At 40.4% G+C, this 61,047-nt stretch overlaps 5 protein-coding genes across 9 annotated transcripts in view; 1 reads left to right on the forward strand and 4 right to left on the reverse strand.

Annotated features, from left to right (window-relative positions):
• Window positions 1-556: 556 nt before the first annotated feature.
• Window positions 557-30,953, reverse strand: LOC133478545 (unconventional myosin-Va-like). 5 transcript variants are annotated; one of them, XM_061774716.1, is made up of 41 exons: window positions 30,476-30,953; window positions 27,708-27,818; window positions 25,348-25,519; window positions 22,352-22,496; window positions 22,111-22,267; window positions 21,548-21,691; window positions 21,336-21,417; window positions 20,754-20,861; window positions 20,106-20,212; window positions 19,751-20,016; window positions 19,563-19,644; window positions 19,347-19,487; window positions 18,712-18,837; window positions 18,216-18,299; window positions 17,782-17,910; window positions 17,415-17,512; window positions 17,242-17,328; window positions 17,031-17,139; window positions 16,744-16,955; window positions 16,506-16,662; window positions 15,943-16,182; window positions 15,043-15,291; window positions 14,521-14,614; window positions 14,314-14,456; window positions 14,108-14,209; window positions 13,250-13,306; window positions 11,197-11,328; window positions 9,015-9,071; window positions 8,637-8,864; window positions 8,482-8,549; window positions 8,333-8,407; window positions 7,389-7,587; window positions 6,896-6,989; window positions 5,809-5,946; window positions 5,543-5,697; window positions 3,858-3,947; window positions 3,630-3,780; window positions 3,277-3,559; window positions 981-1,155; window positions 828-908; window positions 557-738 (listed from the first exon to the last, which is right to left on the reverse strand). In XM_061774716.1, the coding sequence occupies exons 1-41, from the start codon at window positions 30,500-30,502 to the stop codon at window positions 586-588; spliced, it is 5,508 nt and encodes a 1,835-aa protein (XP_061630700.1). In that variant the 5' UTR covers window positions 30,503-30,953; the 3' UTR covers window positions 557-585. The 5 variants fall into 5 exon arrangements, with proteins under 5 accessions (XP_061630700.1, XP_061630701.1, XP_061630702.1 ...); XM_061774717.1 differs by lacking the exon at window positions 13,250-13,306 and having other exon boundaries at window positions 30,476-30,952; XM_061774718.1 differs by lacking the exons at window positions 27,708-27,818; window positions 30,476-30,953 and having other exon boundaries at window positions 22,352-22,423; window positions 25,348-25,450.
• Window positions 30,954-32,541: 1,588 nt separating this feature from the next.
• Window positions 32,542-34,454, reverse strand: LOC133478546 (cAMP-regulated phosphoprotein 19-like). Its single transcript, XM_061774721.1, has 3 exons — window positions 34,231-34,454; window positions 33,647-33,769; window positions 32,542-33,566 (listed from the first exon to the last, which is right to left on the reverse strand). Exons 1-3 carry the CDS (start codon window positions 34,273-34,275, stop codon window positions 33,396-33,398), a joined length of 339 nt encoding a protein of 112 aa, XP_061630705.1. The 5' UTR covers window positions 34,276-34,454; the 3' UTR covers window positions 32,542-33,395.
• Window positions 34,455-35,346: 892 nt separating this feature from the next.
• rsl24d1 (ribosomal L24 domain containing 1) lies at window positions 35,347-38,517 on the reverse strand. Its single transcript, XM_061774722.1, has 6 exons — window positions 38,359-38,517; window positions 36,662-36,775; window positions 36,514-36,586; window positions 36,055-36,118; window positions 35,838-35,923; window positions 35,347-35,700 (listed from the first exon to the last, which is right to left on the reverse strand). Exons 1-6 carry the CDS (start codon window positions 38,437-38,439, stop codon window positions 35,624-35,626), a joined length of 495 nt encoding a protein of 164 aa, XP_061630706.1. The 5' UTR covers window positions 38,440-38,517; the 3' UTR covers window positions 35,347-35,623.
• Window positions 38,518-39,487: 970 nt separating this feature from the next.
• LOC133478548 (protogenin B-like) lies at window positions 39,488-53,720 on the reverse strand. Its single transcript, XM_061774723.1, has 19 exons — window positions 53,545-53,720; window positions 52,396-52,695; window positions 49,651-49,795; window positions 49,365-49,498; window positions 48,968-49,264; window positions 48,710-48,869; window positions 48,382-48,629; window positions 47,705-47,869; window positions 47,146-47,451; window positions 45,959-46,144; window positions 44,354-44,449; window positions 44,095-44,281; window positions 43,809-43,936; window positions 43,485-43,655; window positions 42,735-42,917; window positions 41,865-41,988; window positions 41,652-41,778; window positions 41,460-41,567; window positions 39,488-41,380 (listed from the first exon to the last, which is right to left on the reverse strand). Exons 1-19 carry the CDS (start codon window positions 53,600-53,602, stop codon window positions 41,009-41,011), a joined length of 3,495 nt encoding a protein of 1,164 aa, XP_061630707.1. The 5' UTR covers window positions 53,603-53,720; the 3' UTR covers window positions 39,488-41,008.
• Window positions 53,721-55,682: 1,962 nt separating this feature from the next.
• The window catches only part of ighmbp2 (immunoglobulin mu DNA binding protein 2), a 13,341-nt gene continuing 7,976 nt past the window's right edge, over window positions 55,683-61,047 (forward strand). The window contains exons 1-7 of the mRNA XM_061774724.1: window positions 55,683-55,860; window positions 56,083-56,161; window positions 56,294-56,463; window positions 56,554-56,749; window positions 56,847-56,944; window positions 60,283-60,446; window positions 60,555-60,755. Of these exons, the coding sequence (XP_061630708.1) occupies window positions 56,085-56,161; window positions 56,294-56,463; window positions 56,554-56,749; window positions 56,847-56,944; window positions 60,283-60,446; window positions 60,555-60,755 (906 nt within the window). The 5' untranslated portion in view covers window positions 55,683-55,860; window positions 56,083-56,084. The remainder of the gene's footprint in view (window positions 55,861-56,082; window positions 56,162-56,293; window positions 56,464-56,553; window positions 56,750-56,846; window positions 56,945-60,282; window positions 60,447-60,554; window positions 60,756-61,047) is intronic.

Below are 61,047 nucleotides of genomic sequence, written 5' to 3' on the forward strand. Positions count from 1 at the left end.
TGCCAGGTCGCCTTCTTAAAAATGTATCTTTATATACTCAACAAGTGCTTGTCATATATAACACCAATGATTTCACTTTCCTTCCCTTTATATGGCAGGTCCTTGAAAAACAAAATTCAAGATTATACAGTTAATTATAACAATATATCTACTACTTATCCATTAAACGTAAAGATGTATATACTAGAATGTACATAGAGTCCGCCAATTAATTTTCTCTATCATTTCTGTTGTTGAGGGTCTAGGTGAGCTGGAGTCTACAGCAGCTGACTTTAAGCAATGCGATAGGCAGACTACACCCTGGAGGCCTGGACACGTCACCAGTCAATCAAAGGACAGACAGGGACAGACAACCATTCACTGAATGGGGACTGAACCTTCGTTGCCAGCATGGGAGTCAGGGTAGTGAACCACATTTCAACATTGGAGTTAAATGTACGCGTAAGAGCAAAAGTAATTTCTACACCATTATTAGCACATTTGGTAACAGGAGAGTTGCACATATTTCCTTAAATACAGTAGACTTTTTATATTTACTTGGCACTTCAATCAAAATAGTGCTTGTGCGTGCGTAAAAGGCTGGTTCTAGATACGGTTGAGGAAGTTCAGATTTAGGCTAGCAGGGATCTGTATGGTCTCCAGCGCCACAGAGGAGGGCGAGAAGGCAATCGTTACAGAAAAGATTTTCTTGGCATCCATCATCAGCGTGGACGACTCCTCTCTGTCTTTCAAGATGTTCTACAAGGTCCAAGATGGAACAGGTTAATAATCTGAGGAGTGTAAAAGAGCACTGCACACTTGCACGTGTTTGTCTCATAACAACTCACTTTAATGGTCGCAATGAAAGTGGTGGTCACGCGCTCTTCAAACTCAATCACCGGCGTGTAGAGGGTCAACACTTTAACAATCTGAGATGAAGAACACATGACGATCAAAATAGAAGTGACATATTACATGAAAAACATGGGCTGATGATGGACCTGTGCAGTCGTGAGGCCCGTGCACATGCTGCAAATAGCCTGAGCGTCGGCCTCAGTCTTCTTCTTGACCTGCAAAAGCTGTGCGGCCTGTATGAGAGGTTCCAACATTTCCTTGGCACCGCAATCAGTCAGCTCCATCTCCACTAGCCACTCCTCCAACTGCCACACATTGTACCTGACCACAGAGGCAGCCAGGAAACAAGTCAGGGTGTGTGCGACTGTGCACACATAAATATCAGACATTAATTCCAAACTATGGTTAAATAAAGTTTTTCATAGGAGAGAAAACACATTTTTGTAGATGGAGAGGACAGTAGACATTTTACCAATTCCCTCACTTCTCACTCTTACCTCCAGTCAAAAGCAACATCATTAAGTGTACAGAGTAGCTATAAGTATGGTATAAACATAGTTGCAGTCCCCTCCAAAAGTATTGGAACGGCAAGGTCAATTTTGTTTTTGTCGTATACTGAAGACATTTGGGTTTCAGATCAAAACATGAATATGAGACAAAAGTTGAGAATTCCAGCTTTTATTTCATGCTATTTACATCTAGATGTGTTAAGCAACTCAGGAAAGAGCACCTTTTGTTTGACGCAATCCACTTTTCAAGTATTGGAACAGATATTATTAAATTAACTGAGTGAATAACATTTAATATTTGGTGGGATAACCCTTACTTGCAATAACTCCGTCAAGTCTGCGACCCCTTGACTTCAGACTGTTCCATTCCTCATTTAATATGCTTTTCTAGTCCTTTACTGCAGCCTCTTTCAGTTCTCGTTTGTTTCTCCCCTCAGTCGCCTCTAGGAGGTAAAATGCATTCTCTATTGGGTTAAGGTCTGGTGATTGACTTGGCCAGTCTAAGACCTTCCACTTTTTCCCCTTGATGAAGTCCTTTGTTGTGTTGGCAGTGTGTTTTGGGTCATTGTCTTGTTGCATGACGACCTTTTCTACCGATTAGTTTGGATGCATTTTTCTGGAAATTGCCAGAAAAAATGGTTTTATAGACTCCAGAATTCATTCTGCTGCTATCATCATGAGTTACATCATCAATAAAGACTAGTGAACCCGTTCCAGAAGCAGCCATGCAAGCCCATGCCATGACATTACCTCCACCATGCTTCACAGATGAGCTTGCGTGTTTTGGATGATAAGCAGATCTTTTCGTTCTTTGGCCTTTCCATCACTTTAGTAGAGGTTAATCTTGGTCTCATCAGTCCGTAGAACTTTGTTCCAAAACTTGTGGTTCATCTCTGTACTTCTTTGCAAAATCCCATCTGGCCTTCTGATTCTTTTTGCTGATGAGTGGTTTGCATCTTGTGGTCTGGCCTGTATGTTTCCTCTCTCGAAGTCTTCTTCGAACAGTGGATTGTGATACCTTCAACCCTGCCCTGTAGAAGTTGGCAGTGATGTCACTGACTGTTGTCTTTGGTTGTTTCTTCACAGCTCTCACAATGTTTCTGTCATCAACTGCTGTTGATATCCTTGGCCGACATGTTTGATGTGTGTTGTTGTTCAGTACACCAGTGGTTTCTTTTCTTTTTCAGGACATTCCAAATTGTTGTATTGGCTACGCCCAATGTTTGTGCCATTGGCTCTGATCGATTTTCCCTCTTCTCTCAGCTTCAAAATGGCGCTATAGACAGCTCACAAAATGCTACTTTTCTCTACTTTATGGTCAGAAACCGGTGTCTTTGGTTAAACCAACCAATGTTCTACTGTTAATTACAGAAGAATGAGAAAAGCTAGAAACAAACTTTTTTTCTGCTGAAGGTAGAGTCTACTCTTTCGTTTCGTACGTTTGGTGCTTACACTGTTGCAGAACACAATATTCTGTGGGTCTTGAAGATGATGAGTCAAAATGCTCTAAAACAGCTGGCAATATGGGGAACTCTGCTTTGAAAATGGCTGGTAGTGAATGAGTTAATTCCGAACTAACCACCTCCGTTATTTGTATATTTTGCCTCTCCCATGCAACTTAAAAGTAACCATCATGTAAGGAACATGAATAAATATTACTTTATGCGCATGAATAAGTCGTCCCAGGTATAAACCTATCACCTTTGACCATTTACAGTAGTCTATACCACACAAGAGTACGCACTACAGGACTGTGTATATCACAATTTGGCTCACTTGTACATCCAATCCATTTGTGCAGGTGAGTCATGTGAGTGAAGTATCCAGTGAGTGTACATTGGAATCTTTTATTGTCCCTGACAAATCTGGTGTTGGTTCGGGCCTATAATGTTCTAATTGAAAATGTCAGTAGATAAAAACAGCTTGCCACTACCTGATCTGCAGCCCTTTGCTCCATGAGCACATGTCCTTCCTGAGCAGCAGGTGGTTCAGGGTGACAGCACATATGATGTAAAACTGCTGCCGAACCACCTGTTTAATGAGTCCAGAGTCCATCCCGTGCTTAGTCATGGTGGTGTGCCAGAGCCCAAGCTGCTGCAGGAGGACTTCCACCGTAACAGCATCTTCCTCTGGGGAATTAGAGCTCCTTTTCCTCAGACCTGTTGGTTTGGAGCCCAGGACCCCCTGGATTGTCTCATGCTCCAACATGCTTGACACTGCACATGACAAACACGGTCAGACCACTTCAGATTGACGCACACGTGCATGTGGGATTATTCACATTACCGATGAGGGGCTGCAAGGTGTCCTCCATGCTTTTAATGAGCTGGCGGTAAATTTGGACAGCTAGGTCAGCAAAAACATTCTGGTACTCCGTCAGTTCAAAGTTGGTCAAGCAATGCTCGTTCTGCTTCACAGTGTTGTGCGTCTTGAACGTCTGCATAGGCGTTTTGCAAAAATAGTTAATGTGTGTTCAGGTGTAACTTGGCCGTCTCATAATGGACTCATGCTTACTTCGTCTCCGCTATACTGTTTTAGACAGTGAAGTAGTCGACATGTGTTGGATAACCAGAAAGACGACACGTCAAAATCTTTTCCTCTCCTCTGCGGAAACGAGACAAACATTAAAAATACAATCCCTGGTGTCACACACAGGCAACAGCACAGAAAATTACCCAAACGATACACTACTCACAAAAGGTTTGGGATATTTGGCTTTTGGATGAATGTCATGCCTTAACCTTTACAGGTGAAGTTAATTTGACCTTCTCAAAACTTCTGAATGCATATGTCCAACTGTTCAATGTATCAGTACTTTTTGCACAACTTGATGCTCTCTAACAAGTTGCTGAACAGCAAAACTCACAACTGTTGTTTGATCCACGAATCCAACCAATACATTTCCATAGACGTCCAACTGTATGCCTTTCTGTGACTTTGCCAGTCTTTCTGTATCGCTGTTGCAACCTGTCGCTGACACTGTGACATACTAAACTCAGTGACCACTTCCCTCAGAACATCTTATTTAAAAGCCTGACAATGATGAGGTACTGTTGATCAATTGTTTGGTCTGGTATCACCTTGGTCTCATGCTATAGTATCAAAAATGTGAACAGCATGATGAAGATGACAGTTTACATACCAATTCTAATTGAACCAGGAAATGTATTGGTTGGATCAAACGCGAATTAACTTAAGTTCACCTGTAAGGGTTCTACTACATTTTAGGTGCAGCCTGAAATATCACCCAAAGACAGAATATCCCATTTTATGAGTTGTATATATTTTCCCAGCATTTAAACTGTGTTGTGTTTTAATGTAGTCACTAATGGTGTAGTGGTCCACTCGCCTCACTCAGTTCCCACTCAGTGACGGTGTAAATGTGAGTGCGAATGGTTGTCCGTGTCTATATGTGCCCTGCGACTGACTGGCGACCAGTTCAGGGTGTAGTCCGCCTTTCGCCCGAAGTCAGCTGGGATAGGCTCCAGCGCCCCGTGACCCTGAACAGGATAAGCGGTGTTGAGAATAGATGGTTGGATGGATGTTTTAATGTTGATTTATAGTCAATGGCCACAACATTAGATACACCTGCATAATATAGACAGTCAACAAAAAATTCAAAAAGTACACCCTGAACTGGTCGCCAGCCAATGGCAGGGAAAATACAGACAATCAATCATTCACACCTATGGGCAATTTAAGAGTCTTAAATTAACCTGCCATGCATGTTTTTGGAATGTGGGAGAAGACCATAGCACCCGGAGAAAACCCACACAGGCAGAGGGAGAACATGCAAACTCCACACAGGCGAAGCAGGGTCTGAACCCGGGTCGTCAGAACTGTGAGTTTTGTCTGCCCAGTAGTTACAAAAGATTGTCAAAAGTGAGCATTTTTTCTTTGTAAAAAACATAATTCTGACACAGTGCTTGTATCAGAGCTTCTTAGAGAAGAGTTGCAAACTTAAGAGTCCTAAATCAGGTCCTTAGTGAGTTTTTATTGACTTTGCTGATCGTTAGATAAAAATGCGGTAAGATATTGTTTAGTTTGTCAAACGGGTTAATTTTCTTGGCAAAAGGCTTTTAGATTCATGTTTATTTCATGAATTCATTTTAGATCTAGAGCTAAACAGTCCTGAATTGTAAGCATGTGCTTATTTACGAAGTGGGTATTGAGTGGAACCGGTGTACGTTATACTGAACCTTAACGACTCCTTTGATGCTGCAGAGCACCGAATTGAGCAGCGTGCTAGCTCTCTGATCGTCGTTAACTCTGTCAGCGTATCGCAGGCACATGAAAATTATGTAAGCAGGAAGGCCAGGAAGGAACCTGACAGCGACTCCTCGGGCCTTCAGATCTGAAATAAACAGTTCCGACCAACACACTCAGACAAAGTATTCTCACATTTAGGCATTTCTACAGATAGTCTGAAACAATATTTCACTCAAGCAAGATAGGTTTGTCATACCTAAAACCAGACATTTTACCAGGTGGCTTTCTTCACCCTCTTTGTACTCCAACATTCCCTGGTACTCCCTCTCCTTGCGAGGAATACTCGCTCCTTTCGCAGGAGAATTTGTCCCAATGGATGTTTTCCTTTGATGAGCTTGACAGGAACATTAGGACTCACAGTTAATATGTGCTAACTGTTGATAGACAGTATCGAGCAGCGATTCTCCACCGGGTTTTCGTGGTACAATACAGCGCCGTGAGGGGTGCCGCCGGGAAATAATCCAATTTCACTTAATTTGTCCGAAAATTATTATTTATTCATGACAAATACGTCTTTGTTCAACTTTCTATGCCTGCGACGTATAATGACAGGCAGAAAAATGCTTTTCCATTAGGGTCCCATCTTGAATGGCACCCTGTGCGAACCCCCACTTTTCTCGTTTCTCCTCCTCTTTTCTTTCTAACTTTTATACCTAATGGCTTTGACTTTTTCCTCTCCATGTTTACGATAAGTGTATCTACTGTACAGTTCCCATCATTCCCTAAGACCCCTATGATCGTACCCCGCATCTCTTCTACAGAGGTTGACTCCACAAGGAAGTGTAAATTCCCCATACAAACACCAATGACTGATATGTCATGATGCCATTACACAATAGAAAACCATTTCACGTAGTAACCCCTCCCCCCATTAGTCCGTTAAATCGAGATTGCACTGTACTGTGTATTCCATGATCTATTGTGCCGATTGGCTCAAAAAAAAAAAAATCCTGAATATAAGTAGAGCAACACATCACAAGACGCATGGACATAAGGTCCTGTTTGAATTATTCTTGTAAAATACTCTTACCTAAATCAATATAATGTTATCACAGAAGGTCCACCAGTGTTGATTTGGTACGTCGTAATAATGCAACAACAATGACGTAAGTAACTGTGCCCAAGAGTAGGGTTCAAAAACTTGTTTTCATTTGACTGACAACTGAACTTTATAGTCCACTGTAGAAGAATATCCTATACTGTACAGTATGTAAAGATTAGGGAGTGGGGAATGAGTAAATGATTCCGAACACAGCCTGTGGCTTGCAGTCTGACGGGATTACCTTGAAACTCTTCCACTCTTTTCATGTACAGTTGAAGGTCATTTTTCAAATTGACAATTGTCTTGTCTTGTTTGTCCTGTTGCTCCATGAGCTCCTGAAAATATGTTGACATACTGGATTAGAGGGGGAAAATCTGATTGAAATCTGGTAAAGTACACTGTGGCTGTTCAAAACTGCATTTCTAATTCAACAATAATGTATGTTTACTATTATGCCTAGAGGTGTGGAATTATACTGTGGGGTTTCTGATATTTTGGTTACCTTATTTAGCTATGTGAAGGGCAGTTCTACACAACTGCAAACTACAACCACAGCAATAATGTTTAAAAACTGTCTAAAACAACGGTCAGTGCATTATCATAATCTCTTGATTTGGATCTCACTCAAATGTATCCATTGTGCATGTAAGCTATTTTCCACACAAGAAATAACACCCCCATAAAAGGCATAATGACAGATCTGCAGGTTGTCAAGAGCTAGTGAGTGAACCCACCAGATTTTCTTGAGTGAGCCGAGTAATTTCGAGCTCCAGACCCACTTCGATCCGAGCATCTTCAGGCAGTTGCAAAGTCTGAGCCAACAGCTTCTGCTGCTGCTCCTTTTCCTCCTTCAGCATGTTCACCTCCTCCAGCAGTTTCTCATACCTTGCACTGTGCTGCATCTCCAGCGTCTGCATCTGGCACTCCAGTACCCTGGGATGTGAAGTCATAGCATCTAGTTACATGGGCTGAATTTACACTCTTCGTTTCAGATTATATAATTCAGATTCTTTTTTGTCTTGGCAGCAATGGAATCGGGTATCTTTTGATCGGAATGAAGCCTCTTTCAAAAAAAATAAAACAACGCACAGATTGGATATACCCCATCAATTCGAACTTCACATGATAGAAATACACTGTTTGGTGATAAATATATACCCACGTCTGCTCAGATAAAACAAATAAACATACTAAAAAACACTTGCGGTAAATCTAAACTATAGCGAAACCATACACAACTAAATATTGCCTATATATGCAAAATTTGCCAGTCATTCAATAGGCAAAATAATTGCTCACAGGGGCCGGGGGAGCAATGTGGAGGTTAACCTCATGTAAATCAATGGGAGGAGGGAAGAGTCAGACCAGGATATCTGAATGGTAAATTTTTATCTTTTTATTATCGTTTACTTCTGTGTTGTCGCTTGTGGCATCATTTACTTGCAATTTGGGTGTCCGCACATGCGGGTTCCTTCACTGTTCTGTCAGTGTGAACAAAGCCATATTGGATGCGTCACTTGAAATGTACATACAAACAGACAAGGGAAAAAATAAAATAAAATACAATAAAAAATCTGATACATATCTGCATTCAATCAGAATTGGACACTTGGACCTGCAGTGTAAATCCAAAGTAACTACTTTGTAGCTTGATCAAGTTAAAGGACAAAATACAAACCTGTTGGTCTCCTTCAAGCCTTCGTAAGCCAGCCACAGCTCTCCATCCTCATTCAACGTATGGATGTCAGTGGACCTGTCAGGTAAAGATCAAATACCGACACTTGTTTACTAACATTTAAATGAAGGTAAGGAGGTCTTGGTTCTTACCTGTCAACATCTTGAAATGAGGGAACATCACTAAGGTCTAAACTCACACCCTCTGCAAGTGCAGCGTCCTGGAGGTGGGAGTTAATAGGAAATATCCCAAGATAAAGACCAATGAAGAAAACAATTATATTTCAATTATAGTATTTAAATGTGACCTTGTATTTCATAGCTTCTTGGCGGACTATGTGCGACTGTAGAAGAAGCACTTCCTCTTTTCGCATGTCCAGCTCCTCGTTAGAAGAGTTGAGTTGTTCCAGCAGTACATTGTATGTCGTGGAGCCCACAGGAGGGGGCATCAGCTCGCTGTTCTCATTGGTTAGAGACTTGCGCAATTCACTCAAGTCCTGCTTCAACTTCTTATTCTCAGACGCCAGCTCTTGACGCTATATTAATTAATTTAATGAGCAAAATGCATGAAACAGTACAGTACATAAGTTTGGTTCTGTTCCTATCGTCTTCTGTTACGAATGTTGATACAATAAACATTTGTGTATGACATTCCTTATTTGAGGAACCTTAATTCAATGTTTTACCTTAAGCGTTTCCAAATCCAGTTCTGCTCTGCCGACACTTATCTCCTCCTCCATGTCCTTTGTTCAGAAATTCATCGACAATTAAAATAGCAACTATGAAACCCAGAGCCGCCTCTACCCAATGTGGCGAACACGGCAAGATTTTAAATCGTACCCTCTTCCGTCGGCGATTCACAAAAGAAATCAAATAGCCTTGTTTTAAATCGCTGTCATTACAAAGATGTCACCAAATTTTAAAAATAAAATAACATTTCAAATAATTATTATAATTTGAAATATAAAAATGAAAATCCTAATACATACATATTGTTCACAAAACATGCATAATATATACAGCGTTCCAAATTATTTGTTTCTCAGATTTTCTTAAACAGTTGATACAAATGACAGTTGGCATAATTTTCAAGTCATCAACTGTCATAATAGAATTCAAATGTTTTTGAACAAACCTCCCAATGAGAACAGTATTTCTTAAAATAAAAAACTTAAAATGCACTGTTCTAAATTATTACACAACAGAGTTTGACAGAGACATTTGACAAGTTTTAAACAACTAAAGATTGTTGAATTTACAGCATCAGGAGGTCATGTTTAAAAGTAAAAAAAGCTATTTCAATCAAAATCATCATAAGTCAAGTTACAGTTTTTTATTTGATAGCAGCTTCTCAATTCTTACATCCATTGAACCCGTGATTTTTTGGAGCGTTTCTGCTTGAATTTCTTTGAGATGGTGCATTGTCATGTTTGCTAAGGAAAGCACGGTTCTTCTTTTGATACCATGAAAGAAAGTGGTCGGTCAAAAACTCCACATACCGGCACTTTTCAGAGGTATGCGCTCTCCCCAGCATGTTTCCAGCCAAATACAATATGTATTTGTATTGTGAGTTTTCAGACAGTTTCTGCTTGAAATTCTTTGCAGGATGTCAGAACAGCCTCCCAGAGCTGTCGTTTGGATGTCAACTGCCTCCCACCCTCCCAAAAATATGTGGAGTTTCTGACCGACCACTTTCTTCCATGCTACCAAGAACCATGCTTTTATTAACAAAATCGTCATGACGATACATAATCTCAAAGAAATTCAAGCAGAAACTCTCCAAATAGTCACAAATTTAATGGACGCAAGAATTGCGAAACTGCTATCAAATAAGGGGTCCTATGTCAAAATGTAACTTGATCTTTTAAGATGTTTTTGATTGAAATATATTTTTATTTCAATAAACATAACATATGTATATATATATATATATATATATATATATAAACTCCACACAGGCGGGGCCGGGGATTGAACCCCGCTCCTCAGAACTGTGAGGCAGACGCTCTAACCAGTCATCCACCATGCCAACTATAATATATAATCCTCACTAGGGTCGCGGGCGTGCTGGAGCCTATCCCAGCTACCATCGAGCAGGAGGCGGGGTACACCCTGAACTGGTTCCCAGCCAATCGCAGGGCATATATAAACAAACAACCATTCGCACTCACATTCACACCTACGGGCAATTTAGAGTTGTCAATCAACCTACCATGCATGTTTTTGGGATGTGGGGGGAAACCGGAGTGCCCGGAGAAAACCCACGCAGGCACGGGGAGAACATGCAAACTCCACACAGGCGGGACCGGAGATAGAACCCCGCTCCTCAGAACTGTGAGGCAGACGCTCTAACCAGTCGGCCGTCATGTATTAACAATAATAATAATAATAATAATAATGTGTATGATGTAAAGTTTGAAACATGCTTTAGACAATCTGAACTGTAACACAACGGACAACTAGGTTTAAAAATTTGATATTTAAAGGGATGCAAAAGGGAAGAGTTTACAGATAGGAACTCGACTATCAAAAGCGTAAAAACATTAAACAGCCAGTATAAATACAACAAACAAAAGCATACCATGTTGATTGAGGCTAATCGCTCGTTTCATTTCATGACTGTCTCTTATATGGTATGGCAATATTTTATTTTATAATTTGTATTCACATTAATTGGGCAGTCAGTTCATAGTAATAAGTAGTTTTGTTAATTATAGGTGATTTTTGTTTTCTTCCCCTGGGTTTGTGGCGCCTCCTAGAGGCCACGGCGCCCTAAGCAATTGACAATACCTGTATTGCCTAATGGAGTGATGCAACCACAAATATCAACAAATGTGTAACTTGTTACAAAAGGTATTGAGGACATACCTTGGCTTCTTCCTCTTGGGCTTCCTTCTCATCTAACTGCCGCTGTAGCGACTGTTTGTCCTTCTCTACTTCTCTCACTCTTCTCTGGAGCTTGAGAATGAGTGGCAGGTCAACAGTGGAGGGGGTCTCCTTCTATAATAAAACAGAAATCAATGGTGCATCAAAAAGAGATAGCAGCCAATGTCCACATCTCCAAATCTCAGGCAGCTAGAGCTTCTTAACCAACAGTGTGAGAAGACAAATCTAATCTAAAACTTAAAAACATGATGGGCTACATAATGTATTAGTGATGCACTGAAATTAAAATTCTTGACCGAAACCGAAAACCAAAAGTAGGCGGCCCAAGGCCAAAAACCAAAACACTGAAAGAGGTTACTGATCAAACTGAAATTGTAAGTGCTTTTCATTTGCAAAAAAATAAATAAAATAAATAACAATTTCAAATATTTATTTGTTTATTTTTACGTAATTTGGGTTTCCAGCTCATAAAACCCACAAAATCAGGAATTCCAAAAATTTGAATACTGTGAAGAAATCCTCATTTACTTCTCAGTTTTTGTAGAAAGAGAAATAAATAGGTTCACATTAAATCAATCAAAATATGGTACTTTCAAAACGATATATGTTACCCTTCAATACTTGGTTGGGAATCCCTTTGCTTTTAATCACTGCCTGGATGCGCCGTGGTGTTGAGGCAATCAGCCTGTGGCATTGCCTGGGAGTTATGGAAGCCCAGATTTCCTTGATGCTTGCTGTCAGTTCTTCGTTGTTTTTGGGTCTGGTACCCCTTTGGTGCTCCTCATTTCCATCTTGATAATACCCCATAGCTTCTCAGTAGAGTTGAGATCCGACGAGTTGGCTGGCCAGTCGAGCACTGTGATAGCATGGGTATCAAACCAGGTTTTGGTGCTTCTGGCGGTACGGGCAGGGGCCAGGTCCTGCTGGAAGATGAAATCTGCATCTCCATACACATCCTCAGCAGAAGGAATTATGAAGTCCTCTAAAACATTCTGGTAGACTGTTGCGGTGACCTTGGACTTAAGAAAGCAGAGTTTACCAACACCTGCACTGGACATTGCACCCCAAATCATGACTGACTGTGGATATTTCAAACTGGCCCTCAAGCAGCTTGGGTTCTGGTCTTCACCCGTCTTCCTCCAAACCCTTGGCCCTTGATTCCCGAATGAAAGGCACACTTTACTTTCATCGAAAAATTGGACTTTCGACCACTGGTCAACAGTCCAATCCTTCTTCTACTTGGGCCAAGTTGAGACGTTTCCTACAGTGGCTCAGGCTCAGAACTGGCTGGACCCGAGGAACCCGACAGTTGGAACCCATCTCCTGGATGCGTCTGAATGTGGTGGTTTTTGAAGCTGTGACTCCCGCCTCATTCCACTCTTTCTGGATCTCTGCTAGATTCTTTGAATCTTCTCTGTTTGATAATCCGCTAAAGCCCACGGTCATCTCTTTTGCTCTATCTTCTTCCCCCCACATTTTGTCCTTCCATTAGACTTTCCATTGATATGCTAGAACATAGCACTCTGTGAACAGCCAGCCTGCTTAAGTATGAACTTTTGTGTCTTACCCATCCTATGGAGGGTATCAATGATGGTCTTCAGGCCAGTTGTCAAGTCTGCAGTCTTCCCCATATTGAACCCAACTGAGACAATTGAACCAAACTGAAGCAATTTAATGACACCTGGGGAAATGTGTGCAGGTGCTTTGAGTTTAGTAGATGATTAGTGTGTGACACTCAGTTTAAAACATTTATGGCCTGCAAAATTGGAGCTGATTTCTTCACAGTATTCCAATTTTTTCAATTCCAGATTTTGTAGGGTTTTATGAGCTGGAAGACCATCTTGTGTAAAAATAAACAAATAAATACTTGAAATTGTTTAAAGTGTGAGCCCTGAATCGATAATCTATGATTTTTTTTTACTTTCTGAATGGAATTATGGAAATAAATACACTTTTCCATTATATTCAAATTTTTGGGAAAGGGCCTGTATTTATATATTTAATACCATAAAATATGGATTCAGGATACCCTTACGTTAGGTAGTGTGTCAAAGAATGGCCGCTTGGTCAATTCCATCAGGGCGTAAACTGTCTAAAGAGAATAAAAACTAATTACAGCAATAGTAGCATGGTATACCTTTGGCCTAAAAAGTAATCAGCATTATGTTGTCACTTTTCATATTCTCCGATACCATAAAAATAGGTGACACACATAGCAATAGAAAGAGAAGCTATGAATTTTAGTTCCCAGTGCTTTGCTCAAAGTAGCAAAAAGTCTTTTCAAGTCAAGGGGTTCAAGTCCAAGCGAAGTCACGAGACATTGCTGTTCAAGTCCAAGTCGAGTTGCAAGTCTTGTAACATTCCCAATTTGAGTCTAAAGTCATCAAATTCATGACTCGAGTCAAAGTCATGTGACGTGAGTCCACACCTCTGCTTTTTGTATTTCCTCTATCCACTATTGCTGCTAAAATCATGTAAATTCGCCATTATCAGACTAATAAAGGTTATCTTATACTCAAAATTTTTATTATATTAATGTAATTTTAAATGTATAGGCCCATTTTTTTCAAGTGACATAGCAGCGGTGATATATTAATTCATTTCCGGTTTCCGGTCATTATCAAACCATGACTGTCGGCTGTGTGTAAAATACTGACGTCCCAGTCAATTCAACCACATAGTCAGCAAAGCCTGATGGCATTGCTTGCTAAGAGCAAATACTTCTTAACTATGGAGTGTACAAGCTCATGCGCTGGCCGTGGTAACGCTACGCGCTAGCAACAATAGACTACATGTTATTTCGGCCGTTTAAGTTGGGTGACAAAAGTCTTTCAGTCCGAAACCGAAAATGCAATTTCAGCCGCTCATAATGTATGTTTTTGTCTTGTCTTACCACTTTGTCCAGTGAACTGTCCTGTCCATTAGTAGAGGCAATCATTGGACTACATTCAGAGGAGTTACTGGTGTAGTTGGATTCTGACCTCTTGCTTGGACTCTGTCAATGAAAAAATGAATGACTTAATTGACTAAATTCTTTCCATTGTGAGAACCAAAACACTCACAGAACATATTAAAAAAAATGAAAAAAATCAGACTCACCAGTCTGAGTTCCAGTTCCTCCTTCAGGTCTTTATGAAGCTCTTGTAGATGTAGGTGCTCACATAGTAGGCTTTGGTACCGGGAGCGCTCTTCAATTAACTCTTTCTGTAGTTTTTCTGTGTTTTCCACCTGGGCTTTAATCTCTGATAACATAAGTCATATTTTCTTGATCATTAAGAAAGACACAAACTTTGAATTGCTTTTTACCTGTTATCTGTTGTTTTTGTTCCAGGATGAGCTTGTTAAGGTTATCCTTTTCATCATTCAGCAAGCTGTTCTTCATATTTAGCTCCTCTACCACCTGATCGGAAACAGTGTTATTAATAATGGCAACTGAGAAAAGGAAACCAAAAATGAATACATAGCAATAATCATATTACAAATCGTAGTATTGCTGTTGTTTTTGTTGTTGTACAAGCAGTGTACCATTTAAAAAAAGTTTAATGGCAAGTATGATGATTTGTGGAATCCTTGGGCAATATATTATTTCTTGTTCTTTTAGTAGTACTGTATTATTGTTGTTATTAAGCATGTAAGCCTGGCTAAATATTACGAATGGACACAGATTTTCTCTATCTAACAAAATTGCATGCAGCCCTAGCAGCAGACAATGACAGCATACAATAGACTTACCAGTGACCTTTGGGGAGTCCTGGACACACACACAATGCAATAACAAATCCATGAAGACATACAATAATAAAACAAGGGGAAAAGGAGGAGGCTCGCCTGTTGTGTCTGCTCCTTGTAAACGTTGTTCTGATCCTCCAGGACTTCTTTTTGATTACGGGTGTTCTCCAGCTCCTGCTGAAGGAAGGAGAGCTGCTCCATTAGTGAGGGGAGCGCTTCTGCCTTGGTTCTGGTCTTCTTCTCTGATCTCTGAAGGTTTTCTAACTCTTTGCAGTGTCGCTCTCTCTCTATATCTTGGGTCTTCGCCGCGGCATTCAATCTCTCATTGAGCTCTCTGACGTCTTTGTGCTGTAGGGGCATGCAAACACATGGTGTGCATGTGATGTGACGACAACACCCAATTACACTTTTGGAAGTGGCCTCTGTTTTCTCATGGTAGACATCCAATATCTCACACACATTTTACATAACACTGGGTGGTAAAACATAGGGAAATGAGACACTATGGCAGCTACTACTAATACTAACACTAATATCATTCATTTCCCACATTGCTAGTGAATTTCATGCACCTAATTGTATTAAGTTATTTCTGCAAATTCCAACATGCTTTGAGATGAATTAGTCTGATAAAAAAAAGGACACAGTACAGAGGTACTTCCTTAGCACTGCAGAGGCTTCTTCAAGCAAGGCATCAAACCACAATACTGATTGCAGAGCTCGGTTACTGTCCTCTATTCCTGTTCACTGATCATATAATACAGTGGACCCCCACTATTTGCAGGGATAGGGCTGCGAATAGCGAAAATCGGTGGATAATTGACACCCATTATAACTCCACTGAAAAAAACGTTTTTTAAACGCAACATTTTTTTTAATAACGGGGGGATAAACCGGCAATAAAGAAAACCAAGAAAAAAATGACGAACCATGAGTATGCAGGGATCCACTGTATACTACTTTAAAAAACAACATACCCCAGCAACATAATGCTCTCACCTGCTCTTCTATCTTGAGTTGCAACTGCATAATTTTGTTCTCCATGCCAACACTGAGATTTTTAAAATGCTCCACAGAGCGTGCCTCAACTTTGAGCTGCTTTAACTCCCTCTTGGCCAGTACGCGACGCACACAGGACTGCAGCAGTATGATGTTTGCTCGAGTGCGTTGATAATGCTGCCTGGCCAGCCAGCCTTTCACCCACTTTTGGATGACCAAAGCCTTCTCTTCATACAAAATCTGTAAGGAGATGATTATCACAACATAAATAAGCAAGTTCTTAAAAAGGAGACGTGCAAGACGTTTTGTCACACTTCGGCTATGAGGATCGGTCTCCCCTTTAGTTATAAAACCTTTCACTGTTCTGGGAAGACTATATTTTGAAGTGTGTCTGCAGTAATTTGTGTCCTTTCAGTCACAAAAACATTAGTGTGGTCACAGTTGTTGCATGAGAGTTCTTGGCATTATACCAACGCAGGCCTCAACTGCCAGGCTGGAGGATATTTTGAGAAAGATATGTGAATACAATCCAATTTAAAATGATGAATTCTTGCTGACATTACCTTATAGTACAGCTTTCTGGCTACATACGCCCTGAAGAAGCACTGAATGACAACAGATGCAGAGCGCAGCTTTTGGTAGTGTATTCTGGCCGCCCACATTCGAACATTACGCTGAATGACAACAGCTGCTTTTGTTCTCCGCAGAAAATGAACATAACTGAAGGGGGGGGGGGGGGGGACAATTGTAACATGTCAATTCAAATATCTTCATCGACTGTTTATGAATCAGTCTGCTCACCAGCGTGCCTGGTGACCCCGCACATGTTTTTGAAGGGTGATGGCAGATTGCTTCATCCTCAGATATTTTTTACGTGCCAGCCAGCATCGAATAGTCTTCTGGATGCTGACACAAGCCCTTCGTAGCTGCTCAGAACGCAGCTTTTCCAAGTACGCCACCTGGCCAGCTCTGAAGAAGATCTTGTTTTTACCAAATTGATACAGGTTCTGGTCCTGAGAACAAAAAACACATTATAGCATCATCAATATAGACATAGTTACGACTGAGGTCTTGCCTATAATTCACACCCGGATGAGCTTTTTTAGGAGATTTTGGCAGGTCAGTTTTCCATCAGGAAGCACATCCTTTTGTTTCATAAGGACCCGGTAACGACAAAAGAATTCCTGATAGGTCCATCTGCAACATTCATAAACATAGGTCTATTCATTATATACCCTTATCGCTGTCTATTCAACATCTGTAGTTTCATTTTCACAGATGTGCCTCCTCAGATGCTACCTTGATGGGAATCCAGCTGCCGAGATTCGGATTGTTTCCAGGATCCCACATGCTCGCAACTGCTGCACTGCCCTCAAAGGGTCCAAGCTTTATAAAGTTGAACATGTGCTTGTAAAATGAAAGAGTCCCTTGTAAAGATAGGTGAGAAAAAAAATCCTAATTTCCCCCTTTACCTGAATGGCACTTTATGGTCATTTGGTTTAATGCACCGTACATAGTGAGGAGTCGTAGCATTAAGCGTGTCCATCAGCAAGTGTAGAGAGTGTCGAAACTGTATGATAGAGGGGATACACTTTAAATAAAACAAAAGAAGACTGACATAGAGACATTCCACACACAGACAGTAAGTATAAATGTCATTTTATTTTGACTCATAAAAGCAACCATTTTATAAACACGATGCATAACAAGAACCATATCTGTCAGCAGCTGTTTTGCTTCATTTTGTTTGTTACAGTAGTCAAATAAAAAAGGGACTGTGATTGTGATCTATTACTACTAATAGTTACAATTCCAGTGATCAGCTGTTTCTGAACTCACCTGCAGTCCCACAGTCTTCTTATTACCTCTCTGTGACAGACCAAATCTTCCCGTAATGCTGGTAGTAGATCTGTTGGTGGAACTTGTTGCCTTTTCATTTCCCACAAACAGCTTCAGCAAGAAATCAAACTGACAACAAAAATGAGAAGTAGTTTATGACGGTGGCCACCAGGAGGCATTGTTTTGGACTTCAAGTACAACGTGAATGTGTGGGTTATTTCCTCCAATAGTCCTGGCAAAACAATTCTAGGGTGTGTGCCCATTTACAAAAAAAATTAAAAAATAATAAAAAACTATCAAGCATGCATTTCCTACTGAATTTTAAGTTGAACGGTACTGACAATGACTTCCTTTAAATTACCGATGGACAGCCATTATGACTAAAAGCAAATTCGTCTAGTGTACACCAGAGCATTGGTCACAAATGATTTCACCTTGCTTTTTTGTAACACATGTATTTGCTCCTCATTGACTGTGTCCTTGTTTTTCTCTAGGAAACCATCACAATGGTACTCCACCTGGACACAAAGAATCAGGTCACAAAGTTATGGGGGGGAAATGAGCAGAGGTCATAATAGTCATACTGAAGCTGGCTGACTAAAATTTGTTCCTAATACAGTACAACTAAATGTTGTGGTGAAAAAGTCAATATTGGCATTGGCATTAAAACTAAATAGAATTACTTTTTCACACAGACTTTTCTTTGGAACGTTTGAGTCATCCACACTTCCATTTCAACACTGTTTGTTCTCCAAAGGGAAATGATGCAGTGCATGGAACGTATTTTCAATGAAGTGAGCTTTTGTTTTCCTGTTTAGGTGGCTAGAGTATGAATGGATGAGAATAGGCCAGGATTTTTTGTGCTTTTAAAATAGGAAATGAAGTGCATTCAACAACTTTTTAGATACCAAAACTTAAGCAATTATCTACCTTGTCTGCAAAGTGGTGGATGATGAAAGCTCGATTCGATAACCTCGGTTTATCGAAGTGAGCGTTCTGCTTCAACAGGGTGTTGTACATTTTCTGACACCATGTGCCATCAGAGCCTTTGGGCATCTGTGGAAACAGGAAGAACTGACCCATATTAGCCACTGTCTTTTAACCATGTAGGTGCAGCCTGTGGAAAAGACTTGCAGACATCCGCCAAGCATTAAACAATTTTCAAAAGCTGCCATCTATGATCTTAATTGAAGGAGGTAAAGGTTCCTCCAGATTGATTCTAAATAGCACAGCATGACATTAGACTGCTGCCAAATGTGCAAATCAGATAAGCTGCAAATGAAATTAGGTTTGGCATTAGAAGTTCAGATTCTGCATATTCAAAGCAAATTCTGGTATATTAAATACAAATCTCTCATTATAAAAGAATATGTTTTTTTTTGTGGTGTTTATATTTCTATTATGACAACGTGTGGTTTCTCATCAAATGGGTACTATCCATCATTTAAAAAAAAAATTTTTTAAAAAAGCACAATTATACTGTGCAGATGCACAAAATTAAGCAACCAAATGGATGACAACCCAAAAAATATCATCTCCTTGGCGGAGGTAGAGCAGCATTTTACTTTGCACTCTTCATCCAGAAGGTCCAGGATGCCTAACTTGGCCTCAATGAGATTGATGCATGGCTGGTTGTCATAGAAGTCGATCAGGGTCCACGGAATCTGCTCTTTCATGTACTCTTCTTGCTCCAGTTTGAAGACATGCTGAAGGCATAAGTGGCGGCAGTGTTTTACACACGTTTTGACTAGACAATAAAGGATGTAGAACAATAAACATACAAGGTTGAACTGCTGCTGGAGCTTCTCATTGGCATAGTTTATGCAAAACTGCTCGAAGCTATTGATATCAAATGTTTCAAACCTGGGGAAAGAATAAATGGAAAGTGTGGAGAAATCAAAATTAAAGAGAAAGTACTATTGCCATAACAAAACAGACAAGAGCTACTAACAGAAGGACACCAACATACCCATAAATGTCCAGAACGCCAATGAATGAGTGTTGTTTAACTGCTGATTTGAGCACATTATTTATACAGCCTACAATCCATCTGAAGAGTCTAGCATAAATGTGCTTAGCAAGGGCGTCTCTGCCATTGACCGCATTGGTCTTGGAGACACCCTTGACGTATGTTTCTGTGGTCGTCTGGAGTTTCCTGTGGCAGAGCCAGTGGGCCATTTCTTCACAGTGCACCCCCATCAACTCACAGAACACCACCAAGTCGGCATTGTCTGGCTGAAAACAAACGAGGGTAAAGACAGAAGTTTCCTAAAAGAAAATGCCCCACGACCCTCCACCCACCCTCTTATGTTGTTTGTGTTTACCAAAATGCTGCTTCTGTCCCCTGAATGATCTTTCACTTCTACATTGCTAAGATGAAGAATAGCTGCCAGAATCTGGAACATTTCCATCTGATTGCTTTCACCGATTCCTAAAAAGGACAGCAGAAACTCCACAAAATCCACAATAATCCTTTTTGCTACAGAAACATTGTTGGCAAGGCTAACTAAATCAGTAGAATGCAGTAAATGGGATGGGTCTGCCTGTATTTGTTTTTCTAGTTAAGAGGTTACAAACACAGAACAAGTGCACCATTTATTAGTTGGTGGTTACACGTGCACAACTGTACCTGTAAATGAGTGTATCCCCTTTGAAAAGTAAGCTTTTTTAAATCAATATTTCAGTGAACACAAGAACTATTTTGATAATTTTGGTGTTTATTACATTCACCTGTGGTTGAATTCCTATGAGTTAGATTTTTTTCAAAAGTGTAGTTCTGCTCGACATTCATTGGTGTGTACTCATGTTTGCAAAATTAAATTTGACTGTGAGCACATCGACACATCTAATTTGCTACCATTGGCTTACATTTGTGGATTTTGATTTATTTTTTGCTGTATAGTATGCCACAGAAAATATTGATTCTGAACGGAAATGCAAGTGCCTGTACTTTTCAAATGACCAAGACTCACCTAATTGTGAAAAAGCTCTCCTTGTGTTCCACATATCTTTGGCATCATCCACTCCATCAATAACTGGATTGTGACCCTGGTTACTGTAGTGGAAATCATCTGCTTCACCTTGAAACACCAGACAAATAAGTGATAAACATTGGTATGATTACAAGCTCTTTAAGGAAACATTTATAAATCCTTATCAAGTTAAGTTGTTGTTTCTAAATTCCATCCATCCATCCATTTTCCGTACTGCTTGTCCTCACTACGAGCGTGCTGGAACCTATCCCAGCTGACTCTGGGCGAGAGGCGGGGCACACCCTGAACTGCCCGCCAGCCAATCGCAGGGCCCATATAAACAACTAACCATTCGCACTCACAATCACACCTATGGACAATTTAAAGTCTTCAATGAACCTACCGTGCATGTTTTTGGGATGTGGGAGGAAACCGGAGTACCCGGAGAAAGCCCACGTAGGCACAGGGAGAACATGGAAACTCCACAAAGGCGAGGCCGGATTTGAAACTGGGTCCTCAGAACTGTGAGGCATATGTGCTAACCAGGCGGCCAGCATGCCGCCGTTTCTAAATTCCACTTACCTAATTTGAAGGTTTTAAACTCTGGTAAATGAGAGGAGGCACATAGCTGATAAAATATGTGATAGTTCCGTTCACCATGGGCCTGTAAGTAAAGCAGACATGTATTTCAATAAATGCATAATTATTCACGTAGATTACATACAGAAAAAAAAAGAAAATAGAGATGGATATAAAAACTACAAAACTAAATTCATCTGACACGTAAAAGGTACCTGAAAAACAACTCTTGACTTTTCCAGTAAATAGGTCCTCATGTGAGCCCCAACGATACGATGCTTCTTATCAAACCCAATCTCAATGTACTTCCCAAAGCGACTGCTGTTGTCGTTCCTTGTTGTTTTGGCATTCCCAAGAGCCTAAAAGAAATACAAACAGGCCTCTCAATAACATTTGCCATTGGGCCATACCACACATTTCATTAGGCACACTTGCACAATATGAGGAGAAAAAACACTCCTTACAAAAACGGTAATGCTCAATTTTCATTGACACTGTGAGAGGGGTATACTGTAGATTTAACAAAATGGTATGTCTAATTTTGGGTGGCACTTCATTCAGGGGGCAAGTAAGGGACACAATTAGAAAAGGTTCTCAGTATGATTCAATAAAGATCTACGCAGTGTTAATGAAACTATTAGCATTAAGCACTATTATATTTTAAAGGCAGAATTTTTGATACAGCTCTTATTAGATCTCATTAGATTGTGTAAGTGTACCTCATGACATATGATAATGACCTTCATAACTTCATGTATTCTGCAGCATTAACCATCACCTCCATGATGGGATTGGAGGCCAAGACTCTCTCCTCAATATCAGCCTCACTTGAGGCGCCGCTGACTGTAGCAAAGTAACGCATGGCATACTTAGCAGAGACGGTTTTTCCGGCTCCTGACTCACCACTCACTATTATGGACTGGTTCTGTTGATCTCTACATGAAGATGTAGGAGATATATTAAGCAACAAGAATAACTTTCAGGTGGTACTAAGTCAAATGATTATATATGTACAAAACCTGGCCATCTGCTTGTACGCTTCTTCGGCCACGGCAAAGATATGGGGGTCCATGTCAGCCATGTTCTGCCCACTGTAGGCATGGATGATATCAGCCTCATAGATAGGCAAATTCTCATAAGGATTCACGGCAACAAGAACAATGCCTGTTTATACCAGAGAAAGGTCTCAGTGAGTCTAAATGACAATACAATACATTTGAATTATGATTCAAAGCACAACATTATGACTAGCAATGAGATCCTACACAGTAACTGTACCATGAAGCCTTCTTTTACAAAGATAACCATGGTCATTGTGCATTATTGACCTCCACCAAGGAGGTTACAGCTACATCATTGTTGGTCGTCCATTTTTGTTTTTCATGTGTTGGCGTGCAAAATCCTGTTCACAGTTTTTGATATATCAACATGGATTTATTTCCGTGACGTGTATCTTCCTTTTAATTTGGTGAGAAACATATTACGGGCAAAGAACAATTGTAACCCTTTACAAAGCACATACTAATAATTAGAACCCTAGAAATGTTTAGAGAACATTACACAACCTTTTTATTTTTTACAAACTGATCCATTTGACTTAAGTTTAGGTTAGCAAATATGGTTCACTGCCTATGAAGGCCATGGAAATTCTAGATAATGGGTGAAACTTGTTTAAAAAAAATTGGTGATGTGTACACTTAGTCCAACTGCACACTGAGCGATGCAGCCTAATGTGATTGAAGTGGACAATCGCAAATTAATCGGCAACTCACACCAACACACCTGGCAATTGACCCTTGCACACATACACAACTATGACCTCTGCTGTTTGTATCAGGAAACAATGTTTTGAGGCTTCACATCCAGTATACTGTACTGTATTATTTTTTTATTGAGCCACAAACAAAATGGCACTATTGTCGAGAAAGAAGTGGATTTCCCTGGTCGCTATAGCTATATTAAAATAATAAAAAGTGAGGAAATGGACAAGAAATAAAGGAGAGAGTGTGGATAATTGAGAAGATGTTGGCAATGATCACCCTATTCAATGACTGCACTCGCGCATTTCGGCAAGCTCCGTGTTTTGCTTTTTAGCAATGAGTACATATGACATTAAAAAAATATAGCTATTTATTTTTTAGTGGTGGGACTGTAATACATTAATCCCAATTAATTAATTACAAACAAATCAATTAGTTAAAAAAAATAGCAAACAACGCAGAACATTTGTCAGTGCACGATTTCCTGTTACACTGATTACATTGACACACACATCAGAGCTCAGCTACCAAAATGGAGGAACTGGATGAAACAGAGTTGCTCGGACTGATGGGAGACAAATCTAATAATTAATTAATTAATTAATTTTTAAAAACTAAGCGTGGTTTTGTGCAAATTGTGCAAAAACGAGTTTTCATACTACCGAAGCGCGTCGACCCTCCGACATGTAACACAATTTTTCAACTGCCATGCAGAAACTAGGCAATGCTTTTCTACAAAAAAAAAAAAAAAAAAAAAAGACCTAAAATCGCACTTTAAACTTAGCTCTCTTTCATTTTGGCCAGGAATATTTTCTATTAGTTTTTCTACTGTTTGTATTGAAATGCAATTAAATGCATTTTAACAATATTCCTGTCTGTGTCAATTATTTGATTCAGTCGTCCACTAAAATCTGTTTAAATTATGTTAAAAGTTTAATGTTGCTTTTTAGGACAAATATTTTTATATGATTACAATGTGATTAATCAATATTAATTAATTACAAAGCCTCTAATTGGATTTTTTTTTTTTTATCGAGTCCCACTATAAGCATTATTGTAAAACAGAATCTGTATTCTCTATATACTATACTGTATTGGTGCGGCTTGGTGGCATCCGGCTGGATTTCGCTTCATAAACGGGAAACGTAATATTTGTTGTGAAAGCTCACGTGACACATTTTTAATTGGTTGATACCGTACATTTATGATGCTGCTCATCTGTGATTCAAATTTCAAATCGCAGCAAAAAAAGTTGCTAAGGGTTGGATAATCATGAAAACTAACTGCACAACCCTGCACAGTGTGCGACAGTTCAGTTTAGTTTGGCCACATCACTCACCGTGGCGAGCCTGAAGCTGCAGAGTACACAGAAGTTTCTGTATGGATCTGATCAAAATGGCACCACTTGCACCAATTTAAATTTGTGTTCAGACACTTATATTTCTGTCAAATCTTATGCGGTTTTAAACAAGTCATATACCGCTCTCATGTAGCTAAACGAGGTAGCCAAAATAGAAGAATACTGTACACTCTCAATATGACGAAGTGCAGTTTTACATCACCGTAAACTGAAAACACAATAATAAACATATTGTTAAAGGTATACATCTCTGACAATGATCAAAACTGCGCTTTATTTGTCAATAGGTGCATCCCAAGTAATTAAAATGAGAAAACTTCATCTATTTCTGTAGTTTAATTAAAAACCATATAGTCAGTCCACATTTTATTTATTATTTTGATGATTTTTTTTTTTTTAGCTTAAAGCTAACATAAACCCACATTTTACCATCTCAAAGAAATTAGAATGTTACTTCAGAAACAGTCAAAAGGTTTTTAATATGGAAATGAGGTTGAAATTGGCCTTCTGTAACGTATCTTCTTGTGTTTAATGACTGTATAATTTATGAGTTTCATTTTTGGAATTGCAATGCTGAAATACAATGAACTCTCCTACAGTATTCTAATTGACTGAGATGCATCTGGATATACTGTTTGTAAAGACAACCTTTTTGCTACAGCTCTTGTATTCTCATTAGATTGTGCAGGTGTACTTAATGGCGTGACCAGTCAGAGAGAACAAGAAGTGTATACAGTACAGCACTAATATTCTAGCGTGTGTTCCTTTAAGAGCATCCTACCCCACAATAATCAGCATAATATAGCTGAAATCAGAGCAGACAGTGAGCAGGACTCCAAAGTCTACAGAGACAGAGATAGCGTGAGTGTGAGTCAAACAAGATGACGCGCATTACCACAGTACGTGTAAATCAGCTTGGAGTCGATGAAGCGCACTTTGATGTTGTGTAAGACTGCCGGCTCATTGAGGTAGCTGAGAGCTGTGAGGTCATTTTCCCCGACCAGGATGTTGGGGTTCCTTAGTGCTGGAAGGTTGTTTGTTCGGCGGTCTACTTTGTATTCCACCTCCTATAAACACAGGGCACAGTTAAGGAGTAAGTAGAAACAGAAAAAGGAGGTCAAAGGAATATTAAACCCAGCATAAGACGCGGTGATTTCCAACTACTGAGCAACTGTCTTGTGCAACATAACTTTGCCTTAAGTCACTGCACCTGCATGCCCCAACTCGACATGACAGCACCATAGTCAAATTGTTTTAACTAGTGTGTTCATCCATGTCTGCCCTTCTCTTGTGAAGCTACTGTGGGGCGCATGCGTTGTTTTTAACACTTAATTCGTTTAGCTCCCAGTTGAGTGGCTACGCAAGTGAATACACCCTTGGTATCATATAACCAAAACCTGAAATATGTTTTTTAATGTGACCAAGGTTCAACTTTTGGCAGCAATTCCAAAAGGCATGTTGTACAAAATCACCACCGGCATCACCAGAACAACACAATTACCACAGTGAAGTATGGTGGTGACAGCATCATGCTCTGGGTTTGTTTGTTTGTTTTTCCCAGCTAGAACTGAGGCCTTAGTCAAGGTGGAGGAATTATGAACACTCCCAAATAGCAGTCTATTTTGAACCACAACCTTCAGATGTGTGGCAAAAAGCCGATGATGGAAAGGAATTTCATCTTTCACTATGAGGATGACCCTACGCATATACTGTAGCATCGAAATCAACAAAATAATGCTTTCTTCAACAGAAGATCGTGTTGGAGTACCCCAGCCAGAGCCCAGACTTAAAGCAATTGAAAATCTTTGGGTGAGCTGTGAAGAGAAACCCTCGCAATTTGAAACAATTGTGGCACTTTTGCATAGAAGATGTACCGTAAAATTTGGTCCATTGAGAGCACTGTTGTACAAGCCGCACACATAAACAGCACAGGTAGCACATACAAATACGAGAGAAAACAAAAACTGACAACATTACTGTCGGAAACATAAACAGGAGCTCATGGGCAGAGGCTTGATTGCCTTTTTTAATGGCCATATGAACCGCATTCAACTTGAAAGCTGCATCACAGGCATTACATCTCATTTTTGGCATGCTGAGGGTGCCCGGTTGAGGACAGCATATCTGAATACTGAGCTGTAACACGTCCCTATTGAAAGACTTGATTCATTTGTGAGGAAAGAATGGGACGATTTTTTGGAATTCAATGACTCCCCAACCATATCCCCATCTCTGCTGTGGGGAACCGGGAAATTTGGAATCAGAGGTCAAATCATAGCATACTCTTCGTACAAGAAAGAGCAAGAACTAAGATTAGAAAAGGAAATTGAGGAAAAAATTAAACATCTCACAGAAGAATATGCAATTAATCCGACTGAAACCAACTTCAAAAGGCAAAACATCAATTAGACGTGAGCTTTTCAAAAAGAACAGAATTTCTACAACCGTTAAGATACTTTGAGTACAATAATTCGGCATATTTCTTGCGAACCAACTTCACTAAAATAAAGAAAAATCTTTAATTACCGCCATTCAAGATTCAAACGGCAGCTGTACACAGTCACCGCTAGAAATAAATGAAATATTTTAGAATTATTACAGCAGCTTATACGCATCTTCGAGCAACCCGGAACAAAAAGAAATTCAAACTTTTATTCAAGATCTAAACATTCCTCAATTAAACACAGAAATTAAAGACAGACTTGATGCTCCTTTAACCATCACAGAATTACATAATGCATTAAAAAAAATCATTAATACATTGGATTGCAACTTTATACAACTCGCCAAAAGCGACAGTCACCATAAATAGGATCACATCACAAAGTTTTACTCTCCAAAGAGGAACCAGAAAAGGGTGTCCACTTTCACCAATGCTATTTGCAATATTCATCGAACCTCTTGCTACCGCTATACGTCAGAGTGCTAATATTAAAGGTATCTGCTCGCCAGTGACAGAACACAAAATCTATTTGTATGCTGATGATATCCTTCTTTATTTACAGGAACCCAAGTCATCTCTTCAGGCAGTCTTCAATCTCATTAAACCATTTTCACAAATATCAGATTACTCTATCAACTGGACAAAATCAACAATACTCCCAATAACAGCAATTTCATAGAATCTTGCAAATCAAATCCCAGATTACCCCATTCCTATAGGAAACATCAGGAAAAACTTCAAGAAAAATCTGTCATTTTAACAGGAGTATGTTCATTGTCTGTAAGCACTGTATGGAATCCACTGTGACTTACGGTGCCATCGTCCAGCAGTAGAAATAATGTCTGGTCACCAGGAGTGTAATCTCTGAGTAGCTTCGCTGACTTCCACACTTTCACGGTGTCCGGGAGCCATACACGGGCATGCTGGTGGACAAGTGTGAGAGAAACCAGGTCAGAAACATTCAACCTTAATTACAGTTATACAGTAAATATAAAAAATAAAAACCGGCTAACAATGGAGTGTATGGAACCTTTTTGGGTATAATACAGCGGGTCCTCTGTTTACAACAGCATCCTGTTCCCATGGCGAATTTGTATGCAAGTCGAAACATACAGTGACAGAAAAGTATTTGTCTCCTTCTCAAATTCTTATTTTTTTGCATAGTTTTCCCACTTTAATGTTGAAGATCATAAAAAAAATGTAAAAATCAGACAACGATAAACCAAGTATACGTAACAAGCAGTTATTAAATAGTGATTTAGGAGAAAAACCTATTCAAAGCTACGTAGCCCTGTGTGGAAAAGAAATTGCCCCCCACCCCCTTTTTTTTTAAATCATGAATTAACAGTGTCTAATCACATTTTTGGGGGAAAGATGAGTTCATTTTCATTGACCACACCCAAGCCTGACTACCTCCAGACCTGTTCAATCAAGAAATCACTTAAATAAAACCTGTCTGACAAAATGAAGTCGGCCAAAAGATCTCAGAAAGCTGCCACAAAATGCCACAATTTAAAGAAATTCAAGAACAGGATAGTAATTTACATCTATCAGTCTGGAAAGAGTCACAAAGCCATTTCAAAAGCTTTAGGACTCCAGCAAACCATGGTGAGAGCTATTATCCACAAATGGAGAAAACATGGAACAGTGGTGAACCTTTCCAGTAGTGGCTGGGTAACAAAAATGACCCCAACAGTGACGACTCATCCAGGACGTCACCAAGGAACCAAGGTCAACAGCTAAAGAACTCCAGGCCTCCCTTGCCTCAGTGAAGGTGAGTATTCATGACTCAAACACAAGGAAGAGGATGGTCAAAAATAGCAGTCATGGCAGATTTCAAGGCAAAATCCATTGCCGACCCAGAAAAAACAAAGGCTCATATTACTTTTGCGGAAAAAAAAAACGAACAACAAAATATCTGAATTATTCTCCAGACATTTATTTGGGAGATTATTATCTGGACAGACGAAATGAAAGTTGAACTTTTTGGAAGATGTGTGTCTCGTCACAGCTAGCATAAATGTAACACGGCATTTCATAAGAAAAACATCATACCAGCAGTAAAATACGGTGGTGGTAATGTGATGGTCTGGGGCTGCTTTTCTACTTCGGGGCCTGTACAACTTGCTGTGATTAATGGAACCATGAATTCTGCCCTTTAACAGAAAATCCTGAAGGAGAATTTTTGGCCATCAGTTTGTGACCTCAAGCGCAACTGGGTTCTGTAGCAGGACAACGATCCGAAACAAACCAGCAAATCAACATCTGAATGATTTTTCAAAAACAAAACAAAATAAAGGTTTTGGAGTGGCCTTGTCAAAGTCTGGACTTGAATCTGACTAAAATGCTGTCGCATGACCTTAAAAAGGCAGTTCATACTTTTTTTTCCGCATCTCTATTTAAATATACGTCTTTTTAATATTGCGTCCTCATCTGAGGAAGTTGAAAATAGTTAATGATCCTATTTTGACAAATTACGAACTCTAAAATACAGATATGTTTACAAATGTAAGGAGTAAAAGTAAAAATTTCTCAGACAACAGATACTGGAAAACTTTAACTAACTGTAACACTGAGTATTTGTATTTTGTTACCTCCCATCACGGATGGTAATACATTAGTGAAGTCATAATTGCAGTAAATACTAGTTGTATGAAAACACTTCAAGACCATAAATATAAAACAATCGAAAGAAAAACAATAGTACGCCGGTAACTGAGCATGCCTTAAGTGCCACGTGATGATGTTGCGCAAACTAGTTCATTGCACGCCGTTCGTAATCTCGAAACATTATACTGTACAGTAGGCAGTGTTAGGGAGTTATAATACATGTTTATTTGTATGTGCCCTGCGATTGGCTGGCGATCAGTTCAGGGGGTACCCCACCTCTCGACCGAAGTCAGCTGAGATAGGCGCCAGCACACCCGCGACCCTAATGATGATTCAGAAAATGGATGGACGGATGGATGGATAGATAGATATCAAAGCGCCACCTGGTGGTGTAATCTAATAGTTTGTCTGAGATTTTGAAAAGGTGAGACTCACAGTTCAATTTTTGAACACATAAAAAAGAACATTTACTTTTGAACAGTTTCACCTTTATAATTTGGTACTTTTTGAAATGGAATAGTCACTCATCTGGGTTATGAAGCGATAATGTCTAAATTGTGCACTTTTGTCATTAGGTCAACATGGTATGGTTTTTCCACATGCTGTGCACACATAACGCAACAAACGTTTTATTTCTTCATGTTTCATCATCAATTTTTTATTTCTGTAAAGAACAAACGTGGATAATTCCAAAATAACGATCTGCAGTATGGTTTTAATCCACTTTTTAGAGGAAACCTATGAGTACCAAACAGTATACTGACACTACCACTGTACTCCGTGCTTGAAATCAGAACACTGTCACCCCAAGTATAACGTTCCATGAGAGTTATTTTAAGTACGTCAGGCAGATAAAAATAAAGGGAAGAATAATTTAATATCCGTGTGTTTACGAGATACAGGGGGTTCAACCAAAGGAATGTTGGTGGGAGAAGATAGTTGAGTGACAAATGTAGAGAAGTCTGCTTACCTTCGTATAAAGCTCTGAGTTTGCCATGACGTGGAGTTCAAATTAAAAGCAAATTTAGCAAGGTTTCTCTTCCTTCTTTTTTCTTCCGAACAGCAAAGCAGCCTACGCTTGTGGAGACACGCAAAGGTAGCGTCCACCTTTACTTCAAACTAAATAGGGCGGGCTGAAGCCGGGATTTAGAGTAGTTGAGTACAAATGTATCCATTTAAAAATACGCTAGCCATTTCCAATAACTTTAGCAATTTCAGTTGAACTAGCTTGAAATTGTGTCTACCAAATGGCACACGGTTTAACATCAGGTCATTTCGACTTTTCACGTCGCATAAAATTATCTCCATAAATCTTTCCGTCTGAATTCAGTGTACGGTACTGCAGTACAGAAATCCTATTATCGGGAAATACAGGATTTCACGCAGGTACAGTCAGGTCACAGTTGTGGAATTCAATATTAAAGACCCGTGAATTTGAGGCTAAAACGCAGTTTAATAACATTGCGCAACTGGAGCGCCCCTTGGTGGCCAAGTGTAGAACACCACCAAAATGGGCCCCAACGTGTAAACTGGAGCTACAGTGCTACTGTAATGACATAACAATGGGGAACTGGAGTGCTGCTGGTATCCTTGTAGCCCCTGGTGCTCTTGGAAGGGTTAAAAGAGGTTGGAAAGAATTCCAGATCCAGGCACTCAGTAGGATAACATTTAAAAAGCCTTTTTGGGAGGATGGGTTGCCCAGACATGAAAATAATAATCATTTAAAAAAAAGTGTAACGGCCCACCGGCCTTCATCAGGGTGTTGGTAATAAACAATAATGTGCATCCATAATTATAGTGTTACTGAAAACAGGTGTCACTCTCAGGCAGGCGTTTGACATTTGCAGCATTTCTGTGGGCCACTGGAGCCACCAATTAAAATAATGCCCAATATCATCACAGTCAGCGGCAGTTGGGAAATCTTGTTGCCAACACAATATTCATTGTTGCTACATGAATAAATGTGCACAATATTTAAGTAAATTATAAATTAATTACTGGCACATAATTCCTGACTATGGGATTTCTATGGGCAGTCACATAATGGTAAGCAAATCTAATTAATTCAGAAACATGATTTAAGGTGATCACAAGAAGGGTGAAAAGTCAAAAATCTTCATTGTGGCCTGAATGGCTAGTAGTCGCCGACTTCAAGGAACAAATCCAAAATGTCTCTCTGTTTGAGCAGTTTAATTTTTTCCCCACCCCAGGCATCATAGCAGCTTCAACACCCAAGGTTGAGTCCCTCCCATGTTTTGCCAAGTTTTCTATTCTAATAGCATACCAATGCTGTGCTATGTAATCTTTTAACCTCCATTTCATAAGACCTATGTAAAATCATCCACAAGGACATACAGCATGAGTTGTCGCAATTAATGAAACCGTTGACATTCTGCACCTTATCACATCCACAAATGTTTAGGTCTTAACCATATTCTCACAATATTTGCAGCTGCCACAAGGTCATTTGCCTTGAGGTCAGTGTAACCATGTTTCACGTTCAGCAGGGAAATAGCTTTCGACTAGATTGTCTTAAATTGTAGGGGGCCTCCTAAAACATAAGACTAGGAGGGTTCAAGAAAAAAATCCTCTTGGAGCCAGATCATATTCAATCATTTTCTAAATGTTCTTTATGATGTTTTAATCTGGCATGCCTCCTTGCTATAGCGAGTGACAGAGTTGTGCTGTCAACACTTTTTTGGAGTCTACAACTCAGCAGACTTCTTTTAAGAGATTGTGCTGGAGTCTGATTTTTGTATTTACTATTTGTCAAATTGCTATTGCATGTTCAGATTGATTTGGGGGAAGGGGAAAAGAAAATATATATATTTTTTTTTAATTCAGCCTTACAAACACAGACTGATAAATTGAACTTTGAGCTCACTCAAAAAGAAACTGAGAACAGATTACCTTTTGAGAATAAATTAAAGGAAGTTTAAATTATGCTTACCCGTAGATATCATGGTCTCTTTCAAAATGTGTTGGCTCACTGGTACTTCAAGTCTAGGTTACTTAAACAAACAAGCCAAAAGGGAATATAATGCAAAAAAGTATTTTATTTACAAAACAAATGGCACAGTGTGATAGTACATGCACACCCCAGACATACAGGGAGTTTACTTCCATAAAATCCTAAACAAATCAAGTCAAACAGTGACATGACTCACAAGACTATCTGAGAGCAAATATTGCTCAAGAAAAACAGTTCAATTAAGGCCATTTGAGAGGTTGGGATGAGATGGAGCCCATGCTTCAAGTCTTTGCAGACCACGGTCAATGAAACCCATTAAAACCCCAACTGTATGCAATCAGACCAAGAGTACTTTGAAAGCATATGGACATTTATGCACAGCAGGCGTGGGGAAGGGGGAAAAAAAAAAAAAAAAAAAAAGATTTTTTTTATGAACTAATAGAACAGAGGGATGACGATACGAGCATTTCTCAAAACATTTCAACTGCAGGACATATCTTAATTTGAGACGGTCTTTTGGCCAATACTTGCTGACCTCTTTCCACCAGTATAGACAAGTGCAAGATTCTTTGTGGTGATAACAACCAAGCCTTTGCACACTCATTTCCTATTGTGGCATGTATGGAGTCATGTACTTTTAAAAGTGAAAATGTTATAGCAAAACAGGGTAGCGATAACAGTCATCTCTATTTTTAAGTGCAAGATCATGTACAAGCAAGCAGGCGGTTCAGTCTTGTTTAGGAGCATTTTGAACTTGCTGAAACTGACTTCTAAATTGCCTAGCTGAAGTGCCCATTTTTCCTCGTGTTTGGTTTGTACTTGTTTGAAAAGAATACATAGAGAGGTGAAAAGATAGCAGAAGGTAGGTGGGTTTGACTCAGTGATAGGAATGGTAATACAACCTAAAACAGCAAAACCATCAGCCAGCGAGTTTGCTTGCCACAATGGAGGTCTTTCTCTGAGGGAGGTCCTGAGGCGTTGGGATGTGACCGCCGGTGATCTCGGCCTTCTCTGACAGGGCTGATGGCAACTGTTTATTCTTCATTTTGGCCTTGGCCATGTTGTAGTCGCCAGAATCAAAATACTTTGGCTGGGTGACCAAGAACAAGACTTAGTACTTTTAAATCATGACTAAATGAGAGGATTGGGGGCTGTAATCACAAGACTCACCCCTTTCTGAAGTCTTTTTCTTAGAAAATCTGATCCCCCAGGTTTGGCTCCAAGACTGGCGTACCTGGCCTTTAATTTGGCCTCTTCTGCTTTCTCCGGACTAACAACCGTATCATCCATTTCCTGTTGAAACAATATACAAAGTCAACTACTTCTACAAAATTGGCAATATGGATAAAAGTTTAAATAAAAGTCCACACCAAATTACACAGACGTGTAAAGGCGACGTTAATTCTGACAAGTGGCTGCAATTATTGCTTCAGATAGCCTGGATAAAACGTCGCCACGAGGAAACTGATTTTACCAGTCAAGAACACATTCAACGTGCAGCGTTTGCCTGCAAGTTTGTAACAACAACGCTAATCACAATTGATGAATTACAAGAGTGTGTTGCATCGGAGTGGCGAGGTTTCCGCTTTACTACTAAAACGGTGTTATCGAGTTGACAAGTACTAACTTAGCGGTACCATCCTTTTGGTTGCACGACAGAAGCTAAAGGCTAACTAGCCGAATGCTAACCTCCAGCCCGTGACCAAAAGACATGCTAGCCGTATTAAGAGTTTCTTTAAAAAGAAACAATTCACCTCCTTTTCCTCCACCGTCCTCGCTCCTTCAGCCTCCTCGGACATTGTTTTAGTATTTGAGACGCGGCCTGCTGTTCAAAAACCCAGATGTCCGACCCGGAGGGAGAAGTACTTCGTCGCTCCGCGAGCAGCAATGAGGTCGGCCGCCAGCACAAGCAGTTTTAATGTCATCAGAAGCCTGCTGGGCTGCCAGGCTACTTAATCGATCCCAGACACTCCAATGGCCTGGGTGGACCATGCATGCCTTTTATCTCGCTTGGTGACGTCAGTTGTTTATTGCCTGATAAGAACCAGAAGAATAATTTTACAACTGTTGCCTTCATGTTTCAATACTTCCCCGTATATGAAAGTGGGACGTGAAAATGTCATTACTTTATACCGGTTTCATGAGTGCAGTTTATGTATACTGTACTATTATGGTCCTTAATCTGCATCTGCGGAAGCCTCACTCACACAGATGCTTGTGGTTTCTGCCTTAAATAAATACCGTACTGTATGCTCAGTAGTAGTGCTGCATTATTGAAGTTACACTACTCACAATAAATTAGACATGCAGCTTTGAAATTTCAGGATAAATTGAATTGTAAACCCATTCCAAGTGAATTTAATTTGACCTGTAATCTGAATGCACGTGGCCAACTGTTCAGTGTGATTCAGCATTTTTTCACAACTTGCTGTTCTCTAAGTAATAAATTGAACAGCAAAATTTACAACACCATTGTTTTTTTTATCTGGCTTTCTGTGACTCTTCAAAAGAGAGACTCTCTTTTGCCAGCTGCTGGTGACACTCTGAACAGTTGGACGTGCATTCGAAGAATTGGAAGTCCAATTAAATTAGCCTGTAAAGGTTATGGTACAGTTTAGTTTCATTCTAAAATTTCACCCAAAATCCAAATTAATTCTCTGGATTCCTACCACATTACAAAAGCATACTTCTTGTCCTGAGTGTGGATGGTTGTCTATATGTGCCCTGCAACTGGCTGGTGACCAGTCCCAAGTGTACCCCACCCCTTGCCCGAAGCTAGGTAAGCTCAAACAATGAGGACATGTACTGTAGACAATGGATGCATATCAATGAGTATGGTAGTCTGAGGATAAAAGAAGAAGCAGCAGTACTTGTTTGTTTTTCAACGATGAAGTGTTTATTCTGTCGTCTGAGGTCTTTTTTTTGCAATAATGTAATAGTTTGTTATGCAAAAGGATACTGAACTAACACACATACGAGCCTCCACACAGGTCTTAAGTGGATCAATGCAACCAGCCACTGTACACCACTTAAAACAGGATGCACTGCAGAGTCCGTTATGAAGCATTTGTAAAATGTTGGTTCCCAAACCAAATGATAGTCTACTGAAGTCAATCAACACAGTATCTTACGCAACAACCAACACATTCAAATGTCTTCATCTCCCATATCTGCATCCTCTTGTAATTTCTGCAACATTTTCTCTTCCATTTGTTTGGGTTTTCCTGTAAAAGCAAAGAAAAGATTTCTCATTTCAATACAAGTAATACGCTCTTTCAATTCCTTGTTATTGCTGCTAGAGTCAAACTCGGTTTTACCCCAAAAGATCAAACTGCTTTCAATACTATATATGAAAATGTACCTGCGTGTGGAGCTTTGATGAGGTGAATATTCTTCTTCACTTCGTTGATGGCCTCTTCCTTCTCTAACTCTTTGCCCTTCTTTAATCTGAAAGGTGGAGACAAAACACAATGCTAATCAAATCTACCGCATTTGATCAATATAAATAGTATTTGGATAAGTACAAAGGGAAAGACAATAGAAAGACAGGTACAGCTGACATTGAAAGAAGTGCCCACCTGTTCATGATAAACCTTGCCTGCCGTTTCCGTTTTATTTCTTCCACCTTCTTCATCGCTTCAACTACAAAAGGGACACGGGATGGTCAATTTGAGTGATAAAAGACAAACCACATTGTTACGAAATGAAAATATCTTTACAATGATTTTTTTTTAAGCATGATCATTTGGTCTTTGTTTTACTTAATAGCACAGCCCAATGTGTGTACAATCATTTGCGCAATCTCATGAGCGCTATATCAAAAATAATATACCTATTATTTTGACACTTGGCCCTTTTTGGAAGTCATTAGATTGCACAGAAGTAATTAATTAAGCTTGAGATAGGTAAGGGGTGGCAGTTATTTTTCCTTCACATATTCGTAATAGGTACTTTAGTAATTTGTGAACATGTGATCAGCAGAGCCTTGTTCACAGTTCGCAACTCAGAATTTCCTCCCGAAACAATTTGTACCATACCTGTCTTGTCCCACATCTCCCGGTTATATTTAACAGGTATATTTCTGCGTTTCTCAAACTCCAAAGAGTTATCCTGAAAGACACAAGATGAACGACATAAGAAATATGCTAATCTTGCACACTATATTGTTAAATACTTTTAACTCACCACTGTCAATTCCTTTCCAGCTGCCTTTCGGAATGCTTTGGTCCATCTGGTCTTTCTGGGATTACGCTTCTTCTTGAAATTCCTATGGCATTTTGATCTGCAGAATCTGAATGTCTACAATTGTGTGTGGGGGGGGAAACAGTCAAATAAATATGTACCACAATAAGAATACCAAAAAATATGGAGCATAAAAAATCTTAGGGCAGCTACTCTTATAATTCCATCAGTAGCAAATAATAGGTGTGTTTAAAAAAAAACATCAAGAGCAATATAATAAACTTTGATGAATATGAGTAATTGAAACTTACAATACAGGTGCATTTCAATCCGTTAGTATATTGAGGAAAACAATTTATGTGAGTAATACAAACCAAAGGTTATACTATTATGCACTATGCATTATATATGTCTGGTCTTCCCATGTCTAAGCCTCTAAAAGCCTCCAGTTAGGACAAACAAGACTTTTGAGGAGGACAAGAAAGTTCGATCATATTACCCCCAATTCTGGCCAACTTGCATCGGCTCCGGGTCTACTTGAGATACGAATTTTAGGTCCCGTTACTTACTCATGCAATATTACATGGGTTAGCACCCTTCTATCTCGCTGACTTAGTTGTATGGTATATTCCATATTAGGGGATGTTGTCAACCATTGCTAACTGTGGCCCTATGAAGCCCTTTGAGACTCTTTTGTGATTAAGGGCTTTGCAAATAAAGTTGACTATGAATTCACTACATGTGAGTGAAATATATCAAGATTTCTTCCAATATATTTTTCTTAATTTTTATGATTATAGTTCACAGCTAAGAAAAACCCAAAATTGACCAGTTCATGAAATTAAAATACTGTATTTATTAATTAATTCAGTCATCTTCCCAATAGCCGACAAAGCTCACATACATACATCTAGTGGTATGCGAAAGAATCAGTTCAGTTGTATTTCACATTTTGGCACAATACATTTGCATTAAAATATTTTACATTTTGTTTTTAAACTTTTATTTAGGTGCAGTCTGTATTTAATCTGTGTTCAATTGTTTCTTCCTATATTTATGTGCAATGTTAATGTTGAAACTGTGCATAATGTTACAGTGGCTTACAATAATATCAAATATACTTTTACGACTTCGTTCCTATGCCGGCTACCGACCAGAATGTGTAGGTAGATAGAAACACCTTAATGTTCTGCTTCTTTTTCTTCTTGCTTAGACTTGATTTAGATTTCTTTTGATTCCTCAAAAATCCCGCTCTTGTTTTTCCCACTTTGTTGGTTGTTCCTATCTTATTACTACGGGTGTATATTCATATTGCCGTTATGACAATGTAGGTGTCAGTGGAATTTCCACATGTTTACCCTTAGGAGGCGCACGTTTCCAGGTGAAAAGCCAAATGTCGAGGAGCCTGCGCCAGTTAAATTCCTGGGCCCCACCCATCACATCGACGCATCAAAACGACCCCGTGGCAAGATCAAACGTTAACCGCCCACTAAAAACCGCGTCCACGTTAAAACATGTCCGAGTCCATCTCCTCGGCGTCAGTCTTATTATTATTTGTTTATTCTTACAATCTTCGCTCGCTCTAAGCCCACGTGAGCGGGTCACATTAGCATGCTAGCTTTAGCCGAACACATGAGGGGCTGACAGAATGTTCGAACGCGACATGACTCGACTGTTGACGAGCAGAAATTGTGTCATACCTTGCAGTCATTTCGCACAAACATAACTCCGTGTCCCGGGTACACCGGACCCGAGCAAAAATAACACTTTTCGATGCGCATCTTCACAGCAAAAGTGCTGCGTGCTACGCGTAACAACAACAAGACCGCGCAGTCGCACACACTCACTGCACTTCTACTTCCGTTTCACAGACTGAGACACTGAACTGTTGATTGCAATACTTACTGCCCCCTGCTGGACATGTGCCTAAATACTGTACCCGCTCAGACAGACAAGCGAAGTTATGTAATGTAAGTGCAAAAATATGCAAGATTTAGGTATTATTGCATATGCTTCAAACCTCCTGTTATGTTTGTTTCTTGTGTACACCAAAGATGATCATGAGTCAATGCATGATCAGCCGTAAAAAAATAGTCATAAAAATACAGTATATATTACAAATAAAAATGGATAATAGTATTTGTGTAATATTTTGTGTTTTCATAATATTTGTAAAGACATAAAATGCCTCAATTACACATTTATAGCCCCCTTTAGTCCCTTGTGCCTCTGCCATATATGACAAATTATACAATATGCCAAATATTATTTAATATGCAATTTGCAAATTTAAAAAACAAAACAAATATACTAATAATACTGCTGTAGAATGACCAGTTTCTCCATTTTCGCTATTTAGAGGTACATGTTTGAGTAAAATGGACATTTATGGTTTAGTCTATGAACTACTGAAAACGTAACTGTCAAATTTGCAAATACAAATGTATTTTTTAGAGCACTTTTTGCAATATATGAAAAATGGTCAAAATACCCAAAAAGATCCAGTGTTTTTTGGTCTCTTACTGGTTTACAGTAACTTTGCTCTTAAACAGTTACTAACTCGCTCATACAGACACAGTGAAACCACAAGGTTTTTCCAAGAACATTTTTATTTATCATTTGTGATCATCTTGAGAGTATCAAAAAGTCAGATGCAACATTCCAACCCATAAAATACTTTGTTTTGTTGCACTCTTTGGATAAAATGTGTATTTTGGTATTCAAAAGCATGGAAATCAGAAAAAAACATAAATTAACAGTCAAGACTACTCACTAAGTCTACATTTGGCACCTGAGTCAAATCAGCAAATTAATCTGTGTCAACATTTGTAATTATAATAATAAAGAAAACAAAACAAAAAAACTCTGAACATGACATCGGCAATACTAACTTGGGGAAATGCTATCATGAAACTGGGACATGTAATTACCAATTCTAAATGAAACGTTTAGACCTAACTCTCATTAAGGTGAAATCAGAGCAGTTTTGAGATCTCAAGTTTTTTTGTTTTTTTTCAAGAACTGAGTGAAATGCCTTTCTACTAATCAAAACTTTTAAAATTATAGCACATCAAAATGCAAATTGTGTAAATGAACCCAAAGAAAATCACTAAATTAGAGACTTAAAGCTTCTTTGGTAACTATAATTTGTATTACAAAGATATAAAAAATTGATTATGTTGCTCTTCACACACATTGGGCTTCCATTTTGATAGTCAGAATCCTTCATTGTCACACCTGGACACCAAATACCATGGAGACCTTGGTAACAATTCCCCATACATCACATGGGGGGGGGGGGGGGGGCGGTGGGTCAGTGTTAGATGATGTGTGCCTAAAAAATAAATACCATCATCTGTCACTCATAAGACACACTGGATCAATAGTGTCTACCTCATCTCTCTGAGAATCAACTGAATGAATAGCCACACCAATCTGAGGAAGCAGACAACTCTTTGGATAATAGCATCGGCATCACCGCTGCACTTAGCAATGGTCGAGAAGGCAAACGCAACACAAGCCACAAGGACTTGCGCTAAAGCTTTCACCGGACCTAATTTTACACAGAGAAAAGCATTCAAACCACCATTCAGAGAGAAATTTACATCAACGACATGTAACAGTATTTTTGGCCAAGACACCCTTAATGTACATCGACCATATTTTTGGTTGCCTATTGTTACAAACTCTTTGGGTACAAATGTACCTGTCTTTGGATCAAGTATGCAAAGCCCTTTCAGTATTAAGGCCAAGGTAAAGCTTTGAGTTCAGTGCACTGAAAATGTCCAACATCTTATACAACCCAAATACTTTGACAATATCTAATGCACTTGTTTTCTTTCCCACCTCCGCAAAACAACGGGAAACAAAAGCTCTTTCAACCGTGAAAATAAAAATGATTCCAACAGAAGCAACAAGACGTGGCAATGACGTGGTTTCCACATAGTATGAGAGGGGAAAGGAGGTAGTCTTGGAAAAACAACGACTGAGGTAGACAATCAAACACCCCCTCAGCTCCAGTGGAAAAACAAATTAAATATGAACAAATGGTCACAGCACATTCTTTAAAACATTCATCATGGGTGAGCTTTGGTTGAGGACAGACGATGCCACAAAGACCAACAGGTGGAACTTAAACAAAAAAACAAAAAAAAAAGGAAAAAAGGAACCACAATGTTGTAATCAACATTCATACAAAGTCCTGAGGTAGATCTGAAGAAAATTCTAATTTTCCCCTTCACAGCAGCTGACTTCCTGTTCATTTGTGCCACAGGAAATAACCAGAGGGCTCAAACCAGGAAGCAAATGAGGTAGAAATGGTAAATGTTGGGCCGGGTCATAACTGGAGTGTTAACTGCCGTCCGAGGTGCAGCATGGCCGAGCTGCGTTGTGCCCTGAGAGATGGTAGCAAACGCGTTTCTCGTTTTCCACTTGGAAAGACAGCTTCGGCTCGGTTACAGCTGCATCATTGGGTGGCCTGAAAGATTCGGGTCTGGAGCTTTGGCTGGTCGACGGATTGCTCATCTCTTCGTTGCTTTCCTCGTTGGAGTAGCGTCCGGAGTCTCCCGTCTCTTGGCTGGCCTCGCTGCTTTGAGAGCTCTCAACATGAAAGGGTCCAAAGATGATCTCCCGGGATGATGGAGGCAGAGGCGCAGAGCCTAAATGCTCCTCATACCGCAAAACAGTTTTGCCAGTCTCATACAAGCGGACCCTCCCCTCAACCTTCAGACAAGAACAAACACATCTCAAATGAAAGAAGAAAGGTGATTGATGAATGAGAGTGTGACGTGACACTACTTACGTCAATCTCGGTCGGAATGCTGACATCCCTGTTGAACAGCAGCCACTTCCTGCTTTGATTTTTGCTCATGAAAGGACACGCAGTATTTATCACCATATGAGAGCCACCCTGAAACACGTGAAAGTACATCATAATTCTGCTTTTTAAATACTGTAATGACATCTCTAGAAGCTTTTTTGTTCCCCATCTCACTTTGGCGTCTATAAAGTTGGTACTCATCATGGGTATGAGGGCCTCAGGATTCTCTTCATAGCGCTCTTGAGGCAAAGACAACCCTTCACCAGGCGGCAGGGCAACAACTTTGTGGCTGGAAGATTTTCTACAAAAAATAATATGCAGTAAAAATGAAAGTTAATGATAGGGAAAGCAATCGTTTTGTAATTTGACAGTGACGACAGCGATTACCTTGGTCTCCCTTTACTGATGAGGATCAAGGCACACATTACAATGCAGGCCAAGGCGATGCTCACTCCAACAATGATCCCAGTCATGGATCTTTGGTCTATGTGGTAGAGGCCGTCAGAAAAGACTGAAAAATAAATAACACAGTCATTTAAAATTAAAGATAATGACAAGGGGAGCGGGACGGTGGACGACTGGTTAGCACATTTGTTTCACAGTTCTGAGGACCCGGGTTCAAGTCCGCCCTCGCCTGTGTGCAGTTTGCATGTTCTCCCTGCGCTTGTGTGTGTTTTTTCCGGGGACTCCGGTTTCCTCCCACATCCCAAAACATGCACGGTAGGTTAACTGGCGACTCTAAATTGCCCGTAGGTGTGAATGTGAGTGCAAATGGTTGTTTGTTTACATGTGCCCTGCGATTGGCTGGCGACCAGTTCAGGGTGTACCCCACCTCTCGCCCTGAGTCAGCTGGGACAGGCTCTAGCACGCCCACGACCTTAGTGAGGATAAGCGGTAAAGAAAATGGATGGATGGATGGATGGATGGATGGATAATTAATAGAGACAACCTTAACAATACAGTTATAATACTGCATGATAAAGTGTCACACATGACTGTAGCTGATGTTGTGGTGCCTTAATAATCATTTCCAGATATTATAACAACACATTTTAAGAATATCTATTTTTTAAATGTAAATATTTCAAATGATCAAAAGTGAGTTTGAGTATACGAACATATATTTATAAAATAAACAAGTAAAACAAGTACTTCTTACTCGTAGTTAGTTGTAATAACAGACTTATTAATGCAGAACTCAGTGAGATCAAATCAACTGGATTTATAAGGTACAATTGCATATCCCCTGACACTCACCTGCAGTGTGCTGAAAACTATTTGGGTGCCAGGCATTTTTGTTGCGTTGGACATTTCCACGTTTCATAGGCAGCTCAACGACATCTGAGAAAGGCCCGTCTCCCACCTGGTTGGAGGCAGATATCTTCACCAGGTAGACATTCCCTGGTTGGAGCCTCTCCAGAAGCGCCATTGTATGGCTTCCTGTTCGTGGTAGAACAAGCAGGCAATTAGGGCCCGTAATACAAAAAAAAAAAAAGATTTTAATGAAAAAGTACCAATACTAGTGAGGCAAAGACAGCACACAAGCATCTGAACACATGTAGCAGTATGTCCAAAGTATTTGGTGAAATTACTGAAAGTCCATATTAGTGAACGTCAATGTGATTGTTTAACAAAAGAGGATTTTTGTATTTCATTTTGGTGAAAATTGAGCTAACCAAATCTCACATTCTCACATTTTTTTGTCGACATATTATCATACTCTCAACATAGTTATCACATAGTATTACTGAATGCTACAACCATGTTGAAAACCATGGCTCATGCAGTACAGTGGACCACCGCATATTTGCGATTCAGCACCCGCGGATTCACCAATTCGCTGATTTTTTATATATTCTTTTCATAATAAAAATAAATAAATTGGGTCGGGGAGCTTACCCCCTGTTTTTTGGGCAAAATGCATTTTGGCGCTATATCCCCAATTATTCAGAATTTTTGGGGGGGTTAAAATGTTTTGTTTGTTGTTTTGTCTAGTGCACTGCTCACCCTCTCTTTGAATTATTTGCCAGCTTCCAGCCCTCCAGGATGTTTGGGAAGCATAGAGTATGGTGTAGTGTGTGACCACGACATTGGGCTCAGAGGGTTCCTTCCAGGATACCAATGCCGTGTCGTCCTCGATCAGAGTTACTCTCACGCCTGTAGGTGGTCGTCTGGGGGCTGTGGGATAAAGCCATAATGAACAATTAATATATCTAAGGTAAATTAACATGAATACGTATGGTAAAGTGAATAGAATTAGATGTTTGTAATGCACATAAAAAATAAAAAAAAACTACACTGTACAGTGAATATGGCTGACAATTTGATCACCTGCTGGTTGTGTACGATGGTAAACCACATGGCTCCAAGTGCTCGACATCTGATCCACGTGAAGACGTACCGCGAACTCATAGCGAGTGTTTGGATCTAAATTTTGCACTGTCACATTCTCTTTGGTACTGTGGAAAAGAAACAAAATTGTCACCCAAAAGCCAGAAGACATTATATTCAGCAAACACAGTTAATAGCATACCACAGTGCACCAAAATGTATATGAACTACTTATTTGATCTATTCCTGTGAAAGACATACAGTGTGTTTTGGAATGATATCTTACGTTTGGAGGTAGCGTACAGCAGAGGCGTTGTGCATGCCCACAATCATGTAGCGAACAGTGTAGCTGATCGCCTTCCTAGAGGGGAAAGTGGGACGGTTCCAGCGTAAGGACACTTCAGAGGAATTGTTGGCCAAGACAGTCACACGATCTGGAGATGGAGGGGTGGCTGCCATTTGGTCCCTAGCAGCTATATAATGCCAAGGAAATAACATAAGTATAAATGTAAACAAGTGCGATTCCAAAGGAGAAACATACTTACAGACACATCCAGGAGTACTGATGGCTTGGTCTGTCTCATAGCCATCTCCAGCTTGACTAAGAGCCAGGATCTTGATATGATATCTTCTCCTAGGATCTGGAAGACATATACGTCAGCTTTTTAGCCCGGAGGATTATCATTAAATTACCAAAAGCGGAGCCAAACAAATATTTGCCGCATATTTCAAAGATGGTAGACAGAAGTATATTAGGAATAACACTCGGGGGTCATAACTGACCATCCCCCAGTGCATGGACAAAGCATGGCCTCCTGTGTCACCCCAACCTCTAGTTATCAATATAATTATCATGTGACAAGAGCATGAGAAACCAACCCCCTAAAATGTGTCGCTATGATCAATAATCAAACTTGCCGACATTTGAAAATCGAAATAGAAATACAAAAATAGAAAAATAAAATGCATAAATACATATAGAAAAAAAGAAATAAATGTTTTAAAAATATATTACAAAAAAGAATACATTCACTCCAATCCATCTAAAACAACTAAACATTGTTGAATGATGCTTTGGAAATATAAGTACAAACTTAAAGACTTCAAAAAGATCAGTTTTCAACATGAAATTACACAATTTGTGTTTTAACCTAAATAGCTACCATTGCCTCAGCTCCTAAATCAGGACATTTTAGGGAGTGTTAAGATTAGTTTTATGCCTCCGGTGTGAAAGGTCAGCTTATGGGTATTGACCATGGAAGGCGGGTGTCCAGGTCTGATGTGGGGGTTGGGCCGCGGGGCAGCCTTCAGCTGCTGGGAGCCGAGGCCCATGGGACCCGGGGGGCTTGACCGGGGTCAGGCCAAGATAGAACAGACAGAATCTGGGCGCAGGACTCTAGGATGGGAGAGGGGCCCCTTTTGTTTCCCCTCTCACACTCTTCCTCCTGTCCTTGTTATAGCCATCAACTTGAAGCAAACATGACTCAAAAACAGGTGTTGTGCACTGCTATTATATATATTATATATAATATAAGTAAAGAGTTTACATTTTGAGCCTGTTTGAATTTCAAAAGGGGATAAATGCAGTATCTGTGTTTTGTATTTTAACATATAAAGTAGGAAAGAGGAATCAAAAATTTTGCTAGGTGACTCACAGAAAGCTGAATTATATTTTAATCAGTATGACTCAGCTTTGTTGCATATTGATTATTGGAGGTTATTTACATGGACAGCACAGACAAGCAGTGAGAGCAGGGTACTAATCCAAGATTGCTGTCTCATGGCTAAAGGTCAGTGGTCCTGTCCAGTTCTGACCAATCCCGAGGGTCTGTTGCGTGTGTGTCGGGGTCCAGCTAAAAGGGGGAGGCGGCCAGAATCTGGTAAGGCAGGTCTGGCCCTGAGCATAACACAATAGCCCGGGGTAATTATGCAAGTGACTCGAAGGGAAACGGTGGTGGGAGGGACATCTGGACCCTGACCTCCAACCTGGGAGCCTGATCCCACTCAATACTGCAAGCAAACTGGAGAGGTCAGCACTCACTGATCTGGGTCGAGGGTGCAAATGTAAATGCAGAACCCAACGCCCCACTGATGGAAACCCACAACAGACATATGCTAATGTTATCATCAGCATCGTCATCCACTCTTACCAAGGCCACTGATGGTGTAGGTGTAGGTCTGAGCCTGCAGCTGGATGACGGGCTGTTCTGGTTGGCTTTCCTCGTGGTAACACAGGCGATAGCCGAGGACAGCCTCTGTCTCCGGGGCAGTTTGCCAGTGCACCACAATGGAAGTGCAGTTAAGCGGCTCAACTTGAAGAATAGGGGCTGAGGGCACTGAAAGGGCACAGAGAGGAGTCATGATATCCATACACATTCACTCTTGGAATACCTCAAAGAATACTAAAGCTTTGAACCACACATCAAAACACCAGGATACTGAGAGTGCAGACTATGGATGCAATGCAACATCATCACAAACTATTTTAGATGTAACTCGGGTACTCTGGAATAAACATGAGAAGCCAAAGTGGCTTCAAGTAGCTGATAATTTAATATTAGCTTTGGCACTTTCGCCTGTTGGGCACCTCATCAACACAAACAGATAGGCCATAGTGGAAAAAAACAACCTCGGCAAAAGACACCAGGATGTGAAAAGAGGCTACTCTTTCCCCCACACAGACGCCTGAGGGCCTCTCTTTATGACCCGTGACTGAGGCCGCTCTTACATCACTGACAGCGGAGTGCAAAAGTTCCTGAGTAACCAACACAAAAGCTACAGGACAATGCTACATGAACAAACTCTAGACATAAGATGGCGGTGAAGAAGGACCTCCAAAATCCCCCCCAACCCCCACTCCAAAAAAGTTGCTTTGCCACAACTGGAATACCATGGTATTATTTGATATTTTTGTCAAGTCATGCTAGAAAACTTTTACGGGAAGAAGCCATCATACTAAAGTATTAACATAGAACTTTTAAATCTTGTTTTTTAACTTCCACCAGGGAGGATCTTTCCAAGATGTTCCAAATTTGTGGGAAGAGTTTTGGAAAGGCCCTTTCCTTTCTGTTCCAGCAAAATGAAACTTCATTGTTCAGAGTAAGCTCCAAAAAGGTGTGGTTGGATGAGTTTGGTGTGGAAGGACTTGACAACCTTGACCTCAACCCCATCAAACACATTTTGGATAGATTAGAAAAGAGATGGTGGGTTTCTTGTCTAAAATAGGTAAACCTGACCTCACAAATGCTCTTCTGGATGGAGCACTTGGATGTATATTACAGGTGCAGAAGTAAAACACGACTTCCAGATATTTTTTTCCCATTTCCTGCTTGTTTACCATTGCGACTGGATGTCTTCGGTGTGCGGTGGGATGTCCATGCTGAGGGCTCACACCAGCCCATACGGGTTGCTGCAGCCATGCGGAGCAGGTAGATGGTGTCTGGCTGGAGGCCCTCCAGGAGATACTCAGTGCTGTTCTGAGGCAGCTCCATCGAGATGACTGTGTTGTCTGCAGCTGTGCGATAAGACAGCCTGTACGCAGACACCCGACCGCGGCTCACTTTCGAGGGAAGCTGCTGCCAGCTCACCTGGATTTCTGTTGAGTTGTGGCTGATCAACCGTAGCTCTGGTGTACGCAGAGGCACTGAAAAATACGTAACACAAAGTTGTCAACATATCAGTATAGCTCTGAACATTCCTTTTGGTTTTTTTGTATTAATACTGAACCTACTTTAGAAGAGTAAAACTAGAAAAAACATTACAGCAATGGTAAATGACAAACTCCCTTCCCCTTATTCCCACTCTAAACGTGCTGTGTACACACAGGATTTACATTCACCTTAACTAAACTGCCAGAGTGATTTATTGCAAAGAATGCTGGGAGTCTCAAAGCTTACCATCCTCCAAGGTGTGTTGACTGACTTGATCGGACATACGACTGGCTCCCATTGGCATGTAAGCCACGATGTAGAAGCTGTAATTCCTAGCCGGCTCAAGGTCATCGATAATGTAACTGGTTGTGTCGTTGCCAATAACAACTTGGTATTCCTCGTTGTTCAGACCTGACATGCGGTGAATCAGAGAGCAGGTTAGGTTTGTCAAGCGGAAAAATGTAAACACAAAGCGTTTGATGCACACAAAAAAAGTCTGAATGTTATTCTTGATGCAAACAATCACACAGAATTATAATATTTTTACTTATTCATTATAGTACTGGGTGTTTCTGAATTTGAGTCCCTTTCATGTAGGTGAATAAGGTCTTTGAGCTGCTCTTGTACTAGAACGGTGTACCCAATGGAGTGTCCTATAAGATTATGTTTAATTCATTAAAAAAAAGTGTACTTAACATACAGTACAATATATACGAGATTCCAAAAGGTACCCTAGACCTTTCAGTAGCCTACAAGAGAGAGATGGGGAGTGCAAAATGAATTCTGTTAAATAAGGTTGCCTTTCTAAGCAGTCCATTACTTCTTCTCTGAAAAGCAGCAACAGATTGTCTTGTCAAGGACTGGATCACATCAGACACTAATCAACATTTTTCTCACGCAAAGAACCACATATTTGGTCTTACCTTCAGCCTTCATATAATGAATGGAGTAGGCTATGACTCTGTCTGCATTGTAGAGCGGTCTCTCCCACGCCAGCAAGATGGCCGAGCTTGAGATAGTCTCGGCGTGGATGTTCCTGGGAGCACTGGGCCTGTCCTCTGACATAACAACAATGAGGCGAGCCAAAGACAGCACAGAGCCCTGCTCACTCTCAGCTATGCACTGATAGATGGCATCGTCCTCTGGGATAATCTGGGTAATCACCAATTTACTGTGGGAAAAAAAAACACAATCACTATACTGCCTTGAGCCAATTAAAAAGTACTTGCGTAATAAATTTGTATTTGATACCTGTTGTACATCTTAATCCGTCCATTTAAATGAACCTCTTCACCATTCTTTAACCAGCTAATGTGAGGTGGGGGAACTCCTTCCGCTTGACACATAAACCGAGCAGTGCCGGCTCTTGGACGGGTTTGGCTCTCAGGCTTCTCAACAATAGATGGTGGTACTGAAAGAGTGATTTACAAGGCATGAGTTAAGAGTTAACCTTGCATCCTTTTTTACGAAGAAAGTCAAAAAACAACATTGTAATATAACTGAGTGTACCTTGGACAGTGAGGTTGGCGGCAGCTATGGTGTAATTGCGGGTTCCAGGCGTGGTGGCTCGGCAGAGGTAGACTCCACTGTGCTTGGAATTGACATCCTTAATAACCAGGTTCCCATTGCCTAAGACTTTGGCTTTGTACACATCAATGGGTTTACTATCAGCACGGCTCCATGAGATTATGGGCCAAGGGTTTCCAGTGGCGAAGCACTCTAACACCACGGTTTGGTGGAGAGAAACTGTAATGTTCTGAGGTCCAGCTATGATTCTGGGCCTCTGAAGGGGTTTGGCACCCACACCTTTAACAAAGGAAGGGACGTTTTTGAAACAAATACAGCATCCCCTGTACATCAAGTTCCATCAGTGAATAATAAAACCAAATGAGTGTAGTCTCTTCACCTTGACTGACTGTCAGTTTTGCCTCTTGACTCTTCTGTCGACTTCCGATGTTAGTTGCAACACATCGATACTGCCCAGCATCCTTCAGTTGTACATTGTGGATCTGAAGGACTCCATTGGGCAAAACTGTAATTCTGCACGCAAAAAAAAAAGGAACACTGGGGTCAAACTAGTGTGACAGAACAGAATTTAATATACAGCACTGTATTTGTAATGGCCTAGTGCTCGAATACTTTTCTACATGGTATGATTGTGCGTGAAACGACTCAAGACTAACAGGAAATACCTGTCTGTTTGTAGAGGAAGTGGGCTTTGGTTAAACTCCCAGGTGATGGTGGCAGGAGGTCTGGAGGTGACTGCACAAGAGAAGCGGGCCACCGAGCCTGCAGTCACCTCCATAGGCAATGGGTGTAACAGAAACTGTGAAATACCTGAACAGAAATAGAAAAGCCAAATCAATGCATGAAAGGACTGTAAACATTTGTATTTGACTGTGACAGAACATGCAAAGCCCTGACTTTGAGGGCTATTAACTGCTTCTACGAGAGAAACTGATCTATGAGAGTTCATGTAACTAAAAGGCATGATGATCTTTTGTGCAGATGAGCTGTGAGTTCGTATGCTGACCAGCTGGTCCAAACAATGGATCAATTGAAGAATGACACTAGACTAGGATGCTTTGTTATGTATTAAAACTGATCACCTGAAGTTGCATCAGAGAAAACTAGCTTACTGATTATGAGTTTACTGTATACTGAACTATGGATTTGTAGGTACGCTCCTAAGTTAACAGATGGTATGGGAGATAAATCGATAATTTAGTAAACGAAGATTCTACTTAAAACTCTTCAAAACAGACAGATTACATACAAATGCGCTTGCTTTAAATTGCTAGGGTTAAGATAAATTTGCATTGTGCCTGGTCATTGCGGTCCATGTGAGGTCTTTCCATCATCTTTAACAAACACAAAACTTCCAATCTGCATTTATGTGAAGGGCCCTCTTTAAGATATTACCAATGACCTTCACTCATTAAGGTGATAACTCTTTCCCTTCCCCCGCACACACAAGAAACAAGTCAATATCAAATCAATATCCTGTTCACCCCACTGAAGCTCCTCATTGAAATCCCAAGGTCTGGGAACACCAAATTAAAGAGGAACCTTGTAATTTACAACCTCATCTCATCTATAATGCACAGAGAACGACAAGCCTGTTTGTAAGACATACAGTATGTGGCGGATCACCTTAACTGGGCCCAAGATGATGTTCCTTTACAGTGTGTGTTTCTTCACAAATTCCTTGTGTGTTTTGGACATACTTGGCAAATAAAGATGATTCTGATTCTGATTATTCTTAAGAGCCAGTGGACTTGATAACACAACTTCAGGATTAAAACAACTGATGACCAGCAGTCTCTTTTGGAGTTTCAAGTTAAAACAAGAAAAGTTCTGTCCCAAACAGGTTGTCAAATCTCTATACATAAATAGTAGAAACTGGGTGGGGCCTATGCATGCTGATCTGCTAATATGGTTTGCTGTAAGGAGCAAATCAATGTCTAGGTCAAACAGCACAAAGGTTTCTCTTAAGAGGTCAAAGCTAAATTGAACCCCATGTCTATTGAATTTCATCCCAGCCTACAGCCAGCACTGTTTTGTTTACAATTTGTATTTAAAAAATGCAATCATTTTGTGTTTCTTACGGTGCTTGCATCGTATATCAGTTGGCATGCACTTTATTTTAGGTGGACTTTTTAACATTCTGACAGCCTGTTTTCGATCACAATTATGATGAAAGCGATCTGCTCAGAGAACGTTAAGCGAAACCCCCCCCCCCCCCCCACCCCCCCCCCCCCCCACCCCCCCGGATGGTCTTAGAAGGCAGTAATCACTCACTGTGGAGTATTGGGCATGCTCATTCACAAGAGAAAGTGTCCCACATTCAACAAAAGGACTCTGCTCGACAGGGCAGCACAGGGGTCGATCCGGTGAAAGGGATTGTGTGCTGGGAGCGAAAACAGCATGCCAGCCCAGTCACAGCAGCCCTATGACATCACAAAGCCCCTCTCTGCTGACCTCTGAACCCCAGGACCGCTGGACAGAAGGAGAGCAGAGAGAGGGGCCCATCCTCCAACTCCCCGCCCACAGATGACCAAAACCTTTAACCCCTTCGTCACAAAAGACTGGACACTGGACTAAACTTTGACTTTTGGGAGGGGGGGGGGGGGGGGGGGGGGGGGTATGTTGTCTTGTTATGAGTAATTAGTAATAGGATTATAATACTCTTAAAGAGACAACAACTAAAAACAAATCAGCATAGTGAATGCTATATACAGTATTTACAACTAGTTACCATTTACGATTTCTTTCCTGTAAAATGTGTGAAAACATGACAAGACGTAAATGTAGAAAGTCACCTTAAACTTCTCGTCCCCTAGTTCAACATCAGTATATTTATTTTATCCTATGCTGGTTACCATGACACTTGTTAGAGCTATACCTGCTCAGACCGATGAACAACACGCATGATAGATCAGGCCCATTGAATAGACGCAGCTGTCCAGTCCACTGATATGTGGACAAACAAATGTGCTCAAAACCTAGTCTTTTCTCCTGGGGTGGTCAGTGGTACTCCAAACAAAGCCAAACGGCCTTTCAGAGATTCCTCTGTGTAGCAGACCATTCAGCGATTACACACAGCCGCCGCAGCCTGTGTGGACAATGTAATGCCGCTGACCAAACAAAAGCTGAGGCTCCATCTATCCTTTATGTTAAAACAATATTATAACTGGATTGATACCCATAACCTCAAGCAGACCCATTTCTCTGACCAACTCTGTTTGGCATGGAAACCTTGACTTTGTGGGGCTTTTCCTTAATAAAGCAGAAAGAAAAGGGGCGGCATACATCTGCTTCCCATCTCCAGGTTAATAACCCATGAACTTGCTATCCTGATGTGTGCATGGTGACACCATAAACTGCATATTGCCTCATATTGGTCTCAGTAAAGTTTTTAAGAGACTTACACTTACTTGCGATAGTCAGGCGTGATCTTTGGCTCAGTATGGCTCCAAATTTGTTCTTGGAGAGGCACTGATAGAATCCTTCGTCTGAGTGCTCCTTGGTATGTTTGATCTTTGGTATGTACAGGGAGCCGTTTGGTAAAAACTGCATCTGCTCACTTTCTGCCAAGCGAACACCATTTTTCAGCCACTTGATGGTGACTGGAGGCTGCCCATGAGCCTGGCAGTCCAAGACAGCCGGGTCCTTTGGTAGAACGGTCACATCACTGGGCTCGGTGATGAACGACAACTCACTGAAACAAAACACATCTGGAGGGAAAGAAAGCAGCATTAGGGACAGATACATAGCACTTCAAGATTACAAGCCGAGTCACGCATTCTGGGTCATTTTAGTGTGTAATTCCCATCATATATTAAAGCAACATAAGGTGGGTTGACGATCTCTGTGCAATATCTGTTTTAATATAATCATCAATTCTACGCCACAATAATAAAGTGCAATACGTCTACAGATAGTATAATAAGTATAGTGCTTGTACTTAATGTGTTCTGTTCTCTCATGTAAAAGGTAATAAGAACAAGTACAATAATGCAGGGTAGGACCGTCAAAAATCATCACCATGCATCCAGATACCAGACAACAGATACCAAGTGGCTTGCGTGTATTGCATGTCCCCAAAAAGTCAGAAAAGGACCCATTACAAATCCATAGCATAAATCACGATGACCATCATGAGTTCTAATTTTATTTCACAGAAAGGAAACACTAACACAACTCATGTACTGTAACTATCTTATGATGCGATAACGCACCACAAAAGATTGCCATAATGATGCTGTTCACAGTATGAGAATGTAGCACATCAATATTATATACAACAAACAAATGATAAGTGAAGCCTTGGTCCAGAAAGAAAAAAAAAAAGATTTTTTTTGCATTAGAACTGAAATGAATGAGGATCTTAGGGATGTTTCATGCATGAGCTGTTGATGACAGAAACGCACAGCAAAGTTAATTAAGTTATAATTACTTTTTGCCTCTTCCTAGGCATTATGGTCATAAACAACAGCAAGGTCTTTCTGCTAACCCGGATTTATAAGCACATGTAACGCCAGCACAGATGGACACAACATTCCTTTCAGCAACGAGACACTTACTTGGTGAATGCAGACAGAAAACCAACAACAGCAACATTTTCATCTTAAACTTCGCCATTCAAGCACAGTGCAGTCTCATTTTCCCCCGGAAGAGAACCTCCGCGCTCCTGCGTGCAATTTGGAGGTCCCCGAGTCACTTATGCTCGCAGCAGAGCAAATAATCTCGCAGTACAGGGGTGCAGACCCACCACCCCCAACCCCCCCCCCGCAACCTCACTCGCTTTTTGTCACGCATGCGCAGACGACGTAGGTCAGAAAATCAGTTTATCCAGACACTACAAAGAATATCACCGATTACCATACAAGAGATGTTTCTGATGCTTAGGCCCTCTTGTGTTAACAGATAAGGTAACCAAAAACATTAGAAAAGTAGAGTTCTACAGCACTGTACCACGCTAACAATACAGATATTGTGAAATTAATTTAAGAATGATTACTTGAGCTGACTGTCCATCATTGAGCATTGTTGCATACTTAAAACAGGGTGAGGCGACGCAGGGATAGTTTTCGATCACGTGATCACTCGTTTTAAAAAAAAATAATAAAAGGACGTGTTTGTTTTTTGTTCGTTCATTTTTCTGTATAACCCTAATCAGCTATGTTGTAAAATTTCAGATCATATATATATATATATATATATATATATATATATATATATATATATATATATTTACTGTCTCAATTAAAATACAGATTTCCAACTCTAAATGAGATGACTTGTTAAGTAATGTAGTTCAAGTCAAAGTCAAGTCAAGTCTTTCTGAAATACTTCGTCCAGTCCAGGCCAGCTGAAATCTAGTCTCGCCAGCATGACCTGGGTTGTCCTCGGGGCCTTCTCCTGGAACACCTCACCAGGGATGGTCCATGGGGGGGGGGGGTCCTAACTAGATGCCTGAGCCACCTAATCTGGCTCCTCACAATGCGGAGGAGCAGGAGCTCGAGTCTGAGCCCCTCCCAGACGTTAGAGCGTCTCACCTGTGTCCTTTTCTTCCTTCTTAAATTAGATGTAAATATTCATTGGGTCCCCATCAAATGCTGTGTCTGTATTGTTTTCTTCTTCTCTTTTTACTTTGTTGGTTGTTTCTATTTTTTTTTTGATGGTGTAATGGTGAACATTGTTGCCGTGACAATGTAATTTTATTTATGAAGTATCTATCTATCTATCTATCTATCTATCTATCTATCTATCTATCTATCTATCTATCTATCTATCTAGCTAGCTATCTAGCTATCTATCCACCCATCCATCCATCCATTTATCTATCTAAAGCAGGCTTTTTTGTCACGGCCCACATTCTAGTTATGGTTTCCCTCAGAGGGCACTTATGACTGTGAAACCATATAATTCTTTAATCACTTCATAATATTATTGAATCTACACAACAAATTGATGGACAACTAGTTTTGAAATCAGAAATCAGGGATTATTCCTTGTTCATCTATTGTTTAAGTTACTGTCAAAAGGGTTTTGTAAACAAAAAATGCTCAAAATATCTCAACGTAATTATTCATTATATATGACTTTTTGAAATGTTGGTACATATTTGAGCAAGAATCATGGAAGTTGGTGCACATCACTTGCTTTCGCCGGCCACATAAAACGAGCTGGTGGTCTACATCTGGCCCCCCGGGCCTTGAGTGTGACACCTGTGATCTAAAGTGTTGAAAATGGCTATCTCTCGTTGACGATGCAATGTTAATGGCTAAACAAACATGCTGTTTTTCCTGAAAAATGATTCTTTTGGAGATGTAAGTTTTCCGCCCAACGCCAGCGCTATAGACAAAACATTGACATGGGTCTATGGGCATTTAGAGTGTTTAAGAAGCGTGTTTTTTGAATGTGGGAGGAAGCTGGAGTTCCCAGAGAAAACCCACACAAGCACAGGGAGAACATGCAAACTCCACACGGGAGGAGTACAGCTGAACCCGAACCTCAGAACTGTGAGGTAGACGTGCTAACCACGAGGGCCACTGACCGTGCTGCCACATTTCATCCCCTTCATGGTATTATAAAACTGACCCAGGTAAAATGCATTGTAAAATTATACAAAATGTAGTAGTTGTAGTCTTTCTACCTCGAGTGCTCAACAAGAGTTTGGCAATTTGACACGTGTGTGTGTGTGCGTGTGTGCGACAGGAAGCTCCCTTGATTAGGAACGGAAGTTCGAAATGTGCCCCAATGCTACAAGCTAACAACTAGCTGTAACGTCCGACATGAACATGCAATTTAATGCCTGAAGTTGACAACTATATTGTGTTTATTTTCGTCGCCTTCTTTTAACTTATGTCGCGGACACTTACCTTTAACTACAGTGGGTGAGTGAGTCTTTTAATCGCATACGAAATGTTGCTAACGTGGTGTTTGCACGGTGGGTAAGCTAATTTGTCAACATTGCACAGTTTATTTCAAGCGAAGCTAATATCGGTGGGTCTTATAAATGAAAGTGACCATAAATGGCATCACGCCATCGCTTTAGCCCACTTACTCCAGCGGTATCATTTTGTTGATACGTGTTTTTTTTTTAATCTAACGTGAAGAGATGGCAGTTGAAAAATTTGTTTCAACGACACTGGAGCTTCTGCAAGAAGAGAGGGAGGCTGAACTAGAGGAAACCAGGTTTGTGAATAGAACTTAATGGATAACCGTCTATGAAATATCTGGATCTTACACTTCCCCTACGTTTTCTCAAATTAAAATACAGCCCCTGTACTTTGAATTCGTTTCAGAGCTTTTGTTTTCTGCCCTTAGGGTGTGGAAGGAGAACATATCGCACAAAGAACTTCAAAACAAAGGAGTGTGCCTGCTTAAACTTCACATAGGAAGCCAGTCCACTGGCCTGTACGGTCGAACAGTAGTAGTCTTCGAGCCAAGAAAGCATCTTGGCTTCTCATGTCTTCCGAGCAATAGCTTTGGACCTGGTAAGATGGAGGGGGGAAAAAATGGCATTTCAACTATGTTTTCGCAACTCTGGTTGACTTCATATAAATGTATTACCCTTTGCCACACAGGGGATATAGTTGGGTTATATGACTCCGGTGGATGCAGTGGGACGTCTCAGATCAGCACAGGCATTGTGAGACGAGTCCACCAGGCCTCAATAAGTGTGGCTTTTGACGATTCAAACGATGGGCTCAGTTTTGAGACAGAGGCTTTATATAGCCTCTTAAAGTTGGCAAATGATGTGACTTATAAGCGAATGAAAAGGTAACCAGTGCATCTTTAATATACATTTTACATTGTCAACTGTTTAGCTGTGTGATTTCTGAACATTTTATTTGTTTTTATGCTTTTGTGCTGGCAGGGCTTTATATGTGTTGAATGGATACAGTAACGGACCGTCTGCAAATCTGATCGGTGTTCTCTTTGGAGAAGCCAAACCTTCTTCTCATTCTCAGCCACGTAAGTGATGTCTGACTGATGTACTATATGTGCAGCCGATGTAATAGGTCAATACACCCTGTTCCAATGCCAGGTTTTTGTGATACAAAGTCTTTTCAAAACTTTTTCCTCAGTTAATGTGACCTTAACCTGTACAACTCAATTGAATAAAAACCTATTTTTTGAAGGGAAAGGGAAAATAAAAACTGAGATGTTGTTGCGCAAGTGTGCTTAGTGTGTGCATCTTCTTATAACTGGTGATGTGACTCTGTTCAGAATTAACCAATCACATTCAAACTCATGTTAAATGGAGTCAGTACACACCTGGCACCGGTTAAAGCGCATCAGATTAACCCCAGCTAAAGTTCAGATGTTATAGTAGGTTGAGTAGTATAGGTCATTAGTCCTTTTAATGGTGGAAAAAGTTTTGAAACCATTTCTCATTTTATTTTATTTTTTATATCACAAACACCTGACATTTAAACAGAGGTGTGGACTCTTTTTTTTATAACCATTGTACTTATCGTTCTATGAAATTACAATTACAAATCACATATTACAAGTGATATGTATGTACAGTGCCACTCGAAAGTATTCACACCCCTTCACATTTTCCACATTTTGCTGACTTATTCTAAAGCTGATTTAAGTATAATTTTCTGTTTCAAAAAATCTACATAAAATATCCCATAATGACAAAGTAAAAACATATCTTCAGACATTTGCGTAAATTTATAAAAAATGTAAACATTCAAACATAATAGGTACGTAAGTATTCACACCCTTTGCTATGACACTCAAACTTAAGCTCAGGTGCATCTGATTTCCACTGATCATCCTTGAGATGCTTCTACAACTAGAATGGAGTCCACCTTGTGGTAAATTCAGTTGGAATGGTACACACCTGTCTATATAAGGTCTCATAGTTGGCAGTGGATATCAGAGCAGAAACCAAGCAATGAAGTCTAAGAAATTCTCTGAGACCGTATTGTGTCAAGGCACAAATCTGAGGAAGGATACAAAAGAATTTCAGCAGCATTGAAGGTCCCGAAAAGCACTGTGGTCTCGATTATTCGGAAATGGAAGAAGTTTGGAACCACCAGGACCCTTCCTAGATCTGGCCGTCCGACCAAGCTGAGTAACGGAGAAGAAGGGGCTTCGTCAGAGAGTTGAACAAGAACCCTATGGTCACTAAGCCGGAGCTCCATTGTTCCCTTGCAGGGATAGGAGAACCATCCAGAAGGTCAACCATTGCTAACACACTCCACCAATCAGGCCTTCATGGTAGAGTGGCCAGACGGAAGCCGGTTCTCACTAAAAGGCACGTAGCAGCCTGCTTGGAGTTTGCCAAAAGGCACCTTAAGGATTCTCAGACCTGCAGAAACAAAATTCTCTGTTCTGATGAAACCAAAATAGAATGTTTTGGCAAATGTTATAACTGGAGAAGAAGAGGCACTGCTCAGCACCTGGCTAACACCATCCCGACTGTGAAGCATGGTGGTGGCAGCATCATGCTGTGGGGCTGTTTTTCTGCTGCAGGAAGTGGGCGACTAGTCCGCATAGAGGGTAAGATGACAGCTGCCAAATATAGAGAAATTCATCAAGAGAACTTGCTCCAGAGTGCTCTGGAACTCGGACTAGGGTGTCGATTCACTTTCCAACACGACACTGACCCAAAGCACACAGCCAAGATAACAAAGGAGTGGCTTTAGTGCCACCCTGTGAATGTCCTCGAGTGGCCCAGGCAGAGCCCGGACTAGTATTCAATCGAACATCTCTGGAAAGACTTAAAAATGGCTGCCCACTGACGCTGCCCATTCAACCTGACTGACCTTGAGAGGATCTGCAGAGAAGAATGGGAGAAAATGCCCCAAAATAGGTACGTCAAGCTCGTAGAGACAACCAAGATGACTTGAGGCTGTGATTGCTGACAAAGGTGCTTCAGCAAATATTAAGCCAAGGGTGTGAATACTTATGTTTACATTTTTACATTTTCAATGAATTTGCACAACTGTCATGAAAATGTTTTTACTTTGTCATTATAAGATATTTTATGTAGATTTTTTTTAAAAAGGAAAACTATACTCAAGTCAGCTTTAGAATAAGTCTATAACAGCAAAATGTGGAAAAAGTTAAGGGGTGTGAATACTTTCTGGTGGCAGTGTATATGAAAGACACAACACTGCCAACTTGGATGATGAGATCCAAAAAGCACAGAGTACTCTGGTATTTCAAGTACCTTGAGTTTAAAAAAAAAAAAAAAAAATGCTTGAGGAATTTTCCCTGCCTTGGGGAACCATTTTTTTTTCTTGCATATGCTCTTGCTCATGGGACACACCGGTGTTAATGTCGCACTAAATGGTAAATGGACTGCACTTATATAGGCTTTATCTACACCATCACAGTGCCCCAAGCGCTTTACAAAGCTTCACATTCACCCACTTACACACACATTCATACACCAATGGGCTGCTGCTGCCATGCAAGCCGCTGCCAGGCCCATTGGCAGCAAATTAGGGTTCAGTGTCTTGCCCAAGGACACTTTGACATGCAGACAGTCGTAGCTGGGATTCGACCTGGTCTACCTACTGAGCCACAACCGCCCTACGTGCTTACGCCACTCTGCACGTAGGAGGCGGAATCGGAGCTATTTGGTTGACGGAGTGGGAACATAGCGTCGACGAATAAAGAAAAATGTGAGGGGAAAAAAGATAGAAAATGGCAAAAGTGTGGGAGCATTTTATTCTGAACAGCAAGGCGAGCACCATGACGTGTAATCATTGTAGCACGGACCGTGTGCTCTACCGAAGATGCCCAGTATGAAGCCGCGAATTAGTTTACTGCTTTGCACAAAATAGTAAGAAAATAATTGATTTTATAAAAAACAAAACCAATTGGTCGATCATTGAGTGAAATGGCATATTTTCTCTTTTGTGTTCATAATTGTTCTTTAACCAAGCAAAAATATATTGTATCTGAATACTCAATTATTCTGTAGAATTTTGTAGTATACTCAAATACTAAAATATTTGACAGCTGCAGCCTTAGATCCAATACAAGAGGTCGATCAAAAGATTTGAAAGCTATTAATGATCACTTTTGATTGGCGCTGTCAGAAAAGTATATGCAGTATGTAATAATATTGTCTTTTTTATCAGTTGCGTTTTTTTGCAGTGGTGTATAACTGCATGGCGTCATACCAAGAGGTATTTCAAATGTTTTGACTCTGTAGTAGTTAATGTAACTTAACTGTTAGGTAAAGGCAAAATTTGTGATACAGATGTGGTATTGTCTGGTGAGTGCATATCTCAATTATGTTTTCTTGAGAGAAACCTTTCTGCTTTGTTGTTTTCCATTAGAGGAGGTCAAATTCTTTAACGCCAACCTGGATCCTTCTCAGAGAGAAGCAGTGACTTTTGCACTGTCTCAGAGAGAACTGGCAGTGATTCATGGTCCTCCAGGCACTGGGAAAACCACCACAGTAGTGGAGATCATTCTGCAAGCTATCAAACAGGGCCAAAAGGTGCAACAAAAAGCTTTTTAAGATGCCTCGAATTGTATTAACAAGGATATCGACTGGCTGCAGTTGTTAATGCATATCACTTGAAGCAGAATATATTTTTTTGTGCAGGTCTTGTGCTGTGCCCCGTCGAATGTGGCGGTGGATAATTTAGTTGAGAGATTAGCCCGCTGCAAGGCCAAAGTTCTGAGGCTCGGTCACCCTGCCAGGCTGCTGGAGTCTATACAAAAACATTCGCTGGATGCCATCCTCGCCAGAAGTGACAATGCCAACATCATCACCGACATTCGCAGGGACATTGACAAAGCTTTTGTAAGTATGTCTGCCCCGGTATCTTTTTGGCATGTGAGCCTCCTCGGCCACAACTTTTGGTGGTGGTTCAGGGAGTTTTTCGAGTTACGAGCTGTAGCTAGGTTTTTTTTTTTTAATAAATTTTTTTTTTTAAATTCACTTTGTGTCGTGAACCAAAATTAGAACAAGCGAGCTTCAGATACACCGTAACTCGAAGTACAAAAAAAAAAAAACAGGACAGGAGTCGATGCAGTTACAGCTGTTTATTGAACAGGACATACAATCAAACACAACACGAGAACACTCACAGGGA

This window comes from Phyllopteryx taeniolatus, chromosome 5 (assembly GCF_024500385.1).
Source record: "Phyllopteryx taeniolatus isolate TA_2022b chromosome 5, UOR_Ptae_1.2, whole genome shotgun sequence".
Classification (NCBI taxonomy): domain Eukaryota; kingdom Metazoa; phylum Chordata; class Actinopteri; order Syngnathiformes; family Syngnathidae; genus Phyllopteryx; species Phyllopteryx taeniolatus.

Coding starts and splice junctions, on each gene's coding strand:
- LOC133478545 (XM_061774716.1), bottom strand. CDS start 30,502: ATGGCAAACTCAGAGCTTTATACGAAG. Junction 19,488..19,562: donor TCCAGCAGCAGTTCAACCTT/GTATGTTTATTG, acceptor TTATGCCTTCAG/CATGTCTTCAAACTGGAGCA. Junction 6,990..7,388: donor GGCTCACTCAAGAAAATCTG/GTGGGTTCACTC, acceptor ACATATTTTCAG/GAGCTCATGGAGCAACAGGA.
- LOC133478546 (XM_061774721.1), bottom strand. CDS start 34,275: ATGTCCGAGGAGGCTGAAGGAGCGAGGACGGTGGAGGAAAAGGAG. Junction 33,770..34,230: donor GGACGGTGGAGGAAAAGGAG/GTGAATTGTTTC, acceptor TTGTTTCAACAG/GAAATGGATGATACGGTTGT. Junction 33,567..33,646: donor GAAAAAGACTTCAGAAAGGG/GTGAGTCTTGTG, acceptor TTGGTCACCCAG/CCAAAGTATTTTGATTCTGG.
- rsl24d1 (XM_061774722.1), bottom strand. CDS start 38,439: ATGCGCATCGAAAAGTGTTATTTTTGCTCGGGTCCGGTGTACCCGGGA. Junction 35,924..36,054: donor GCAAGGTTTATCATGAACAG/GTGGGCACTTCT, acceptor TCCACCTTTCAG/ATTAAAGAAGGGCAAAGAGT. Junction 35,701..35,837: donor CATCAAAGCTCCACACGCAG/GTACATTTTCAT, acceptor TTGCTTTTACAG/GAAAACCCAAACAAATGGAA.
- LOC133478548 (XM_061774723.1), bottom strand. CDS start 53,602: ATGGCGAAGTTTAAGATGAAAATGTTGCTGTTGTTGGTTTTCTGTCTG. Junction 52,696..53,544: donor TTTCTGTCTGCATTCACCAA/GTAAGTGTCTCG, acceptor CTTTCCCTCCAG/ATGTGTTTTGTTTCAGTGAG. Junction 41,989..42,734: donor TAGTTTTCAGCACACTGCAG/GTGAGTGTCAGG, acceptor TTTATTTTTCAG/TCTTTTCTGACGGCCTCTAC.